The sequence below is a fragment of the Ovis canadensis genome, chromosome 14 (genome assembly GCF_042477335.2).
Source record: "Ovis canadensis isolate MfBH-ARS-UI-01 breed Bighorn chromosome 14, ARS-UI_OviCan_v2, whole genome shotgun sequence".
Lineage (NCBI taxonomy): Eukaryota > Metazoa > Chordata > Mammalia > Artiodactyla > Bovidae > Ovis > Ovis canadensis.
In genome coordinates, this window is record NC_091258.1 from 77,451,013 (window position 1) to 77,504,755 (window position 53,743).

Below are 53,743 nucleotides of genomic sequence, written 5' to 3' on the forward strand. Positions count from 1 at the left end.
GCAACTCGAAACCTTATCAAGGTATAGAGAAATGACAGCATTCTCAGAAACCCCCCTCCACCCTCCTACCCATCAGCCCTGTCCCCACCTCTAGAGGCAACCACCGTTCTGATGGCTGTTGCCCCCAAAGCTTAAGTCTGCCTGTTCTTGAGGATCATCTAAATGGACTCGTAACCATGTGTACTCCCAATCAGTCCATGAAACAGAAGAGTCTCCCAGAGTTTAAGTCACAGAGAGCACAGGCTAAACTCTTTAGCCAGGACCTGTCCTTGCCTTTCATCAAGACAGGCTGATCAGGAGGCCTTCCTGGAGGAGGTGGCATTGCTGTCTCCCTAGGCTTCCTGCCTGCCTCTCTGAACTGCTCCTTCTCAGCCTCTTTGCAGGCCCATTTCTCTCCGCTTGCCCCTTCCACAGAGATGCTGCTCAGCGTCTGGCTAGACCAGAGCTTACAAAAACCAGCCAGCTCCAACCCACGGACAGGTTTTATTTGGCCCACACAGTATTTTTTTGTATTTGAATTAGCTTTAACATTTAAAAGCTGAGGGATTTTGCTTTTAAAAATATCCGTGTTTCTGTCGTCTCTTGAAAATTTGGAACATCTGGCAGTGCGGTGTCCCGCTCCCTACACGGGGAGAATTGCCTGCAACAAAGTAGCAATGACCTGTGCTCTGAGCACTCCCCCCGTGGCGGGTCCGGGGCGGAGGCGGCCCTTACACACCCAAGCCCTGAACCAGATGCCTGTAGAGTCTGAGATGGTACTGGGATGCTTTTTCAGCCTAGGAATGCTTGGGGACCACCCTGGAATAACCATAGTCTTTCCCAGGAGAAGCAGACCTGGAGAGCAATGGCAGGAAAAGGTCAAGGGGAACAAGTCTCTATCAGAGGGCATCTCAGATTGCCCATTCATCAGCGTGTTCACCGTCCTCACCTTCATCACCACCATCTTCATCACCACCTTCATCATTATCCTCGCCATCACCCTCATCCTCACCACCTTCATCCTCACCCTCACCCTCACCATCATCACCACCTTCATCACCACCTTCATCACCGCCTTCATCCTCACCACCTTCATCCTCACCCTCACCCTCACCCTCACCATGATCACCACCTTCATCACCACCTTCATCCTCACCACCTTCATCCTCACCCTCACCCTCACCCTCACCATGATCACCACCTTCATCACCACCTTCATCCTCACCACCTTCATCCTCACCCTCACCCTCACCCTCACCATGATCACCACCTTCATCACCACCTTCATCCTCACCACCTTCATCCTCACCCTCACCCTCACCATCATCACCACCTTCATCACCGCCTTCATCCTCACCACCTTCATCCTCACCCTCACCCTCACCATCATCACCACCTTCATCACCACCTTCATCCTCACCACCTTCATCCTCACCCTCACCCTCACCATCATCACCACCTTCATCACCACCTTCATCACCGCCTTCATCCTCACCACCTTCATCCTCACCATTATCACCAGCTTCATCCTCACCCTCACCCTCACCATCACCATGATCACCACCTTCATCACCACCCTCATCCTCACCATCTTCATCCTCACCATTATCACCAGCTTCATCCTCACCAGCTTCATCCTCACCCTCACCCTCACCATCACCATGATCACCACCTCCATCCTCACCTTCATCACCACCCTCATCCTCACCACCCTCATCCTCACCACCTCCATCCTCACCCTCACCCTCAACAGCCACTATTACCCCCCGCCCTCCTCACCCTCACCGTCCCCATCGCATCATCACCAGGGGCAGACCCGTAACTATCGCCGCTGTCATTACCGTCCTGACCGCCACCCCCCAGCCACCACCATCACCACCTCTGTTATTTTTCCTCCCTGGTCAGGAGATGGGCAACTGCCCCCCAGGCCTTTCTCACCAATCTGCAGCAAAATATTGGGGCCATGTGGGTGGAGCACCACCACCCCTTCCTCTGCCCCCCCAGCCCACCTCATCTCGGTACTTCAAGAGAGGCCAGGTATGGGACCCCAGGGAGCAAAACCTAGCCCAGCTCCAAAGGTGCAGGGGAACGCCTAGGACAGTTTCCTGGGAACCTAACTTCAGCAGTGACCGGCTGGCTAGTGGTGTTGAAGTGGCCGGGTCACCCCTGCTTCCGCCTGTATCAGTGTGACATCAGCTGTTCCCTGTTACGACTCAGCAGGCATAGTGGCTGGAAACATACTTTATGAACTGTAAAATGAATGGCAAGGGTCAAGGTGACCCTCGCACACATGGAAGCAATGATTCATCAGTTTAGAGAGGTTCTTTAACACATGGGAGGCATCCGTATAAAGATGGGAAAGTGAAAGTGAAGTCGCTCAGTCGTGTCCGACTCTTTGCGACCCTGTGGACTGTGGCCTACCAGGCTCCTCTGTCCATGGGATTCTCCAGGCAAGAGTACTGGAGTGGGTTGCCATTTCCTGATCGAACCCAGGTCTCCTGCATTGGAGGCAGATGCTTTAACTTCTGAGCCACCAGGAAAGCCTATAAAGATGGGAGGGATCCCCAAATACATGAGCGGGGTTGTTGTTCAAGTGGGAAGAATCCTTCTACGCTTACAAAGACATGTGGGTACACACTCCGCTGTGGTCTGTACACAGTCACGCGGGTACGCACTCCGCTGTGGTCTGTACACAGACCTGTGGGTACTCACTCCGGAGTGGTCTATACACATAGGGAGGTTTGTGTAGAGAAGCTGTGTCCTTATACTGACTTGAGTGGGAGGTTTTTCACCCAAATGGGTTACAGGTGAGAATTCGCTCATAGCAGTGATGAATTTTACCGATGCAACAGACCACTCTTGGTAAGTGATCTTTATTTGTAAAACGCTGTGCAAATACTGGCGACCTAGATACGAAGGTTCTTCCTGAAGATAAAGGGATCGTGGAGCTGTAGGGTGATGCGACAGTACGCGCGGCCCTCTGCTGATGTCGCTGTTCAGCCCAGCCCTGCCGGGTGCCTCCGGGAGCGAGGCGGTGCAGAGCGCGGGCCGCAGGTGGCGGCGGCCCCAGAGGGCGGGGGGCGCGGGGCGCCGGGCTCGAGCTGCCGCAGTGCGCCCCGCGGCCGCCAGGGGCAGCACCGGGCCCGCCCGGCCGCGCCGCCCCCCTCCTCCCCCAATCTCCGCCCCCCACCCCCTCCCTCCCCCCTCGCGCTCCCCCGAGCCCCGAGCCCCGCCAGACCCCGCTCAGCCCGCGCCCGGCTCCGCAGCCCCGGCGCCCGCAGCCCCGGCGTCGGCCCCGCGGAGCCTTCCCCCGGGGGCCATGGGGGCGCCCCCGGGCTACCGACCCTCGGCTTGGGTCCATTTGCTCCATCAGCTGCCCCGCGCCGACTTCCAGCTCCGACCGGTGCCCAGCGCCTTCGCGCCCCAAGAGCGAGAATACCAGCAGGTGGGAGCGGCCAGGGGGGTCTGTGGGGCGGGGGCTCCAAAGCTGCTGGGTCCCGCGGGAGAAGGGCCTGGGGACCGATTCCTGTGTTCCCTGGGGGTGGGGGCCGGGCCCGGACTTTGGGGTACCGGAGGGAGCAGGAGCGTGGTTACCCGTAGCTGGAGGCTCCCCTGGGATGGGCGCAGGGAGCCAGACCCCCTAGCTCCTTAAATAAGGTGGGGGCTTGGGCCTGGGCCCCAGGGTCCCAAAGGAGGGAGGGGACGAGGGGGCCCGTGGATTCCCGGGTCTCAGAGAGGATGCCCGGGAAGCTGGCCTCCTGGGTCGTCATCAGAGGGGTCCACCGCGTCCTAAAGGATGACCCTTCCCTCCTGGCATCGGGGCAGTCCAGTTAAACACGTCCCAGTTCAGGCGGGACCCAGGAGACAGGCGCTGGCATGGTGGAGGGGAAGAGGCTGGGGGTTGCCGCGCTTCTGGGACCGAATCGAAGCCTGAAATGGGGCAGAGGGTGTGAGGGGTCTTAGGGCCAGAGCTGGAAAAACCACTTGGAGGTGCTGGGAGAGGAGACCTCCAGCCAGTCCCGGGACGGGAGGGGCGGGAAAGGGGGGCTGGGGACGAGGTTCGGTTTGGGGGCCAGAGGGTGGGGCCGGTTTGGAGCCTTCAGGAAACCGGGGTCACTGGGGAAGGGGGCCCAGCCTGGGTCACGCTCCACTCGGGGCGAAAGAACGGGGTCCCCTGACCCAGTTTAATTCAAGTCCTTGACTTTGAGATTAATGAGCAAGGCTTGGCTGAGCTGGGGGCGGGGCGGGGGTGGGGAGGATGGTGGAGCCTCGGGTGGGTCCCAGGCTCTGCCTGTGAGGTCTGGACCTCTCGATCGGTCCTGGGAAGCTCCCAGGACAGGGGGCTGGGGCTTGGCAGCCTTCGGAAGGGGCGGTGGGGGGGGGGGGGGTCCCAGGAAAGCGGAGCGGGGATGAGTGCTGTGTTCTGAGCTATTTGGGTCATGGCTGGACTGAGCTGGCGGTAAGCAGCTCCTCCCCGCCGGCTCCCCGCCACCCTCTCCCCAGCACGCGGCGACCGCCGGCCACGCGCCCACGGCCTCTGGCTTGCCCAGCCCGGTCCATGGACACCTGCTTACGATCAAGCAGACCTGCCCACGCCGGTGCCCACTTGGCCACCGCCAGAGGCACTCGGGGAGACCCACTGCGCCCCGCTGTCGACATTCAGGGTGACAGCGCTGGGACCCACAGGCAGGAGGGGACATCGCCCCCTAGGGAGAGCATCCTGAGGGCACAGCGGGGAAGATAGTCAGGGGCTGGGCGCCACTGTGCTGGGGGGACACACTCACACCCAGCCAGACACACATTCGCACACATGCATTCACACACAAACACACTCACATATGCACACATATGCACCCATATTCAGGCCTCCCAGGTGGCGCCAGTGGTAAAGGAACCACCTGCAATGCCGGAGGCGTGAGACAGGGGCTCAGTCCCTGGGTCAGGAAGATCCCCTGGAGGAGGGCATGGCAATCCCCTCCAGGATTCTTGCTGGAGAATCCCACGGATGGAGGAGCCTGGCAGGCTACGGTCTGGGGTCACACAGAGCTGGACACAACTGAGCGACTTAGCAAGCAAGCACACCCATATACAGATACACATTCTTGCAAGAGTCACACATGCACACATATATATCACTCACATATGCACACACTCAGACGCTCGTGTCCACACAGACACACTGACACCTACATTCATATACTACCTCTCTCTCTCTCACACACACACACACACACACCCTACCACCACCAGAGACTACTCACAGATTCAAGGACTTGGGCTCAGAATCGCACAAGTGCACACAGATCACCCCCTCAAGCCTGCAGAAGCAGGCGCTCCCACAGAGACACACATGCACACTCACCTACACGCCCAGCACGCACACCCCAGCGTGAGAACAAGGCAGAGCCAGGACTCAGCACTTGTGAGTCCAGAAGTCTGGGTGTGCTGCGGCTGTGGCCCCCCATGCGCTGTGTGGCTGAAGGGAAAGCGCAGACCCTCTCTGGGCTTCTGGGCAGAGCCCAGAACGGCGCCCCGTTGTTGTGCAAGGCTCTTTGGGCTGGAAGCACGGCTCCTCTCCCCACGTCTGTCCTCCCACCTTTGACTCTGTCTCCATCTCTCTCTTTCCTCTGAGTCGCTCCTTCCCCCACCCCGCCCCATCCTGAGTCTCCCCCACCCTGCCTTTCTCTCCCCCCAGCCTGCTCGGCCCTCACACTCTCAGCCTCCCCGTCCCCATCTCTGAGTCGTGTGCACACTGTCAGGGAGGCTGTCACGCTCTCCCCCCTGAGGCCCTGGGTGACAGACTCACTGCAGTGGGTGTGCAGAGCTCAGCCTTGGGGGAGAGTGAGCAAGCAGGGAGTGGGGAGGGCCAGCGGGAGGAGGGAGGAGGAAGCCTGCCACCCCCAGCCTCAGACACACCACCAGGATCCCACACCCCCCCATCCCAGCCCCCTGATCCCCCACGGTTCCAGGGTCCAGGTCTCTCCATGTCCTCGGATGGGGCTTCGTCCCAACTACCTGGTTTCTGTGGGAAGGAAACCGAGCCTCAGAGAGGGGATGGGCCCTCTGAAGGTCACACAGCCTTTGGAGGGCAGAGCGGAACTGGAACCCAAGACCCAGGCCTCTCAACTGGAAGTGCCCTCCAACCTTAAGTTGCACAGCCCCAGCACAGACCTGAAAACCACGGGGTGGGCTTGCCACTCATGTCGCCAGGATGCCCGCCACCTGCACTGAGATCTCGGACCCAGTGCATCCAGCCACTTGGGGAGGGCGCACAGAGCCCCTCTGACGCCCTGTCACCCCCCTCCTTCCCCAGGCCCTGTTGCTGGTGGTGGCCTTGGCAGGCCTGGGCTTGGGCCTGAGCCTCATTTTCATTGCTGTCTACCTCATCCGCTTCTGCTGCTGCCGGCCCCCTGAGCCTCCCGGGGCCAAGAGCCCCCCGCCCGGGGGAGGCTGTGTCACCTGGAACTGCATCGCTGCCCTTCTCGTCGGCTGGTAATGGGGCCCCAGGGTGGGCGGGAAGGGGGACAGGGCTCCCCAAGCTCTCTATCAGCAGCCTTCCTGGTGGTATCCCAGCAGGGAGACTTGCTCTCCCATTCGATGGATGGAGAAACTGAGGCCGGGACAGGAGACATGACTTCCCTGGCAGGATGGGGTAGGGGCTGAAGGCTGGGCAGTCAGACTGCTGGGGTTGCTGTCTCTGAGTGGAATAGCTGTGTGCCCTGCGGGAGTGGTATAACTCCTCCAGGCCTCAGTTTCCACATCTCTAGAATGGGCACTGTTGACACACCCACCTCCCAGTTGTGGTGAGAGTGAGTGAAATGTTCAGTGCCTGGTCCCCAGCTGGGATTGGTAAACGTGAACTAGTGATGTCACTCGTTAACTCATTGATGCATTCATTCAGCAGTTATTTCCTGAGTATCTACAACAGTACCAGGGGAGCCTGACCGAGCCAGACAGGAGCCCTGCCCTCATGGAGCCAGGGATGGCCCCGTCAGGGACGGTAGAGGGATGTCTGTGATCCCGGAGCAGACCCACGCTGGCCTGACTCCTTCCCACAGTGACCTCGCTGGACTCGAGTTGTCACGACCAGTTCCGAAGAGGGAGGCTCAGAGAGAAGCAACTTCTCAAGGCCGCCTGGGCCGCGTGGCAGGGTGCAGATTCAGACCAAAAGCCCCTAGGAGCGCAGGGCCAGCAGAGCAGAGAGGGACAGGACGCCTGAGGAGACACTCTGTGCCCAGGGCTAGCTCTGAGCACGGCCCCTCCCGCAGGGCACCCCCTCCACCCAGGACAGACCAGGGCGCTCAAGATCTGCCCCTGGAGTGGGGGCTAGGGGCGGGCAAGGCGGCTGCGGCCAGAAAGATGGTTCTGCCACCCTACAAGGAGCCCCCCGTGCAGGGCTTTGGGGTGTGGGCAGAGGCGAGGGCTTCCTCCTCAGGCCCTCCAGAGTCAGGGTAGACTGGGGAGGTGGACAAAGGCCCCGCGGGGGAGCGGCACGGTGGCCCTGAGGCCTGGGAACAAGAGCAGCTTTGTGGGACCATGGACAATGGGTAGCGGCCGGTGTCCGATCCCAGGGCTGGGGGCGGGGCGCTGGGAGCCGTGAGGGCGTCTGGGCGTCCGGGCCTCCTCCGCCCCAGTGCGGCCCTGGCTCCCCTCCGCAAAGGGCCACAGTGCGTTGGGGGTGGGGGGAGATTGGAGACCGTATTCAGGCCCCACAATGGAGCTCTGTCTGCTGGCAACTGAGGTGAAGGGGGGGCGCCCTGCTTCTGGCCCATCGGCCCACATTCCCTTGCTTCCCTCCCAGCTGTCCAGACACTTGGGTCCCCAGGGGAGGGGGAAGGCTGGGAGCTCCAGGTTCCGGGACCCCCAGGAAGTGGTGGCTCCGTGGAACCCCCAGGAGGCAGGGCAGAGGATGGCTGGAGCCTGAAGGGACGGGTGCTGAGGCCCCTGGATGTTTGGGGGAAAGAATAGAGGGGCTGCGGGTGGAGGTGGCAGACCCCAGAGGTGAGAACTCCCCACTCGGGCTGGGCACAACAGGGGTTCACTCCGGGGAGGTGCGAGTTAAATCTGGGGGCCCCCTCCCCACCACCTCTCCACCCACCATTAGCATCACAATGACGTCCCTGGGCCGGGGGAGTGAGACCTTCTCCGTTACCTTGGCAACCGGTGGGGGCCAGGCTGGAGACGTTGCTTTCCCACGAAGGGCTGAACCAATGGGATGGGGTGGGAGATGCGATTGGGTGTGTGAGGCGGGGAACAGCCCCCGGGGTCCCAGGACCGTTTGTGATTTCCCGTCCCTCCTCCTCTTAGCGCTGGCATTGGCGTCGGTTTCTATGGCAACAGTGAGACCAGCGATGGGGTGTCCCAGCTCAGCTCTGCACTACTGCACGCCAACCACACGCTCACCGCCATTGACCACCTGGTGAGGAGGCCAGACACGGGCCAGACCCCAGGCCCGCACCCAGACTGCTTCCCCGCACCTGGCCAAAGGAACCCCGTCCCCGCCCCCAGGAAACAGGGTCTGAACTCAGAGCTGAGAGCCCAGGTTCAGAATGTCAGGTTCCAACATGCAGATCTCAGACTGTCCCCCCAGCGCTGACAGCCAGTCAGGGCTCCACGCATGGCAGCCTCAGAACCTCAGCCCAGATCTGGGACTAGAGACTCAAACCCAGACCCCCAGACTCACTGCATCCCCAGCCCTGGGCTTCAGTGCACAGCCCAGACCATTCAGACACTAAACACCAAGACCCTGCCCTCAGGGCAGATCCAGGCCAAGTGCGAGGTGGGAGGCCTGAACACTGAGATCCAGGACTCAGCCAGGAAGCCTCACTCTGACCCCCACGACTCCAGGCGCGAGCCCGAGACCCAGCCCGACCTCATACCTTAGACTTCATGTCCAGTTGCAGCCCTGGGCCGCAGAACCCAGACTTGCGACCCCAGGCTCAGTCCTAGGATGCCAGCTTCATCGCAGCCCTGGGGCTCACCTGCTCACCTCTCCGCCTCCTGAAAGAAGCCACAGAAGCACGCAGGCCAGACCACAGGCTCCTCCTTCGCTTCCCGCATCCTTGGATGCCCTAGCACCCGATCCCGGACAGCCAGCCCTGCTCACTCCTGCTTCACCCCCGCCACCCTGGCCCCTGCCCTCCCTCCCAGAGGACACCCTTCCCTGACTCCAGATGCCTCCCTTCTGCCCCTGTGCCCAGGTGCTAGAGATGGTGGAGAGGCTGGACAAGGCCGTGAGGACAGAGCTGACCACGCTGGAGGAGGTGCTGACGCAGCGCACAGAGCTGGTGGCCGCCGCCCGGGGCGCCCGGCGGCAGGCGGAAACCGTGGCCCAGCAGCTCCAGGGGCTGGCCTTCTGGCGGGGGGTGCCCCTGAGCCCCCTGCAGGTGGCCGAGAATGTGTCCTTCGTAGAGGAGTACAGGTGGGTGGCCTCTTTCCTGTCCTGGGTGGAGAAAATTAGGCAGGAGATGAGAACAGCAGAGGCTGGCAGTTTTTGGGGTGGGGGACGGTCATTCCAGGAAGGCCACATGGAGAAGGTAACATTTGAAGGAGGAGAGAGAACCAGTTATTAGGGTATCAGGCAGCCACTCATCCCAGCGGCCAGCACGGTGGAGTCCTCGTCGCTTCGTCCACTAGGAATGATTTCTTTGGTTCATCCAACACCTGGGGCCCTGACCAGACATCGGGGCAGAGAGACAGGGAAGACTTTTGTCCTGGATTCTGTGCTCCAGAGGGGAGGCAGACCTGGGTTGAAGCAGCCCATAATTTGGATGCCCACCGTGGGCATCAGACAAGCCTAGGTCCCAGTGAATTCAAGTTCTGGGTTGTGACCAAGTCCAGGGGCCACAGCTCCATTTCAGGGGGGCTGGGGGTAGGAGTGTAGACTTTGCCAGGGTGAGACAGACCCACCATCTACAAGAAATAGCTGTTGGATACCCCCAAGAATCTACCTGCAACGCCGGAGGTGCAGGAGACGTGGGTTTGATCCCTGAGCAGGGAAAATTTCCTGGAGGAGGGCATGGCAATACTCCAGTATTCGTGCCTGGAGAGTCCTTTGCACAGAGGAACCTGGGGGGCTACAGTCCATGGGGTCGCAAAGAGTCGGACATGACTGAGCAACTGCGCATGCGTGCCCGTGTGGTCATGCATGCATATAAGACTGTCTGGCACTCCGGAGTCCTTCAGGGGACTTGGCCGGTTCTCCCAGAGGGAAAATTTTGCTGTTCATGGAGGGTAAGGACAGAAGTGCCGCCTGTCCTGTACAGAAACCAGAGTGAGGCTGGAGCACGTGAGCTGTCAGTGGCCACATAGGGAACCTGGAGGTCAGCTGGTGCCACTGAGCCCAGCTTCCCCTTCCTGGAGACAGCCTGACCCTCCCACGGTCCGGGAAAGGAGTGCAACAGTCAGTCCCCACGGAGGTCCGAGCAGAGGCTGCCGCGGAGAAGGTGGCGGCTCCCTTGCCACTCTGCCCACGTGGGGACCTCTGAGAACGCTGCTGTTTATTGAGCGTCTCCCCTGGGCCAGCACTGCGCTGTAGCTTCACAGGCTTTGTCCTCTGCAGTGTCGATCATTAACTAACACTGAATTTGTTTAGGTGCGCCCATGTGCTCGGCACGCTCCTCGGTGCTCTCAGCCTTATGACAGCCTTAGAAAGTAGGCGCTGCTGTTCTCCCTGAGAGTTACCAGCAGGGAAACCGAGGCACAGAAGCTGTGGGCGGGCAGGAAGCGGAGGGGCTGGCATTGCGGCCCAGCCCATCTGCCCGCAGACACTGAGCCCTTGGGTTGTGCCCTGTGATGCTGGATGCAGGCCTGGGAACAAGTCCCGCTAAGACGCTGCAGCCTGGGGTGGAGAGGCTGGGGCCCCGAGAGGCCAGATCTCTGAGAGTGCCAGTCACAGGGCTTGTGCGTGGCATGGTGCGGGGGTGGTTATGGTGATCTGCCTGAGGCCCTGTGCTCTAAACGGCGATAGTGACCAGCCCCCTATGCACCCGTTTCAGAGATGAGCTTGGCTGAGGCCTGGAGACTGGGCATCAGGGAGAGCGCAGAGATCCAGGCAGAGGTGGCCCTCGTAGGGGTGCTGTCACCTGCTGCTGTGTCCCAGTCCGGGAGCCTGGACATCCGAAAGGCTGGGTTGACTGCTTCCGCCTCACCCCTGTTGCCCCCTCCCCAGGTGGCTGGCCTACGTCCTCCTGCTGCTCCTGGAGCTGCTGGTCTGTCTCTTCACCCTCCTGGGCCTGGCGAGGCAGAGCAAGTGGCTGGTGATCGTGTAAGTCCGGGTGGCCTTCCTGGCGGTGGGGAACATCACAGGGCGAGATCCCACAGCGCTCTTGTGAGAAGGGCCGCCGTCTTTCCAAGGCTCACACAGGTTTCATTCCCTTGTCCCACAAACCTCCAGAGAGTTCCTGGGGTGGGCGGGCACATAGGGACACAGAGCGGCCCAGGAGGGGCTGGGGCAGCAGACTATCCTTGTCGCAGGGAGTGCAAGAAAGTCCCAGAAAAGAAATAACAGTAATAATGCTTGTGCTGAGGACAGGGGTGATCACTGCCCCCTTTGGTTGCCATGACAACACCGAGAACAGAGGTGCTGTCAGAGGTCTGTGTGGCAGGCAGATGAGGGCAGAAGGCCCTTACGTGGTGCGTGGAATTAAGGACCACACTCTTACTGAAAGGTTCATTCTGTATGCCTGATACTCTTCTGGAACACTCGCATTGACCTTACGAAGAGGTCCTTCCTGTCTCCCCATTTAACAGAAATGGAGACTGGTGATCAGAGAGGTTGTTAGGTCACTTGCCCAGCGTTGCACAGCCAGAAAGTGCTGGAGCTGAGATTCCACCCAGGCCAGCCTATCCCACTCAGAGGAGCCCTTGTATCCTCTCTGGCCCTGAGGGGGCCCACGCTGGTGCCCACCACCATCCCCACGCTCCCCTCTGGGGTGAGCAGGCCTGCTATTCCATCCAGGCTCTCCTCTGAAGTTTGGAGAAGGTAAACATGGCGGGCGGTCTGGGACTTGGGGCCGGGCCTTCAATGTGACCCCCTGCAGGCACCCTTCTCACTCGCGGACCACCCTCCAATGATGATCCATGCCCCCGCAAAGAGAAAAAACAGGAGGCGATTTCAGCCCTGGAGCTGAGTCCACTCCTGGGCTGAGCTGGAGGCTGACCAATGGGTGAAGCTGAGAGCGAGCTCCTGCGGAATTCAGAGCTGGGAATTGGGGCCCCAGGCCGGGCAGTCACCTTCCCACGGTCCCACAGTTCGGAGCAAGGCGGGGGCAGACCTGGGCAGGAGCTGCCCGCACAGGGCCCTCTCACTGCCAACCCCCTGCCCCCCACCCCCCAGCAGGGCCAGATGTTCAGTTTGACGTCACCACCTACAGGCCCACCCTCTCCCTGCCCACTGCTCTGCCCCTAACTGTTATCCTTTTGGCTCCAGAGGTTGGTGGGGGAGGGGTGGGGCTGTGATATGATCTGGGATGGGAAGCTGTGAGGTGGGAGATTAGGAACCCCAGAACTCCAATCCCACCCCTCCTCCCTCACTACAGGATGACGGTGATGAGTCTCCTGGTTCTGGTCCTGAGCTGGGGCTCCATGGGCCTGGAGGCAGCCACAGCCGTGGTGAGCACCAGCGGTGGGGTGGGGTGGGGACAGGCACCTGTGCTCCAAGACTCCAGGGGCTGAAGGCCCCTGACTTCCAGACCTGGGGAGGAGGGGAACAGAGGCCTCAGATCCTGAGAGACAAGACTTGGGAGACAGGCTCACAGGTTCTTCGGCTTGAAGCCAGGGTCCTAGGTGCTGAGGGGCGGGGGGCCTGGACCCCCAGGTCTGAGGGAGGAGGAGGGTCTGAGGGGGGAGGAGGGGCTGGGAGCCTGGACCCCCGGGTCTGAGGGGGGAGGAGGGGCTGGGGGCCTGGACCCCCGGGTCTGAGGAGGAGGGGCTAGGGACCTGGACCCCCAGGTCTGAGGAGGAGGGGCTGGGGGCCTGGACCCCCGGGTCTGAGGGGGGAGGAGGGGCTGGGGGCCTGGACCCCCGGGTCTGAGGAGGAGAGGCTAGGGGCCTGAACCCCCGGGTCTGAGGGGGGAAGAGGGGCTGGGAGCCTGGACCCCTGGGTCTGAGGAAGGGGGCAGGGGCCTGGACCCGCGGGTCTGAGGAAGGGGGCGGGGCCTGGACCCTGAGGCACGTGAGGCGGGGGCGTGTCCGTCCGAGCCCCCTCTGTGCTGCTCTCAGGGCCTCAGTGACTTCTGCTCCAGTCCAGACAGCTACATCCTGAACCTGACCCAGGAGGAGACCGGCCTTGGCTCAGGTGATCACACCTCTGGGCGCACGCCCTGCATCCTCAGGCATCTACGCCTGGGGTGGGGTGGGGGTGCCAGCCCTGCCCAGTTCTGCCCAGCAGAAGCTCTCAGCACCTGCCCTGGCGAACTGGAAAAGAGGGAAGGGATAAAGACGCTGAGACAAGGGGTCAGGGAGAGGGGCGGGCTGGGCCACTTGGAGAAAGTGGGGAGCCCAGTTGGGTCAGCGCAGGTGCAGAAGCAGCGCTGTGGGGTGTTCAGAGCAGCGCGTTCTGGCTGTGGCTGCAGCAGAAGGGAGTCCCCTGGAGCAGAGGGAGTGGGGCCTCGGAGGGCTGGAGGGCTCGGAGGGCAAGGCCAGCGGGACCACAGGAGGGCCCTGAGCGGGGAGGGTGGAAAGTGTGGCCCTGCCCCGCCGCCTGTCCGCGGGAAGGATCCCGGGGCTCACGGCCTCCCCGGTCTTCCCTCCCGCTTCAGACATCCTGAACTACTATTTCCTCTGCAACCAGGCCGTCTCCAACCCCTTTCAACAGGTGAGGGATGCGGGCGAGGGAGCCGGGGGAGGAGGGTGCGCCTGGGGCCTGGATCTAGGGACCCCGGGGTGGGAGGGTCAACCGCTGGGCCCTCCTCCCTCCCTCCTTCTCGCAGAGGCTGACTCTGTCCCAGCGAGCTCTGGCCAACATTCACTCCCAGCTGCAGGGCCTGGAACGGGAAGCTGTGCCTCAGTTCCCTTCTGCGCAGGTCTGCGGGCCGGGGGCTCCCCCTGCACCCCAACTCCCAGGCGGGGAAGGGGGCGGGGGCCTGGAGCGGTGGGCGGGGTCTTAGAAAGAGGCGGGTCACCGGTTGTGGGCGGGGCCCGCCTAAGGGGAAGGCCGAGGGCTGTGGGTGGGGCCCCGGGGCGTGGGGCGGGCGGGGGCGGGGCCTGGATGTATGGGTGGAGTCTTAGGAAGGGGCGGGTCGGCGATGCGGGCGGGGCCCAGGGCGTGGGGCGGGCAGAGGGGCGTGGCCTGGTGTGGTGGGCGGAGCCCGGAGAGTTCCTGGAATAACAACCCCGTTCCCACCGCAGAAGTCTGTGCTGTCCTTGGAGGAGACGCTGAATGTAACAGAAGGGAGCTTCCACCAGTTGGTGGCACTGCTACATTGTCGTGGCCTGCACAAGGTGACCCCTGTCCCCTTCCCTAAGTTATGCTCCTAGGGGAGCCTCTGCCTGGACCTGGAAACCTAGGCCTCTCCATGTGGCTTCCTGTCCCTACCCTCCACAACCCTTCCTCCAGCAAGTCCTTCTGGACTCCAGGCACAGCTCACGCTAGCACCTCTGCTCTCGACGGCGGCAGAGCCTCTTCCCGCTCCCCACAGCAGCCCGCAGCCTAGCGAGCCTTTTAAACGCAATCTGATCTTCTTCCTCCGCTTAGAAACCTCCAGCAGTTCCCCCAGCCTGCGGATTACAGTCCTGGCTTCTCGCCTGACCTCCAGGGGCCCCTGTGGTTACCCCTGGCTGGTTTCCGGCCTCAGCCCTTTGCACCCCCATCCTCCCCGTCCCCCTCCCCCTCAGGGAGCGGCCATGGACCTCCCATCGCAGCGTTCCTTCCTTCCTGTACCATCTCTGCTGTAGCGGGGAGGGGAGGGGCACCCAGTACTGCTTTCCAAACCGCCGCTCTCATCTCCTCGTGGTCTGAAGTGACCTCCTGGGGCTTGGTTACCGAAGTTGCCCCGGCGCTTGGAGCAGCGCCTGGCACTGAGCAGGCCGTCTGTCATTCAGGCCAGTTCCTGCTGAATGACTGAGAGTCCGGCATTCAGGAATCGCTGGTTTGTAGCGATGACAGCTGTGCCAACCAGTGTTTCCTGACCAGGCATTACCGTGCAGGGGGAGGGCAGGTCTACGCCAGTTGTTTTGCTAAAGCCTTCTTCTCAGTGTTGTTCTAAGTCAGGGATTTTTGCCCCGGGGGACAGTTGGCAGTGTGTGGAGGCATCCTTGGGGGTCTCAGCCCCGGGAGAGAGTGCTGTGGGCAGAGGCCAGGGATGCACCCCCACCCCCCAACACACACACACACTGTGGAAAGTGTCCAGGACGAGCAGTCTGGCACCCAATAAGGGCCAAGCAGCAGCAGCCCTTAGCTGTAGCAGTGCCGAGCGTGCGTGGGGTGGTGGGTTCTCAGTGATGGACAGGAAGTCATGACTTGGGGTCGTGCCTGCGGGTGTGATAAATGACAGTGACCTCAGCACCTACTGTGCACTGAGCGCTTTCCGTGACAGGGGAGGAAGCTGTGGCACAGAGAGGCTGCGGGATTTTCTCAGTGAGGCACAGCCAGGTGGACGGTCTGGGCCGTGGGCACTGCCTGCTAAACCCTCCCGTCTCTCCCGCCCCAGGATTATGGCTCAGCCCTGCGCGGCCTGTGTGAAGACACCCTGGAAGGACTGCTCTTTCTGCTTCTCTTCTCCCTTCTGTCTGCTGGGGCCCTGGCCACCGTCCTCTGCAGCCTGCCCCGAGCTTGGGCCCTCTTCCCACCCAGGTCAGGAGGGGAGGGGCTGAAGTCCTGGGGGAGGGGATGGGGAGCACCATCGAGCCACTGCTGGGGACCGTGCCCTCACGGGTCCCCCTTCCTGCTTCTCTGCTACTCCCCTTGTTGCACCCCAGTGACGACTACGAGGACACAGACGATGATGACCCTTTCAACCCTCAGGTACCGGACCCCCTGGTCTGAGGGAGGAGGGGCTGGAGGCCTGGAGTCCTGGTCTGAGGGCACACATCGCCAAGCCCAGCTCCCTAATCATGCCCTCCCCTGCCCACATCTCCCTGGCAGGAATCCAAGCGCTTCGTGCAGTGGCAGTCATCAATCTGAGCCCTTTCTCCAGTCCAGACTGGAGCCTGGTCTCCGTGTCTGGTGAGTGTCTAGACTGACACCCCAGCTCCCAAGCCGGCCTCCAGCCCCTGACCGCACCTCCCTCCCACCTCCATCTGGTCCGTTTTTGCCTCTCTCTGCAGTTCCTTCCCCGGCTGCCGGAGAAGACCCCACTAACCCAGCCTTACTGGGCTCCCACCACTAACAACGCCCTGGCCACGGACACCTTAAACAGGACTGCCTCCCTGCCCTGCCCTTCTCCGTGTCCTTAGCCCTGGAAGTAAGCCTGGGGAGCAGGCCAGGGTCTGGGGGCTTGGTGGGGAGAGGGGAGAAAGCCAGCCCCGCCACCCCTCATCCCTGGAGGGATGAGAGTGCGCTCCGGCCCCTGCCACACCCCAGAAGACTTAGGGCCCCTGCTCTCCACTTGCAGCACCCAACCTGGGAATGGGCTGATTTGAAATAAAAGGGAAGACTTTATTTTACAAGCAGCTGGGTCCTTATTTCTCCCTGATCTGGCCTCACAGTTGGGGGTGGGGGTGGGCAGAGAGCCCATCACCTCTGCTCCCACCTGGCTTCCTGGCTCCCAGGTGCTTTTGCTCCCGTCTCGATGCTGCACCAAAAAAAAAACAACAACAATCCCCCCTCCCCAGCCCCCTATCTAAAGCAGCACAAATGTCCTGATACAGGAAGAGACGCAGATCCCTGGAACAGAAGACAGTCTAGAAATAGATCTCAGAGTGTGTGTGTGTATGACAGAAGACAGATTTCAAGTCAGGGCAAAAGGGACTGGTTTCAAAGGAATGCTGATATGATTAGCTCTCCATCTGGAAGGAAACAGTCCGCACACAATACAGGCAAAAAAATCCAAATGCAGACGAGTAAGGGGCTTCCCTGGTGGCTCAGATGGCGAAGAATCTGCCTGCAGTGTGGGAGACCTGAGTTCCATCCTTGGATCTGGAAGGTCCCCTGGAGGTAGGGCATGGCAGCCCGCTCCAGTGTTCCTGCCTGGGAGAATCCCATGGACGGAGGAGCCTGGCGGGCTACAGTCCATGGGGTTGCAGAGTCAGGCACGACTGAGTGACTAAGCATAGCACAGCACAAGGGGACAGAAGTATTTCAAGAGAAAGGAGGAGACTCTTGTATCTCTTAGTTGTAGAGGGAGGGCATTCAGTGAGATATCCTGAAGACAGAAACAAAAAAGTAACTTATTTGACAAATTGTGGAATGAGAAAAATACCATAAAGTCCAGAGGCAGATTGACAGTCTGGGGAAAATTTTTTAAAAAACAATGAAATAGATAATTCTTCATACATATAAGCTGCAAAGTTATATCCTCAAATCAAGAAAAAGACCACCCAACATAAAAATAAGCAAGGGAGAAGACCATTTAACAAAATGGAAATCCCAACACCAGGGGACAGACTAAAAGGCATTCAAACCCTGATGATTAGGAAGTGCACTTTAAAACTTTGGGCGTCTCCGGTGGCTCAGTGGTAAAGAATCTGCCTGCAGTGCAGGAGACCTGGGTTCGATCCCTGTCTCAGGAAGATCCCCTGGAGAAGGGAATGGCAACCTGCTCCAGTATTCTTGCCTGGAGACTCTCATGGACAGAGGAGCCTGGTGGACTATACAGTCCATGGGGTCACAAGAGAGTTGAACACAGTTGAGCAACTAAACAACAAGTTGCTGGTCTGGTGTGAATGTCCATCTGTGTCTCTGTGGGAACACTGATGGGGTTACTCCCAATGCTGAGTAGAGTACTAAGGGTCATGTCCTCTGTGGAAAATAAACCAAATGTTCTCTCTTGAAAAAAGCCCCAAGGGTTTCAGGTCAAGGCCTGTTGGCCCAGAGCACCAGATGCCCAATGAGGGGCCTGCCGGGGGGACTGCTCCATGCTTGCTAATCATTTCCATCTTGAGCACTGCAAGGAATGCTCAAGAAAGCCCCTGATGTGTGGGCCTGAAGCTGGGAAAGAGAAAGGGACCATGGCTTCCAAAGAGGGACACCGCGGCAACCCGCAGGTCACTCATGACTGTGAGCTGTTTGGTGCCCTGTTGAGGGGATGGCCTGGAGGCTCTTCTAGCCGCTTTGCTCTCAAATGCTGCCCTCTAGTGCCTCTGAGTCTGTGTTCAGAAGCCGATGCCGCTGGATGTGTTGGACCCTCACAGAGTACTCGGATTCATGCTGCCGGATTTTCCGGGAGTCGTCATTAACTGGGAAGCCTGGTGCCTCTGATGCCTAAGAGATTCCCTGTAAGGCAGGAGACCCACGTTCCATCCCCCCTGGAGAAGAGAATGGCTACTCACTCCGGTATTTGTGCCTGGAGAATTCCATGGACAGAGAAGCCTGGCAGGCTACAGTCCTAATCAAGGAAAAAAACCCATTTTGGTCTAACTTTAACAAAAGTGAAATCTATTTTCATTTTCTGGGCAAAGTGGTGAAATTCAAAGAAAGTCTGCAGTTAACAATATTGTGTCAACGTCGGTGTCTTAGTTTTAATCTTAGTTTTAACAAACATACTACAGCGTTCCAGGGAAACTAGGTGTAGGATAGGCAGGACTCTGAATTATCTTTGCAACATTTATTGTAAGCCTAAAATTGCTCTAAAACGAAAAGTTAATTTTAAAAGTGAAGGGATGAAAAAAAAAAAAAAGATAAACTGTGCTAACACTAACAAAATGACACACATTATCCACAGAAAAGTTTTTAATAATAGGGATTCGGAAAGAAATCGCTGCTTCTTAAACACCACCTACTGCAACCCCAGTGGCCCGCCCGTGAACTGCAGTGGATAATTCTATCATTCAGAATTGCGGGTGGGAACAGGATTACTGAAAAGATTACTTGCAAGCAATCTACAGACAGGCCTTTTTAAATGGTGCGTGTGTGTGTCAAGTCGTGTCAGTCGTGTCCGACTCTTTGAAACAGTCTACTATGGACTGCGCAGCTGTCTAGCGTCCTCTGTCCATGGGATTCTCCAGGCAAGAACACTGGAGTGGGTTGCCATGCCTTCCTCCAGCGGATCTTCCCTGACCCAGGAATCAAACCTGTGTCTCCTGGGTCTCCTGCATTGGCAGGCAGGTTCTTTACCACTAGCGCCACCGGGGAAGCTCTTTTTTAAACGGGAGGGTCCCAATTCTTCAGGCGGACAAGGATGGCTTTTCAGGACCTGCTACCTGCAAGCATCCACAGGCCTATCTCTTGAAGCCAGGACCCCTCACTTCTGTTCCACCAGAGCCACCCCCGCGATCCCCAGGCTACGCCTGCTTCCCGCCGCTGTGTTTGCACACTTCCAGTTTCATTTCCTAGGGAAGTTTCCCTTTCCGGCCGGAGGCTGTTCTCAGGCCGTCTTTGGGTCCATCGTCCCACATCACTGCACGGTGGGGACTCTCAGAACTACTCAGCCCTACACCGATTTATACCTAGAAACAGTAATGGCTGCCACCAGCCGGACCAAAACAAGGATGCCTGGGAGGGCGCAGGGCCCGAGCGCTCCACCGGGCGTGTCCTCTCAGGGCCACCGTCCGCAGTCCAGTTTCCGCCTTGTCTTGAAACGTCCACCCCGGGGTTGCGTCACAGGAGGACGGGTTCTAATCAAGTTTGCGGCGCCTATTGGCTGCCCGCGGTGACGGGAGGCGGGGCGAAGCATCGGCGTGACGTCAAGACGCCGCGGTCCGGACGTCGAAACTTAAAGACAGGAGCCAGCCGGGTCAAGAGCACTCGCGGAGCCCTGTTGCCGTCGCTTGGAGCCGCCGCTGACGAGTCCCGGGGTCGTACGGCCGAGGTGGGTGTGGCGAGCGGGGGTGGCCGGGCGGGCGGGCGGAGACGGCGTTTCCTTCTGGCCTTCCGCCCGCGGCCCCCGAGGCCTTGGCGGCCGTCGCACCAACGGACACCGCGCGCGAGCGACGACAGGGTGTGGCGGGGACGCGGACCAGTGCGCCTGCGCGCGGGGAGCGGGCCGGGCGGCCGCGCACCGTCGCGCCTGCGCTGTCGGGCGCCGCTCCCCGCCCCCGCGCTCGGAATTCCTGGGCCCCGAGCACCCCTTTCTTCAGCTCCCATTGACCCAGCGGTTCCACCGGAGGACCGCGTTGCCCCGGGCGACGGGCCCCCTTGCTCCTTCTTCGCCGCCTCGCCCGGCTCCCCAGGACGTGGTGCGCAGGCCTGGCGCGCCGCGGCCGGGGCGGTGGCTCCGGGGTCGATGGCTAGGATCGGGATCCGGGCAGGCTGTTCCTCCACCCGGCGTCCTTGTTTGCTTTCCTTGGGCTCGCGGGACGGCCAGGTGCTCCGCTCGCATCCGCGTCTCCTTCCTCCCCCTCAGACCTGCCCGGAAACCTCCCTTCCAAGTTGCACCAGACCTTACCCTAAGTCTTCCTGTCCTGGGCTCCCCCTCAATTCCCCCAATCTCTCGGGACCGCAGACTTCTGCGCCCCTACTCTTTCGCTCACCCCCATTCCGTCTCTTCCCTGAGGCCCTTTCTTCTTTCAGACTCCTGTTCCTGTCGCCCCATTTGTAGGACTTCCGGGTTCCCTAGCGGGACAGGCTTTTGGACATACCCATCCTTCTCAGTTATCCCCTCGAGTCCTGGTCCCTCCCACCCAGTCTTCGCCCCCAGGGCGCTCCTTCACTTCCTTGCAGTCCTCTCCCTCCCGCTCCTAAGTCCCTAACGATATTAGGGGTCTTTTCAGGCACCCGCAAAACTTTCTGTCCAGACCCCCAGCCGAGAGGATTTGATGCCTCTTCTCCTGGGCCTACTGCTATTTCTAGGAACCTCCCGTGTAAGAGTTTTCTCTGTCCTTAGGGGACCTTCCGGAAATTAGTCTGTTTAAGAGTTTTCTAAGAACTCCTTTCCTTACTTCAGGGCTCTTCTCTTTGCCTTCTTCCGGCCCCAGGAGTAACTTCTGGAAATTCTCATTTCTTCCCAGGTTTCTCCGTTCTCCAGTGTTTTCTCCTCTCCTTTCAAGACTCCTTCAAACACGTCCCTCTTTACAGGCTTTCCTTCAGAAGTCTTTCCCAGCCTCCCAGCCTTAAGCTTCACTCAGACCTTGTTCATTAGCGCTTCCTCCCTACCCCTTGCCTGAGGTCCCCCCACCTGCCCTCTGCCCCTCCTCCAGTCGGTCTCAGGGTTTCCCTTGAACGTTTCCCTTTCTTCATTTGGGTTTCAGATCATTCTTTTTCTCTTTGGGAAATTCCTTTCAACTTTTTTGCTTTCAAATCCTTCATTTTCCATCTAGAGCGCTGCAGGGGGCGGCCAGGGTCTTTCCCTGGGGCTGTAGCCCATTTATTTATTCTCTTCAGGCTGTTTACCCTATTGGCGCCTTCCTCCTCTGGCTTCTTGTGAGTCATCTGCTTCCCTTCGCTGGTTTGTAACATGTTTCTTGCTCCTTCTTGATTCTCCTTAATTCGTTTTTTGCCTTACAGACAGTGAAAAAGCATTCTGGCTCCCGAGGTCCACCCCTTACACCCCAGGGTGCAGATGGCGGCCAACGTGGGTGATCAGCGCAGCACAGATTGGTTAGTGGGGCTGGAGGGATGGCATGGGGGTGGGGGGCGGTGAGAGGAAGCAAGGCCCAGTGTTGGGCTCTGGGTGGGCCCTCACGCAGCATGGGGGTCATGATGCTGTCGTCCCTGTGCTTGGGCTGGGGGTGAGGCGCTTGTGTGAGCTTTCATCATTCACAGTACAGTGCTTGAGTCACAAAACTGATGACTTGGTTCATCAACTGTGATTAAAGGGGCAGCCTCTAACACTTCATACTCAATTTTTTTTTTTTAAGTTCCTTATTTTTTCCAAAACAGTGTGGTGATTAACTGTCTGACTGAGGTGGCATCAGACAGAATTTGTGGATTCTTAAAACATTTAGGCCTGCTCGGCCCCAGGTCTTAAGTTCTGTGGTTACTGGGCATCTTTTTGTTTGACTTTTAACAGCTGTACGTAGCAGGCATCTGGTGAAGCACCTTAGGTAGGCAGTGGTGTTCACGGCTCACGGAGAGCTGTGAGCAGGAGCTTTCAGCACACCTCAGGTCAGATGCGGAGGCTGTGGGGCTCCAGCCCTGGCGTTTGCCGGCCTGCACCCTGCCCGCCGCCTGTGATGGGAGCGGGGGCTGACTACACGTGCTCTTCCCGCAGGCCCTCTCAGTACAGTATGGTGGCCGGGGCAGGCAGAGAGAACGGAATGGAGACTCCCATGCACGAGAATCCGGAGTGGGAGAAGGCCCGCCAGGCCCTGGCCAGCATCAGCAAAGCGGGGGCCGCCGGCAGCTCCGCCAAGGCCAGCAGCAATGGGCCTGTGGCCAGTGCACAAGTGAGAGAAGTCCCTGAGGGACTGGGAATCCTGAGCGGGGTGGGGAGCACAGTGGTGTCCTCTGGGATCTCCAGGGCAGGAAGATGCTCCCAGAGCCCTTGAGTGGGGATGCCTGGTCTGTCTCCTCGAGGAGTCTAAGGCCACGTGATCCTCATCTCGGGGAGTCCAGCCTGAGGAGGGAGAGGTGCCTGGGTGGGATGGCAGAGGGGGTGGCTCTCCATGGAGAGGTGGCAGACCCGGCTCCGTCCCTGAGCAGTTAACTCCTGGGAAATGGGGCTCCCGCCTGCAGCCCTCAGGCCCGCCACCCTCTGTCCACAGTACGTGTCGCAGGCAGAGGCCTCGGCCCTGCAGCAGCAGCAGTACTACCAGTGGTACCAGCAGTACAACTACACCTACCCCTACAGCTACTATTACCCGGTGGTGAGTGCCCAGCGGGGGCGGGCTCCAGGGCAGCTGATGGATGGACCACAGCAGGGGCGGCTGCGGGAAGGCCCTCCCCGGCTTGGGGCCTTCCGCGGTGCACCCCAGGCCCACTCCTGCTCCCCACTCCCTGCCCTCCTCCTTGTCCCTACGCTCCTTGCAGAGGGCTGCCTGGAACAGGCTTCCTTGGAGCGGCAGGCCCACTGCCCACCCTGCCGGCCACTTGGCTTCCCTGCTTGGCCTTCCTTCTTCACTCACTGGGGGATGGTGTTAGGTGTCTACAGCTGACTCCATCGGCACTGGGTTTCTGTGTGTACAGTCATTCTGTTGTAGTGTTTAGACGGGGTAGTGCTCAGTAGATGGCTGTTGAACACGGTGAAACGTGGGACAGAGAGAGGTTTTTATCTTATCTTGTAACCTATAGCTTGAGCCAGTTTGGTGCGTTTATGTGGTGGAGAAGGGAGGGGTGAGAGGTCAGTGGCAGATTGCTGCTGAGGTCTGGGAAAGGGCAGGGCCAGGCCCCCGCCCCCCTCCCCCAGAAGGAGTGGGCCTGCGGCTGATCCCTTCCTTCCTTGCCCCCAGCAGAGCGTGTACCAGAGCTACGGCTCCCCCTCCCAGTACGGCATGGCCAGCTCCTACGGCTCAGCCGCGCCCCAGCACCAAGGGCCTCTGAACCAGGTAACGCCCATGCCCAGCCCTGTGGCCCATCCAGGCAGGGGTATGGTGGGAGGCGAGGAGGAGCCCGGGCCCCCTGGAGGTCAGCAGGGTGGCTGTGGTAGCTGAGTCTGCACCCAAGGGTCGCTCTGAGATGGGGGTGGGGAGAGCTGCACGCTGAGGGATGTGACCGTGAAAACTGGAGCAAGGACCAGCCCGGAACGCCCAATCCGCCCTCAGCACCCTTTTCCCCCACAGCCCCCCGTCCCGGGCATGGATGAAGGCATGCCCTACCAGGCGCCCCCTCAGCAGCTGCCCGCGGCCCAGCCCCCCCAGCCCGCCAACCCCCCGCATGGGGCCCATCCTCTGAGCAGCGGCCCCCAGCCTGGGACAGCCCCCGCCACCCAGCACAGCCAGGCAGGACCCGCGTCAGGCCAGGCCTACGGGCAGCACACCTACCCTGAGCCGGTCAAGCCCAAGAAGGGCCAGCAGCTGTGGAATCGCATGAAGCGTGAGCGCCTCGGGGTGGGGAGTGGGGGCGCGGGGCGGGGTCCTCACTGGTGGGAGGCATTTGGGCGCTCTGACCTCGCTTCCAGTGTTGGGACCAACCAGGCTGTGGGTGTTGCTGCTCGGGAAGGGGACGGGATTCCCAGCTCAGGTGTCCGATTCTGAGGGGTGGGGCCAGCTGACCCCAGCTTTTCATGCCCTCACAGCAGCCCCTGGGACTGGGGGACTCAAGTTCAACATCCAGAAACGGCCCTTTCCCGTCACAAACCAGAACTTCAGCTCCACCACGGAGGGCCAGCACAGCGGCTTCGGCCCACAGCCCAACCCCGAGAAAGTCCAGAACCACAGGTGACTGCCCGTGCCATCCCTGAGAAAGCAGACGGTGCTCTCTCCCTCCTGTGGGCTCCCTGGGTGTTACAAGGGGGCTGACGAGGGTCCTGGCCCAGGTGTGGGGGCTGCTCCCCAACCAGCTGTACACGCCCGCCCTCCGCCAGGGGGAGCCTGTCTGGGAAGCCGGACGACTGGCCGCAGGACATGAAGGAGTACGTGGAGCGCTGCTTCACGGCCTGCGAGTCGGAGGAGGACAAGGACCGCACGGAGAAGCTGCTCAAGGAGGTGCTGCAGGCGCGGCTGCAGGACGGCTCGGCCTACACCATCGACTGGAGCCGCGAGCCCCTGCCCGGGTGAGCCGGGGCACACGGGGCGCCCCGCCGAGAGGCGGGCAGGAGGGTTGGGTCCTGGAGCGGGAGTTGGCTGGGCTGGAATTCTGGGCATGCGAGCTGGGGGGCGTGTTATTCATCGGCTCGGAGCACCTCTCCTTTCTGCACCGTGTTAGCCGCGTGTGAAGCCTGGGGAGGTGCCCTTCCTCTTGAGCGCATCCTCAGGGCGGGGAACAGGAGGCACCAGACTGTGATGCTCTGCTCTGCCGTATCCTCAGGCTGACTCGGGAGCCTGTGGCCGAGAGCCCCAAGAAGAAGCGGTGGGAGGCGCCCAGCACCCTCCATCCTCCCAGGGGGGCAGCCTCCACGACCAGGGGCGGGGGTGCCCAGTCCCAGCGAGGGACGCCGGGGGCTGGGGGCGCCGGCCGAGCCCGGGGCAGCAGCTTCGCTAAGTTCGGCAACCGCAACGTCTTCATGAAGGACCACAGCTCCTCCTCCAGCACCGACTCCCGCTCCCGCTCCTCCTCCCGCTCCCCCACCCGCCACTTCCGCCGCAGGTGCTGGGCCCCCCGGGCGGGCGGCGGGGGGCCCCCCGCAGGAGCCAGGCCCAGCCTCACCTTCCCGCCCCTCCCTCCGGCAGTGACTCGCACTCGGACTCCGAGAGTTCCTGCTCAGGCAACGAGTGTCACCCTGTGGGCCGCAGGAACCCCCCCCCCAAGGGCCGGGGAGGCCGGGGGGCCCATATGGACCGGGGCCGGGGCCGGGCACAGCGGGGCAAGAGGTGAGCCTTGGGCTGACGGCAGGAGGGGTTGGTTTGGGGGTCCTGGGAGGAAGAGGGAGGTGTCTCGGGAGCGTTGGAGAGGGCAGTGCCACGCCCCCCGCACCCCTTCACGCCCCCCAACCCCTCCCCCAGGCACGACCTGGCACCCACCAAGCGCAGCCGCAAGAAGATGGCAGCCCTGGACTGTGAGGAGCCAGAGCGCGAGCTGAAGAAGCAGAAGCGGGCGGCGCGCTTCCAGCATGGACACTCGCGCCGCCTGCGCCTGGAGCCCCTGGTGCTGCAGGTGGGCAGCCTGGAGGGCAGCACGGCCGACCCTGACTGGCAGGAGCTGCAGATCGTGGGCACCTGCCTGGACGTCACCAAGCACTACCTACGCCTCACCTGTGCTCCTGACCCATCCACAGTGCGCCCTGTGCCGGTGAGTGCCCAGCGTGAGGGCAGCGCCTCCGTGCCTGGGAGGCCAGGCCAGGGCGGGGCGGTAATGGGCAGGGGCCTGGTGCACCCAGGGGTACTGACCTAGAGCTTGCACTCGGGAGACGAGTCCGGGAGGTGGGGCCGGTCTCGGGCCTCCATCCCTACTGAGGAGGCCGGTGCCTGCGAGGCCTGGTGCATCCCCGAGGCCCGAGCTGGGCGCACGGGTGCAGGAGGCTGAGGCTGGGAGTGCGCTCCTGCTGTTTGCGGTGCTCGTTTCTAATGCTGACACGCGGTCGCTGAGGGCCTGATGCTGGAGCACTGGGACTCCAGTCCGTGGGCCCCTGGCGGATTTTAGCCCCCGGGCCGGTGCTGCCCGGGCCACACTGAGCCTTTCTTCACCTGCCCCAGGTTCTGAAGAAGTCGCTGGGCATGGTCAAGTCCCACTGGAAGGAGAAGCAGGACTACGCCTTCGCCTGCGAGCAGATGAAGTCCATCCGGCAGGACCTCACGGTGAGGCGGGCGCCAGCGAGGGGCCGGGGCCGGGGCAGGGCCGATGGGGGAGGCCGGCTCTGCTGTGACAGCCGCTGTCCTCCCACCAGGTGCAGGGTGTGCGCACCGAGTTCACAGTGGAGGTGTACGAGACGCACGCGCGCATCGCCTTGGAGAAGGTGAGGGCGGGCAGGGCCCCGCCCCGCCCCGCCCCACCCCACCCCAGGCTTTCAGCCGTCCCCCCACCCAGCCGTGTGGGCCTCACTCTGCCCCCTCACGCTCTGCCCCCTCACGCTCTGCCCTCCAGGGGGACCATGAAGAGTTCAACCAGTGCCAGACGCAGCTCAAGTCGCTGTACGCCGAGAACCTGCCGGGCAACGTGGGCGAGTTCACCGCCTACCGTATCCTCTATTACATCTTCACCAAGAACTCGGGAGGTGAGGTGCAGGACCGCGGCCCTGGGCCCCTGACGCGGCCCCCCGAGCCCCCTGACCCCGAGTCTCTGGCCGCAGACATCACCACAGAGCTGGCGTACCTGACTCGGGAGCTGAAGGCGGACCCTTGCGTGGCCCACGCCCTGGCGCTCAGGGCCGCCTGGGCTCTGGGCAACTACCACCGCTTCTTCCGGCTCTACTCTCACGCTCCCTGCATGTCTGGCTACCTCGTGGACAAGTTTGCAGACCGGGAGCGCAAGGCTGCGCTCAAGGCAATGATCAAAACGTATGTAAAGCTGAGCTCCACCCCGCCCAGGCCGCGGGCCGCCCTGTCTCCTCCCCCTACCTGTGCGCTCGTCTTCATCTGGACCCGCCCCTCTCTGCACAGCCCCCCGCCCCTCCCCTCTCTCCTGCTGCTCTCTGCTCGTGGCAGCCTGGAACCCCCCCCCCCCACATCATCCCCTTGTCCAGGCCCCCTTCATCCAAAGCCTCCCGCTTCCCCAACCCTCGAGGCCGAACCGCGCCCAGAGGCTGAGCGCCCCCGTGGGGCAGCCCGCAGAGCCGGCCCCGCCCTCGGCAGCTGTGGGCTCAGGGACCGGGCCTTGCGCCCTCGTGAGGGCTCAGATGAGTTTAGGGCCGTGCAGGCAAGCGAGGCCGACAGCCCCCAAAGAGGGTGCCCTCTGCCCCGGGCAACGGTGTGTTCGCATCTGTTAGGAGGGAGGCGCGCCAGGTGGGCTAAGGACACCCCTTTTGTCACGGCCAGAGTCGTCCCGGCTTCTAGGGCCAGAGGCTGGGGATGTGCTGAGCGTCCCACGGTGCCCGGGTCGCCTCCGCCGGGGCCACCTCCTGAGGTGACAGGCTGCCAAGCACTGCTCAGAGGTCCCAGGGGCCTTGGGAGCCACGGGGCGCGGTCTGGGTGGGGGTGGACACCCACCCAGGAGGGTTAGGAGGCTCCTTGTGGGCTCCAGTGTGGGATGAGAACGTTTAAGGGTGAGGTAGAGGGCAGGGCTGTGGAAAGACAGGCAGTGAGGCGGGCTCAGCAGACAGGGCAGGGCGCGGGCTGCTTCCTGCCCAGAGCGCCGAGGGGCCTGTGTCTGAAGGGGCCCGCGTCTTCAGCAGAAACTGCCCCCTGTCCCAGGGCCAGTCCCACAGACGGCCAGGGTTCGAGGCAAGAGGGGTCCCGTGTCCCCCACTAGTGTGAGCTCAGTGGCTGTGCCCCTGGAGCCCTGCTCCTGGGTGCGTACAGCTGGGTGGGCCCGCTGCTGGGAGGGCGCACGCACAGAGCTGCTGGCCGGCACCGGCCCACCTCCTCTTAGCTGGGTGCTCAGCCTCCTCTGACCAGGGCGAGGCAAGCAGGAGGGGTGGTCCCCAGATAGGATCAGCCCCCTCCAGCCCCCGCCCCTTGCATCGATCCCCGCCCCCCCCCCCCCCCCCCCCCCGGCCTCGGTGGGCCCTCTTGTGAGGGTCTGCGCAGGCACCCAGCCAGCAGAGGAGCCAGCTGGCCCTTCCCTCCCATCCCCTCCTCCTGTCCCCTGCTCAGGTAAGTGAGGGCGAAGGGGGGCGCAGCCGGGGCCGGGGTCCGACCCCACCCCGGGCCCCCCTGAGCCGCTGAGGTGGGGAGGCTGCGGGTGGGAGCGGGGCTGGCAGCTAATGCGCTGAGGAAGCCTCTCGGGCGCCCGAACGGGGGCGCCCCCTCCCTGCCCGTGGGGCCTTCCCGCGTCTACCGCCGCCTCATCACCTTCTCCTCTTGTCTCCGTAGCTTCCGCCCAGCGCTGCCCGTCTCCTACCTGCAGGCCGAGCTGGCCTTCGAGGGCGAGGCCGCCTGCCGGGCCTTCTTGGAGCCCCTGGGCCTGGCCTACACGGGCCCGGACAACTCCAGCATCGACTGCCGCCTCAGCCTGGCGCAGCTGCCGGCCTTCTGAGCACCAGCGCCGCGGGGGCGGGGGGCTGGGCTGCAGATCTTGTCTTTGAGCCATGGACTTGGGGTGTAAATTAATTCGTGGGGAGAGGGCTCCAGGAAGAGCCCTCGTCCCTGCCCCCGTTTTCCCACCGGGGAGTCTGTACAGAGATTTTTCTACGTTTTTATTTTTGGCCTGAGAGGGTCGGGCTGGGGAAGGGGGGGACGGGCAGCGTAGGGCCGGGGGTGCGGTCTATAGGCTGGTCTGTCTGTCTGGCCCTCCACTAATGCTGTCTCAGTGTTTTTTCTCTCTCTCTCTCGAGCTCGTACTCCGGTACCGACCCAGCACCCTGGCCCGTCCCATGCCGGGGGGCAGGGCAAGAAGACAGGCCGCTCCGCCCGCGCCCGCCCACGGCGGGGGCACGCCCACCGCCCGCCTCCCGCCTGCTGCTCCACAGACTCTTGTTGCCAGCCCTCCGGGGCCTCAGTGTTTGGGGCGAGGGGAGCCGCCTAGAGACTGTGCCCTGCCCTCGGCCCCCGAGCCCAGAAGCCGCCGCCGCCGCCACCCGCCACACCACCGCCACACTGAGGATTCCGGAGGCCGCCGCGGGACCTCGCCGGCCGGGCCGCCTCGTCTGCAGTTGTATTGAGTTGTCTCCGTGTCCCCCTCCCCCGTGTCTCCCCTGCCCCGTCCTCCCCCTCCTCGCATTCTTCCCTCGGTTCAGCACAGGTAAAGCGGTTACCCTCCCTCCCCGCCTCATGGATCACCAGCTCACGTCATGTTTCCTCCTCTTTTCTTTGTGTGTGTGTTTATTTAAGTTATTTTTCTTCCTCCCCTTTTCTTTTCCGTCTCCCGCCCTCTTCTGCCATGTAACTGGAGGGTGCGCTGAGTTGCAAACAGCTGGACTGTCAGGCTGCTTCTCTTCAGATGTCCTCCTCTGCCTCCCCGCTCCCCCTTCTCCCCTCCCCTTTCCTTCCTTCATTCTTTCCTTGGAGCACTGAGCACCACTTGGAAGCTTGAGAGAAACCAAAATTAAAGAGAGAGAGAGAGAAGCCGCGTGCGCGCTTTGTCCTTGTCTGGGGCCCGGCCCTTATTTTGGAGGTTGACCTCCCAGGGGGAGCTCGGCCACCGCCTGGTAGGTGGCCCCGGCCCTGCCCACGCGGCACAGCCGGAGTGTCCCCAGGGGCTGGCTCCCCAGCTCCTGCCACGGGCTGACCTCGGGGAGGCAGACTTGGGCGCCCTGGGGCACCTTGGCCAGGGTGAGGTGGGGGCGTATCCCCCCGAGAGGCTGCAGCACTCTCAGCCCCTCGGCCTCCAGCCTCTGGCTCAGCCTCTGGGCCAGGCTCTCCAAGGGTGGGGACGGGGGAGCACAGAGCACGTGGGAGCCCAGGCGTACCAGGCGACCGAACCTCAGCCTCAGAGGGACCTCAAGCCCGGGGTCCGAGAGCGCGTGTCTGAGCGCGGTGACAGCCGCCGCCGCCTCCCCGGGGCCCGCCAGCCTCAGCAGGGCTAGGGTCAGGTGGAGGGCTTCAGCCGGCACCGTGAAGGCCGCGCAAGCTGGTGCATCTCGTACCAAGTCTTCCTGGACCTTGGCCACCTTGGCCCGCAGCTCAGGCTCCGTCACCATGAGCGCCACGAAGTGCGTGGGGCGGGGCTGGCGAGAGCCCACGGCCCCGGCCGCTCCTGGGTCCACAGGCCAGATCCCGGGACCCCACTCCATTCCCGTCTCACAGAGGCTGTCCGAGGGCTTCCTGCCACGGGTCTTCATGGCCCTGGCGGCGGTGGGGGCAGCTGGCTGCAGCGCCTTTCCTGGCGCCATCCACGGGGAAGCTTGGCCTCCAGGGTCGGCCGACTCCCACTCCTGGGTCCTCGCTAATGCGCCTGCCAGCGTCAGGCACCCAGCTTCGGGGCTTCCCCCGTCCGAGGCCAAGGCTGCCCGGAGTCGGGTCTGGGCTGGCTGTGCGGGGTCCCCCGCATCCGTGCCAAGGCGGGTGGCAGCTACGCTGTCCAGTGCGCCTCCGGTCCCGTCCGTATCCTGACCGCCGAGCGCATCTCCGACTGAGCTGGCATCCTCGCCGTCACTCGTATCGCCGTTCCTGTGCGCGTCCCCGCTCCGGTCTCCACCGTCGTGCACGTCCCCGGGCCGGTGCGCGTCCTCGCCGTCGAGCGCGTCCAGGATGGTGGGCCCACGGCCGGCCGCCAAGCCGGAGCCAAAGACGAGGTCGGTGCGCGAGGCGCGGTCCCATACCAGGCGGCCGCGGAAGCGGAAGTAGCGCACCCGGTGCTGCGGCACGGCCAAAACGCCCGGCGCAAGCGCCGCTAGCGGCTCGTCCCAGCAGAAGGAAAGGAAGGGCTCCTCGCGCACGCCCAAGAAGCGGTCGGCATAGCCCACAGAGAAGTCGGCCGGGTCGAGGCGCGGGTCCCAGCGGATACGCTGGATGACGGCGTCAGCCGTACGCAGCGGCGGCTTCTTGGCTTTGGCCTGGTCTTCGGCCTCGCCTCTAGGCTGCGGCGGCGCCGGCGCCCCGGGGTGGGGCTGGCGGCAGCGGGCGCCGAAGCGGCAGCGGCCCTCCAGGAAGAAGTGGCAGGCCGGCGGGGCCGCGGGTTCCACGACCGAGACCCCCGCGGGCGGCTCCGGCCCTCCGGCCGCCGCCATAGGCGGAGCGTACGGCGGGCGCGCTCGCCCGGCACAGGCCGCTCCTCGCGGGGTCAGCCCTGCCCGGCCCGCCGTGACATCACTGGCGCGGCTCCGGCCCCTGCCCAGCCTGGAAAGCACCCCGCGCGCGGGCCCGCCCCGCGCCGAGCCCGGGGAAGCCAGACACCTGCGGGCGATCTGGTTCTGTTGTGGCCCCGCCCCTGCCCACGCCCCTATCGCGTGTGGCCCCGCCCCTCCCGGGCGCGTAGCTAGCGCCGCTCGGCTCCCCGAGGGCGCGGGTCGGCTCCCTTAGGGTTCGCAGGCGCGGCTCGGCTCCCCTAGGGTTCGCAAGCGCGGCTCGCCACTCGTGCGCCCCGGAGAACCTGGATGCCCCCGCCCCCCTAAGGATCTGCACTGCTGCCACGCCCCTCCAGGCCCCCCTCGGGCCTCGCCCTCCGCGGGAGAACCGGACGCCTGCGGGCTCAGCATGAACTTCGCAGCCCGGATTTCGGGCACCCCTGTCGGCCTCGGGGCGTTCCTTTCCTAGGGGACCACGCCTCCTCCCGGCCACTTTCCCTGCGCGTCCGCTCCCGGGGTAAAGGGCATCCTTCCTGGGCGGGATCCACCGGCGGCGCGGAGCTCCCTGGGTCACAGCCCTTCGCCGATCCCCGGAAGGCGTCCGGCCGGCAGCGGCGCGCAGCCCACTTTGCTGAAAGAACTGTGCAGTGGGAGCGACCCTGTCGGGGCCCCGCCCCTGGGAGGGGCCGGGCCACGCCACGCCTCTGTCCCTCTTAAAGGGGCCGCATCCCATTACACCGGGACCATCGAATTTCTACCACCATCCACCCGGCGGGAACCAGAACCCCCTGCAACACACGTGGCTCTTAGGGGTGCCGGGACCCCGTCACCCCGTCTCGTTACCGCTTTCCACGTGCAAAGTGAACAGACGAAACCCGGGACACAGACCTTGTCGGTTTATGTAGAAAGAAGTGGGGCGCTGGGCGGTAAGAGCGCAGGGAACGGGGGTGCCTACAGGCCGATGACGTCGTCCGGCTCGAGGTCCGCGTTGGCAAGGCAGCGGGCCCGGGGGTGCTGCGCCTCGGGGCCGGGGTCCACGTCCGGCTTGGCGGCAGCGGCGCCCGGGCGCTCCGCGTCCATCACGCCGAGCACCGCGTCCAGCATGGAGGGGCCCAAATCCAGGTGGAAGGACAGCAGCGGGTCGGCGGGCGCGGGAGCACGGAGGGCGGGCGGCGAAGCCTGCGGCACGGCGGGCGGCGGAGCAGTGCGCGGGGCCCCCGCGGGCGGCGCCCTGGGCTCAGGGGGCGGCCCGCCGCCGTGGCGGCTCAGGAACGAGGTGTCCCCGAAGGCGTCGCCGCCGCGCCCCACGTGCAGCGTGTGCCGGAAGTCGCCGAGCGGCGCGGAGATGGACAAGGCGCCGCGCTCCGGCCGCTTCTTGGGCTGCGCGGGGCCCAATTGCTTCAGCACCGGCATCTGCGGGGTAGGGGCGGGTTAGCACGGCCTCCCCCAGGGGCGCTGCCGAGGCCTGCCTGCCGCGTTCCCAGCCCTGGCCTAGCCCGCGGTGCAAAGAATTCTCCGGACACGCACAGCACGACCGTGGTGGGGGTACGGGGGTTACTTCCATTTTACAGCTGGGGAAACGGAGGCCCGAGATCACAGCTGCTTGATTAAAAACTCAGACTCAAATTTAGGTCTGCCTGTTTGTTAACTGCACTTACAACTAACGTTTGAGGATTTCATACTCCAGAGAACCAGCAAAACACGCTTCACCAAGCCTGCAGACAAGTTTCTTCCCAAACTTGGCAGAAACTCCACCCTGAAGACGGGCTCCCCTAGTGGCTCAGACGGTAAAGAATCTGCCTGCAATGCAGCAGACCCGCGCTCGATCCCTGGGTCGGGAAGTCCCCTGGAGAAGGTAATGGCAGCCCACTCCAGTACTCTTGCCTAGAGGATTCCCTGGACAGACGAGCCTGGCAGGCTAAGGTCCATGGGGTCACAAAGAGTTGGACACGACTGAACGACTGTCACTCATTTCACTCTTACGGCAGAGCTGCCCCTGTCCTTTAGGGGAAGATGCGGTGCCCAGAGCCTGCCACACTTCTAGAGGCCTGCACAGTTTTAAACGTTTTAATTTATTATTATTACCTTTCTGAGCCTCGGTCCTTAACTGAGGCCGCTGGCCGCCAGCTCACGCAGGGCGGGGACAGGCACAGGTCTTCCTCTCTGGCACCACCTTCCAGGCCCACAGAGCTCACGCAGCCCAGAGGAGGGCAGAGGAGACCCTCTCAGACGAGGGGAGCCCCCCACCCTGTCAATACACAAGGTACAGAAGCCCTTTCTGAGCCGAGGGATGCTGTGTTTTGATTTATTTCAAAATGTCTGGATTATGTTTGTCTTTATACCAACGTGGTCGTAAAATATAATTATAACATATGTAATTATGTCCATGAAAGCTTTGCCTGGGACACACAAAAGTCACAATGTAGGCTGGCCTGAGGATTCTAATTTGGGAGGTTTAGGGTGGGCCTGGGAATCCATATACTTGCACATGTATATGTGCGTGCGTGAGTCCGCATGCACGCTCAGCCATGTCCGACTCTTTACAGCCCCATGGACTGCAGTCAGCCAGGCTCCTCTGTCCATGGGATTCTCCAGGCCAGAACACTGGAGTGGGCTGCCATTTCCTCCTCCAGGGGATCCTCCCCACCCAGGGATCCAACGTGCATCTCCTGTATTTGTAGGTGGACTCTTTACCACTGAAACCCTCCCCTCCCCACCACCAACAGCGTTTGACACACTGTTTTACAATGTCAAATTATCTGGTTTTGAAACAAGCAACATAATATCTTACTTCTTGCTAAGGGTAACAGTAGTAAGAAGGCAAAATTTCCTATGTTAACACATGGCAAGAATGGCCTCAATTCCAATCCGGCAGCTCATGAACTATAAACCAGGTGCCCTGTGGCCACATGACTTCATGACTTGATGGTAAATAGATACGTCCACCAACCTTTGCCCATATCCTGGAACCTGGCTGTTTTTATGGAACTTCTGGGAGGGACTTTGACGACCTTGTACTTTTGTTTTAACAGTCACTGTTGTAATAATAATAATAAACATTCTTTCTATTTGAATTGAAGCCCCACCCTTTGCCAACTGTATGAACTGAGATAATTGATGTGATCCCTTGGCTTGTTTTCTATCTGAAAATGGGTAAAATAACACTACCTTCCTTGTAGGACACACAGAAACACTCAAAGAAAACTATATTTGTAACACCACCAGTCAATTGATACTGATAGCATTGGGGGTTGGGGGGGGGGGGGGGGGGAGATGTGTCCCCAAACAAAACTGTGGAACAAAATTTAGATTTCATAAAATCCTCTGAAGCAGGCAAAGCATTGTCCTTTTAGTAACCACCACCCTGGGAAATACCATCTTTTATGTGGAGAAAAATTAAAGCCAGAGGATTTGAAATAAGTATAGATGGCTGTGGTCTGAGGGCTGTGCACTCCCCTACTCAAACACACATACACACTTCACATTTATTTCTCTTGAAAAACCAGTCTTGCTTGACCACCTCTATAGCACTTCTCAGAACTCCCTAACCTCCACCCAGGTGAATAAATATATTTTACTGCAATCTGGAACACAATCACCATTCCTTCCCCACCCCACCCAGTGTATAAGGGAAACAACATTTATGAAATGAGACTGCTCAGCACATGCTAGGCACTTGGATAGTTTCAACTCTAATCTATATTATTATTTTGGCCGTGCTATGCAGGACCTTAGTTCCCCAACCAGGCATCAAACCCACAGCCCCTGCAGTGGAAGCCCAGAGTCCTAACCACTGGACCACCTGGGATTCCCTGTTAGTCTTTTTTAATGCTGACCTCTTCTCATTAACAAATCTCAATCTACAGTTAAAAAAAAAAAAAGTCTCAGAGCTAGCAGTGCCCCGTCTCACTGAGCCGTGGATTATAGGTGAAAAAAAGCAGAACTCAGGAAGGCAGCTGCCCAGAGTTGGATTTGACTATGCACATTGCTGGGTTGCTTTGGGCAAATTACTTACCCTTTCTGACCTCACTTCCTCATCTCAGAAATGGAATGTTACTCATAGGATAATTCTTAGTCTCTTTGCAAGAAATAGTGAGGGGGAATTCCCTGGCAGTCCGCGTGGTGAGGACTATGAGCTTTCACTGCCAAGGGCACTGGTTCAATCCCTGTTTAGGGAACTAAGACCCTACCCTGTTAGCCAACCAGTGCTACCAAAAAAAAAAAAAAAACAGAATTGGTGAGATATTGCCCCACGGAAAGTCTTGGCATGGTAGCCAGCACACAGAAAATGCTGTGTGCTCCGTGGCCAAACCTTGGATCATCCTCACCCGTCCCAGAGAAGGAAACAGATGCTGAGAGAGGGCACGTGACTTGCCCGAGGTCACAAAGCAGCTCTGCGGGCTTCCAGAACCCAGAGTCATGCCTTCAGCTGCCAGCTGCGCCATGCATTGGCCCCCCCTGGACGGCTCTCCGCCACTGCTTCCTCTCCTGCCACCCCCCACCTTGCCCTCATCCCATCCTCCCACCACCCTACAGGGTGATAGTCCTGCCATTTCCCAACACTTAGCAGCTCCTTAAGATCTTGGTCTCTCACAAGCCATGCAGACAGAAGGAGGGAAAAAAAAAAAAAAACCAAACACAGCCAGAACTCACTCTCTCAACCTCGCACCTCAGTTTGCTCCTCTGGGAAGCTACTCTGGGAAGTTTGCTTCAACTGGGAAGTTGAAATGCCTATTTGCAAGGGGCTGTCCTGGAGTGTACTCATGGTGCTGACATTGTTTCCCAAGCACTCACCCTGGGCCAGGCAGGGGTCTAAGCACCTCAGGCACATGAAGGAACTCCTGCAGCCCTCCCAACAGTCCCCTGTGAGGGGAGAACCCTGCTACTATGTTCGTTTTAGAGATGCGGGTGACAGCTTGAGGCACAGAGAGGTGAGGTAACTGGCCCTGGGTCACACAGCAGCAAATACTGCCTGAACCTGGAGCGCAGGCAGACGAACTCCGAAGTTGGAAGGATGTTATATCGCTCATGGTCCCAAAAGGGTAGGGCGTGCAGACCCGTGGGAAAATAAATAATGCTTTCATATCAAGGCCAGGGACCTACACCCTTGACCCTGTTTGTTTGCTTTTTTTTTTTTTCCATTCCAGGTAAGAACAACGAGTTCGAAATTGGTTTTGAAAGCCACCGCTTCCCCTGGGTAGTTCTGAGAACTCGGGGTGACAGGGGGAGGGCTGGGGTGGGGTGGAGGGGGTGTGGGGTGCAGTCCGTCCACTTCTCAGAGCCTCGGTGTCCCCTGAAATAGAAGGCTCGAGTCTCCTAGTGTGCCTGATGCAATGAGGTCATGCTCGGAAAGAGCCAGTGGCGGGGCCAACTCCGCACAGAGGAGCTGTTGTGTGTGACGACCTCGGGCCGGGCAGAGAGCAGGAGCCGCGACCCTGGGCCCGCGCGCCCCTCCTCCCGCCTCCGCGCGCCCCACCTTTCCTGCCGAGGCTCCAGCTGCGGGAGGGCGGGGGGGGGGGGGGGGACGCACAGCTGGCTCTGCTCCGTCCTCTCCGGGCCCCAGCCCGCCCCACATCCAGCCTGGCTGGTTCTCAGCCCCGTGGGAGAGGCGACCAGGCGGGCGGCACGCGGACGGCGCAGGGGGACCGGGGACCGGGACCCCACCCCGACCCCCTTGGGGCTCCAGAGCACGCTTCCTGAGGCCACGTGGCTGCGGCCCCGGCTTCAGCGGCCGCTGTCCCTTCGGCCGTCTGTCTGCCCCTCTCCCCTCTGGACTTGCCTGGGGACCCCGGGCCCGCCAGTGCCCCCTTACCTCGCGGTCCTTGCCGAACCGGGCGGGCGCGCTCTCAGGCTCAGGCTCCGCCCGGGACCCGCTCCTCTCGGTTCGGGGCCCGCCTCCGCCTCCTGGTCCCAGGCCCGCGCCTCCCTCTGCCTTCCTCCGGGCGGGATCTCACCTGCGAAGGGCCCGTCAAGCGGACCCTGGAGGGGCACTCACGACCCGGGTGGCCGGCCCGCAGCGCCCCCTCCTTCTCTCCTGGGTCCCGGGAGCCCTGACTCCGTTCCTCCTCGGCCTCAGGACGCGAGGGGGGTCCCAGACCACCCCCCGGCCTCCCCTCCACCAGCCTGGGGAGTCTGAGCCCCACCCCCGCCCCCAGACCCTGTCACCGGGTCCCCTCTTTACCTGCACCGGGAACGGAAGCGTCAGCCCCTCTCGGGGGCCATGATGGGAGCCCAGAGGGGCGCAGAGTTCCCGCCCAGTCCAGCTCGGCCCGTCTGGGGCCGAGAGGGTTAAGGCAGTAGGCCCCTCCCAGGCCTCCCTTATCCCCCCCCGCCCCCCCCCCCTCCAAAAGTTGGCCTCTAGGATTTAAGGACTAAGAAGCCGCGGCGGAAAAGCTGAGGCCCCTCCAGGCTGAGTGTGGGGGCGGGAAGTGGCCGGGACTGGATGTGCGGGTGGAAGGACTGCGGAGGGGGTGGGGGATTGGATGGACGGGGCGGCCCCCCAGCCCGGCCCCTCCCCTGCCAGCCTGGAATTTCCTGCAAGTGGGGAAGTCTGGCTGTTTGGAAAGAGTAATTTCTTCCAGATTGCAGCGGTTGGGGGAGCGAGTGTGGGGCCTGGAAGAGAGAGAGAAGCCGACAAGATCAGGCAGTGAGACCGGCGGTAGGAGCGGGTGGAGGTGGCCGCGGAGGGCGGTCCTCTGCCTGCGGTGGGGAGTTGAAGGTTCGGGCCTGGGCGTCACCTCGCTAGGGGCTCGCGCCGAGCGGTACGAGAAGACTCAGGGTCGGGGGGAGGACGATCCCCAAGGGGGTGAGGGCGGGAAGAGCCCCACCTCGGAGAGGAGGCCGGCTCGGTTGTGAGCTGGGATGGAGGGGCTGGAGAGGAGGGAAAGAAAGAGAAGGCGCTCAGTCGTATCCGACTCCCATGGAGTGGGGCCCACCCGGCTCCTCTGTCCTTGGGGATTCTCCAGGCAAGCATACTGGAGAGGGATCTTCCCCACCCAGGACTCGAACTCAGGTCACCGACATTGCAGGCAGACACTTCACCGTCTGAGCCACTTTTGCGGCCAAGAGCAGGGAGGGTCCTGGATAAGGAGGAGGTGTGGCTTGACCTGAATCTTCAGAAGCGGGAGGAGTACATGTTTACAGGGCCGAGGACCGGAGGGAGCGGGCCAGGCCGCCAGGTGGAGCCCAGGGCCCTGAGGCCCCGGGTGGAGCCTGGTTTGCCTGGAGAGAAAGCCACGGGGAGCTTCTGATTTGTCCTGAGTCGGGTATTAAGCGGGAAAAACAGGGTCAGAACTTGAAGGGGCAGAGAGTCCACTTCACAGTCCAGAAGGGGGATGGGCTGGAACAGGCTGGGACGGTGGCTCAGATGGTAAAGAATCCGCCTGCGATGCAGGAGACCCGGATTCCATCCCCGAGCGGGGAAGATCCCCTGGAGGAGGGCACGGCAACTCACTCCAGTATTCTTGGCTGGAGAATCGCACGGAGAGACGAGCTTGGTGGGCTACGGTCCACGGAGTCGCAAAGAGGCGGACACGACTGAACGGCTAACACTTTTTTCTTTCACATTCAAGGCAAAGTTTAAGGTGGGGGTGGCAGAACGGTCACCCAAGATAAACGTTTCAATAACAACAGCATTGTAGTCAGTCATTTTCTGTTGATGTTTGGATTCACATTGCAGTGCATCATTTTAAAGGGATTTAGTATATTCTCAATGTCGTACAACCGCCACCTCTCTCTGATTCCAAAACACTCATCACCTCAAGCAGACAAACGAAAGACAAACTCCCCAACCTGGTCGGGTCTGCACCTGGCCTGCTGCGACAGGCTGCCTGGGTCCCTCTGCGGCATTCACTCCGTCTCCCCACCTGAGTCCCCCTTAGGCTTCACCTCCCTGGTTTGCGGGCCTGCTCCACTGTCCTGCCTCTGGCCAGAGAAGGTCCTGGTTATGTGAGGCCCACCTGGGTGGCAGCCATTTCGATGGCTAGATCTAATGCGTTACTCCGTAATCAGCACAAGTCACATGCTGCTGAGGTGGCTGTGCCTTCCCAGTGGCTCAGTGGTTAGGAACCCACCTGCCAATGCAGGGGACCTGGGTTCAGTCCCTGATCCCAGAAGATCCTGTGTGCCGCAGAGCGACTAAGCCTGGAGCCACGCCTGTGGTTCGAGCCACAGGCACTGCGCCCTCACATGGCAACCACTGGAGACCACAAGCCAGAGCCCAGGCTCTGCAAAAGCACCCACCGCAGTGGGAGGCCCGCGAACCTGAGTCAGACAGTAGCCCCACTCACAGAAACCAGGGAAAGTCCACATGCTGCCACAAAGGCCTCACGTAGCTAAAAAAGAACCAAGAACCCAGCTGCAGTGCAGGAGACACAGGAGACCCTGGTTCAGTCCCTGGGTTGGGAAGATCCCCGGCAGGAGGACATTGCAACCCACTCCAGTATTCTTACCTGGGAAATCGAATGGACAGAGGAGCCTGGCGAGCTGCAGTCCATGGGGTTGCAGAGTCGGACACGACTGAGCGACTTAGCACACACACAACCTAGTCATAGGTTCCAGGGGTTCGTGCCTGGACATCTTTAGACGTGCGTTCTGTCTACCCCAAGGACCTTCGGAGGGCAGTCCTGGGGGATCCTGGGGGACTGCCAAGCTGGAGAGCCTGGGAGGAGGGGCAGGAGGACAAGAGACCCCGGAGACCCTGACCCAGAGCAGAGGGAAGGGCGGTGAGCCCCACCAGAGCACAGGGGGCACCTGCAGGGTCCCTGGGGGCCATGCCCAGCAGGCCCTGTACTCGTTTAATGGTTTGCTCTATCTTGAACTATTAGTCCTTTTGAACAAGCGACCCCGCATCTTCCTTTGCCATGCACCCTGAAAACTATGTAGCTGGTTCTGATTGAAGTGGGAAGAACAGAGGCCCGAGATGAAGCGGCTGCGAAGGGCGACACAGAGAGAAAAGGGGAGGAACTTGGACCAGAGCCCAGCAGCAACAGAGAATGAAACATGAGGCGTCTGTGTCCACACAGAGGAGGACACGCATGTCCCCTCGCTGCGGGCTCAGCAGCAGACCAAGGCTGATTAAAAAAAAAAAAAATTCCACTGGATTTGGTAACAAGCCAGAGGCCACCGGTGGCCTGAGTGAGAACCCCCTGTGGGGGCTGGGTGGGTGGGAGCCAGCTTGCTGTGGGGGAGGGGAGGGAGACGGGGAGGAGGATTCGGGAATCCGAGGAAGGAAAGGGAAGGAAACAGGGTATCCAGAGGAAGAGGTGGGGGGGTCAGAGAAGGAATTTTGTTTCTTTGCTTGGATGCATTTGCTGCTATTTTGTTTCTTTTTTCAAAAAAGTAATTTTTAGTTACATAAAGGGTACCTGAACACATCCTCCTTGAAAAAGAGAAAAAAACGCTAGCCAGTAAGGTTTTGAGAAGGAAATGGCAACCCACTCCACTATTCTTGCCTGGAGAATCCCAGGGACGGGGGAGCCTGGTGGGCTGCTGTCTATGGGGTCGCACAGAGTCAGACACGACTGAAGCGACTTAGCGGCAGCAGTAAGGTTTTGAGAAGGAAATGGCAACCCACTCCACTCTTCTTGCCTGCATGATCTTGTCCAGTCCAAGGCCATGAAATTAGTTTGAAGTATATACCTTCCAGGGGCTTCCCTGGTGGCTCAGACGGCAGAGTCTGCCTGCAGTGAGAGAGACCCCTGGGTTTGATCCCTGGGTCGGGAAGATCCCCCTGGAGGAGGAAATGGCAATCCATTCCAGTCTTCTTGCCTAGAAAATCCCGTGGATGGAGGAGCCTAGGTGGCAACGAGTCAGACACGGCTGAGTGACTTCACTTTATACACCTTTCAAGGGGCTTCCCTGTTGGCTTAGTGGTAAAGAACCCGCCTGCCAATTCAGGAGATGCAGGTTCGATCCCTGGGTCTGGAAGCTCCCCTGGAGAAGGAAACTGCAACCCACTCCAGTAGTCTTGCCTGAGAAATCGAAGGGTCAGACAAGCCTGGCGGGCCACAGTCCATGGGGTGCCAAAGAGTCGCCCACGACCAAGCGAGTAAACAACAACAACGCGCCATTCAGCTGGGCTGAGCTCGTGCGCATAGACCCGTGGTTCCCAGCAGGAGCTACTGGCGTGTGGGGCTGGGCCGTTGCTTGTGGTGGGGGCGGCCTGTGCACTGAGGGGTGCTCGGCAGGGTCCCAGGGCTAATAGCTCTCCCCCCCTGTGATTTAGATTCATCGCTGTTTCCAAATGGCCCCCGGGAGGGGGATAAAGGCTCTGCTTGAGAACAGCCAGTCAACGTGGCGGTCTAAGTAAACACATTTTAAATACACAAAGGAGGGGCTTCCCTGGTGGCCCAGGGGCTAAGACTCCGTGCTCCCAATGCAGGGGGCCCCAGGTTCAATTCCTGGTCAGGGAACTAGATCGCACATGCTACAACCAAGACCCCGTGCAGCCAGAGACACAGCTGTAAACACACGCAAAGGGACTCTCACCGGGTGGCTCTGGGCCACCACCTCTTCCCCACTTGGCAGTTTCTTTTGGAACTCATTCATGCAGATTTTATAAGGGGGTGGAACTTATTTCAGCATCTTGAAGTACATAACAACAACAAGAATAGCAGCTAATGCTCATGGAAGGGTTGGAATCGTTTAGGAGCAGTTCTAAGCTCTCTCCTTACGGAACCTTAATCTTCGGAATAACTCTATGGCTGAGAGGAGGGTGGTATTACTATTCCCATTGGGTTTTCCGCTTTGTTTTGCCTTAGGAAACTTAGCTCATGCAGCTGTAAAGCTGTGTGGGTGGGATTTGAACTCAGGCAGGCTGACCCTGAGGAGAGACGGAAAATACAAGAGAGGAATGTTCTATGATGGACAGGACCTCAGAGCCAGGGCGGGGGGCGGGGGTAGGGTGGGCAAAGATCTGTCCCACAGAACCTTCAGCACAAGCTGGACTCAAGGTGGCCAGGAGAAATATCAATAACCTCAGAGATGCAGATGACACCACCCTTATGGCAGAAAGTGAGGAGGAGCTAAACAGCCTCTTGATGAAAGTGAAAGAGGAGAGTGAAAAACTTGGCTTAAAACTCATCATTCAGAAAACTAAGATGGCATCCGGTCCATCACATCATGGCAAATAGATGGGGAAATGGTGGAAACAGTGGCTGACTTTATTTTGGGAGGCTCTAAAATCACTGCAGATGGTGATTGCGGCCATGAAATTAAAAGACGCTTGCTTCTTGGAAGAAAAGCTATGACCAACCTAAACAGCATATTAAAAAGCAGAGACATTACTTTGCCAACAAACGTCCGTCTAGTCAAGTCTATGGTTTTTCCAGTGGTCATGTATGGATGTGAGAGTTGGACTGTGAAGAAAGCTGAGCACCGAAGAATTGATGCTTTTGAATTGTGGTGTTGGAGAAGACTCTTGAGAGTCCATTGGACTGCAAGGAGATCCAACCAGTCCATCCTAAAGGAAATCAGTCCTAGGTGTTCATTGGAAGGACTGATGCTGAAGCTGAAACTCCAATACTTTGGCCACCTGATGCGAAGAGCTGACTTATTTGAAAAGACCCTGATGTTGGAAAGATTGAACGCAGGAGAAGGGGACGACAGAGGATGAGATGGTTGGATGGCATCACCGACTCAATGGACATGAGTTTGGGTGGACTCTGGGAGTTGGTGATGGACAAGGAGGTCTGGCATGCTGCAGTTCAGGGGTCACAAAGAGTCGGACACAACTGAGTGGCTGAGCTGAACTGAACCTTCTGGAACGATGGGCATGTCCGGTACAGTAACCACATGTGGCTATCGGCACTTGAACTGTAGCTAGTAGGGCCAGAACGAAAATTTGAATGGTATTTCATATTGATTCTACAAGGAAATCGCCACTGGGCCAGTGGTCCAGGTGTCAGGTAGTCCCATCTAGGGCACCTGAGGAGGGTTTAGCTCCCCAGCGGGGGCTCTGCTTGGAAAGCAGGAGGGAGGGCGGAGGGGCGGCTGCAGCCTGGACTAGTAGGCGGGGGGTGCTCGTGGGGCTCTGCCCTGCTGGTCCCAGCCTGGGTGCCGAAGTTCAGCTGTGCTGGGAAGGGAAGGGAAGCTGGTTCAGATCTGAAAGTGTCAGTCGCCCAGTCGTGTCCAACTCTTTTCCACCCCCGTGGACTGTAGCACGCCAGGCTCCTCTGTCCGTGGGATTCTCCAGGCAGGAACACTGGAGGGGGTAGTCATTCCCTTCTCCAGGGGATCTTCCCAACCCAGGGGTCGAACTGCAGGACATCTACAGAACACTTTGCTGTGCGCAGGCTCTGTCCCAAGCCTGCTCCCATGCTCTCTCATTTAGGCCTTGAACCAACCTACAAGGCAGGTGCTGTGCATTAGGTCCACTGAACGTACGAGGAAACTGAGTCAGCCTGGCAGCGCCCCTACCAAGGCCGGCAGGGCGGTGACCTACCCCGGAAGTGTGGAATTTCCCCCGATGCTCAAGGATGCGAGCAGAGGATGCTGATGATCTGGGGAGTGGCCAGGTTTCGCGTTTTGCCATCAGGAAGTATTTCCAAGAACCAAAAGGACTTTGAAAGAGCCTCCTTCTAGAAGCAGAGCAGGAATGGAGGGAGCCAGGGAGGGTAGGTGAGACTGAGCAAGGGAGGGAGGGAAAGACAGAAAGAGAGAGAAATCCGGAGAGAGGCGGAAGAGGGAGACAGGATCGCGTCCACTGTCCGCAGGTGGAGCCCTAGGGCTGAGGCCAGCCTCCGGAGCTCCCCACTCCTTCCAGCTGCGCGCCCTCAGGGCCGCCTGCAATCCCCCAACACCCCTCCCCCCCCCTACAGTTTAGAAGCAGTTTTGTTTCTTTGGTTTGGATACACCGGCTGCTCTTTTTGTTTCCTTTTTGTAAATGTACTTTTCAGTTACACAAATGATACTCCCTCCTTATAAAGACAGAAAGGAAGGATTCTGGGGTGGTGGTGGAGAATCCGCACCACACAGATTGTGAGACCTTAGTTCCCCCACCAGGGACTGAACCTAGACCCTCGGCAGTGACAGCGCAGAGCCCTAACTAGTGGACCGCTTGGGAATCCCCTGTCCCTGTAAAGGTAGAAAGGAAAAATAACCCTAACCAATAAGGTTTTGATGACCTCATCCAATCCAATTCTCATGAAACTGGTGTGGGGTATACACCTTCCAAGTTTGTGTTGGTCTCTTACAAACACACAGACCAGCCTTTCCGCACCCGGAGCTATTGGCATTTGGGGCCGGGTCATTCTTCGTGGGGTGTAGGGTCCTGTGCACTGTGGGACGCTCAGCTCCGCCCTAGGGCTCCGCCCACTGGATGCCAGAGCTCCTCCTCCCCGTGGTTTGGATAAGACAATATTTCCAATGACCGTCTGCAGTTCCTGCCTCCTGGCTGCAACGCCAGCAGGAAAAGCTCCTGGGATCCACTGCAGGGTCCATGAGGGAAGGGAGTATCCGGGCACAATTGGCAAAGGTGAGAAAATAGAGAAGGGCTGAGAGATAATTTGTGCAAACCTCTGGTCAAACTACCATGAGCCCTGGTCTTCCATCTGGGGATGGGGGTGGGGGATTCCTAAGGTTCTTCCTGCCTTGCTGCTAAATGTGGGCATGTGGGACCAAGCATTGGTGTCAGACGGCCTTGATTGGAGCCCCAGTTTCCTAGGCAAGTCACTTTTCAGCTTGTAGCTTTGGTTTCTTGATCAGTTTCAGAGGTCTAAGGACACTGACAGAAACCCTAAGAATAATTTGTAAAAGCAGCACTCATTACCAAGCAGTAGTTTTTCAGACTGTGTCTAGGTGCTTGGTGATGACGGTGATGGTAATAGCAGTGATAACAGCCCGCTTTCTTGAATGCAGGCTAAGTATGTGCCAGTCATTTCACTCCACGCATCACATGTAAAGCATTTAGTTTCTCACGGAAGCCCTACAGAGCAGGTCCTGGCATTATCTTCACTTGACAGGTGACAAACTAGTGGCATGACTGTGTCTAAGTCACAAACTTAATAAAAGGCAGTTGTTGTTCAGTTGCTAAGTCGTTTCTGACTCTTTGTGACCCCCATGGACTGCAGCACTCCAGGCCTCCCTGTCCATCACTAACTCCCGGGGTTTACTCAAACTCATGTCCATCGAGTCGGTGACGCCATCCAACCATTTCATCCTCTGTCACCCCCTTCTCCTGCCTTCAATCTTTCCCAGCATCAGGGTCTTTTCCAGTGAGTCAGCTCTTTGCATCGGGTGGTCAAAGTATTGGAGCTTCAGCATCAGTCAGAATTCTGATACAATCCCAGGACGCCTTCCTCCAGATCCTGCCTCTTAGCTAAACTGCCCGCCTCCTGTGAGAGAATATAATAGTCTCTGACCATCTGCTTCCCATTAAGCAGACACCGATGTTACTGCCATTTCACAGACAAGCAAAGTGAGCCTCAGGGAAGCACAGCGACATTCCCGAGGACACAGAGCTATCGAGAGGCAGAGCTAGGTTTTGAAACCTACTTTGGTGTGAGCCCAGTCTGTTATCTTTGGGCCACCCCTAGATATCTGGTATGCTGACCCTGGTCTGGTAGAAGACAGTTCTGAGCGGGTAGAGGAAAACGAACATCGCATGACCCCCTGGCTGCTCAGCGGTGGTGACGCTGAGCGCGGCGCCAGCACCATCAGCTTCTGCACTGTACTCCTCTTCGGGGTGCACGGATCATGAAAGGAATTTGAGTCACTGTCGACTACTACCACCCTCCTGGTGTCTGTCCAGTTTACCCGCATGCTCTGGTTGGGTGTTCTGTTTAACTCCTGCGTGGAGACCACACAAGAGGACCACGGATGGGGCTCAGCTGATGAAAACTGGCCGACCGAGACAGCAGGAAATGGTGGAGGCTGCCTTGCCTTCATAGACTCTGACCGTGGTGCTGAAACCAGACTCAACCGCCGAATCCCGGTCAGCACCGCGGACAGCAGCCGCAGAGCCTGCCTTCCCTGGGACTGGGTCCTGGCGGGTCAAAGAGGGAGGGTGTCCAGATACAGGTAGCGGGGTATGCGGGCCACCCAGAGGAGGCGCCAGAACTGTTCAGGAGGGAGGGAAGCTCAATAACGCAGGACATGAGGAGCAGACTGACCACATAGTACTGCCATCAGAAGGCAACTCCTTGGACTTCCTGCTGGTCCCGTGGATAAGAATCCGCCTGCCAATGCAGGGGACGTGGGCTCGGTCCCTGGCCCCTGACAGTCTACCTGCCACGGAGCAAATAAAGCCTGTACGTCACAACTACTGAGGCCACGCGCCCTAGAGCTTGTGCTCCACAACAAGAGAAGCCGCTGCAGTGAGAAGTCCACACAAGGCAATGAACAGTAGCCCCCACCTCCACGCCTGGCTCAGCTCCCTGAGCCTGGTCTCACCTGGACATCACGGGGGCCTGGACGCTGAGCCCCAGCATCGGTGGTGAGGGCCGCACAGATCCGACCTTGCTGGGCTGCTGGGAATGGGTTTCTGGAGATGGAGGAGACAGACCCCTTCAGGGGAACCTGTGTCCTGTCCCCCAGACAAGGGTCAGAATGTGCGGCTCCTCCAGGCCGAGTGCCCCCCGTGGTGAGGTCCACCCTTCACCGGGCAAGTCACAAAGTCCAGGGGACCCCTGACCAAGGCTGGATGGTGCTTCAGGGCACCTTTGGGGGGAGGCCATCCCAGTCCTGTATGTGGTCAACCCCCAGGGTGTCATGGAGTCGGGGTCCATGAGCACACTCTGACCCCCCCACCCCCAGAGGAGGTCACCATGAAGAGTCTGGGCAGTGATGTGGGGCATAGCTCTGGGAGGTGCAGAGGGTGTGACCCCAACACGATGGAGCAGGGGGCTCTGCCTTGTCTGGCCCCGGTCCCCTTTTCTCAGGAATCTCGGTGTTGTCTGGGGTTGAGTGAAGGCCGTGCGTGGTCCGCGGTCGGATGCTCAAGATGGAGAGGCACCAGGCTGAGTAGGACAGACCCTGGGCAGCCCCTACACAGCACCAGTCCTTCTCCTGTCCCCCCCCCATCACAGGACCCCCTGGAGGCGTCAGCTCCCCCACCACTCAGTGCTGCTCCTCGGCTGGTGAGTAGCTGACCCCTGCCTGGAGGGGTGTCTGGGGGGCGGTCTGTGCTGGGATCAGGGCGCAGCCCTCTCCTGGTCTTGGCTCAGGGACTGTGAGAGCGCAGTACGGGACTGGCAGGCTCAGGGCACCGGGGTGTCTCTGACACTCATAAGGATCCCGGGAACTGCACCCACCTGGCTAGATGACCCTGCACCGGGCGCCTGATGGCAGTAATGCCAGGACGGCCCATCGTGGGTGGCCCTTCCTGGACCTTCTCAGAGCCTCCGCCCCTTTTCCTATGCAGAAAGGAGCTTTCAGGTTCTCGTCCAAAAGGACGGGGATTGGATGGGAGGAACCAGCCCAGGGCAGCCAGACTGGACCCCAGACTCAGGGGTTTGGCCGCAGCTCCTCACCGCCCCCTTGTGGTCAGGGTCACGGCGGGCCCGGCTCCGCGCTGAGTGAGGGACGGGGAGCTGGCACACGAGGAGAGGGAAGGGACCACAGATGGTTATGCCTGAGCAGCCTAGAAGGGAAGCCACTCTTGCAAAAGCCTAAAGTGGATCTTGAGAGGGTTTCTCTGTGGAATCATTCCTTTCTGGAAAGTCATCTAGTTAATTCTGCCACAGGCAAGAACTAGAGTCCTGAGACCCGCCATCAACTTCTAGGAGATTCAGTATCCATGTGGTCCCTCACACAGTCAACTAGCTCCTTGGAGAGAAGGTGTAGCACCTGTTTCCAGAGACCCAGCTTTAGTGCTTGGCTGTTTCCCGAGACCCAGTTATGTTCTTACAGTTGCTCAGCTGATTTCAGGCGTGTTCTGTGAATCCTCCACTGCCCCCGAGAGATGCGTTTTCATTGTCTTCTGAGCTGACTCTGCAAACCTTCCTAGGTTGCAGAGGGTGGTGACCTTGAATCTGGGCTGCACGCATGCAGCTCATAGCTGACACCCAGTTTGCTGGGTCACACTCCACCTTGTTCATCAGTCAGTGTCCTCACAGGTCCAAGAGCGTCAGCCCCGCATGTGGCGCTGGGAACACAGGTTCTAGGTCCCAGTCTCTGCTCCACCGTCCCCCAAAACTCAGTGAGGGAAACAAGACAAAAACCAGACAATCAGTGTTTTCTGACCCCAGAGTGTCTGCGGGGACTTGTGTCTGGGTGAAGGCGCAGAGCTGCCCCACCTGCACACAGCTCCCATCCCCCACACGCACAGGTCCATGAAGGCACGCACACACAGACAGACTTACACACGTGCACACACTGTACACACGCATGCACGCATGCAGACACCCACACGCGTGGGCACGGTGGCCTGGCCGAGGGAGTTGGTCAGGCCATGACTGCACAGGGAGGGCCCCTCGGGCTTTAGGTCCACCCCGAGGAACCGGCAGGCCCCCGTCTCCCATCCCACCCCAGTTCATCCCCACTGGACGCCATGCATTCCCCAGGCACAAGAGGGCCCAGCAGCTGTAGGACACTGTCCTTGACCTGACCGTCACCCCTCACTGGGCTAAAGCCCGTCAGATTTGGGATTGGAGGCCATTCATCCCAACAAGCGTACACCTGCTGCTGTAACAAATTGCCACTCACATAGCAGCACCAAACAGCGCAGCTTATTTCCCTACAGCTCAGGAAGCCAGAAGTCAGATCAGTTACCCGGGGCTGAAACCCGGGGTGGGCAGGGCTGTGGTCCTTCTGGAGGCTCCACGGGAGGCTCCGTTCCTCTACCCTGTGCAGCGTCTGGGCCCATCTGCACTCCCTGGCTCGCGGCCCCTTCCTCCACCTTCGGATCCTGCCTCTACCTGGTGCAGCGTCTGGGGGCCATCCGCACTCCCTGGCTCGCGGCCCCTTCCTCCACCTTCGGATCCTGCCTCTACCCTGTGCAGCGTCTGGGGGCCATCCTCACTCCTTAGCTCGCGGCCCCTTCCTCCACCTTCGGATCCTGCCTCTACCTTGTGCAGCGTCTGGGGGCCATCCTCACTCCTTAGCTCGTGGCCCCTTCCTCCACCTTCGGATCCTGCCTCTACCCTGTGCAGCGTCTGGGCCCATCCTCACTCCTTAGCTCGCGGCCCCTTCCTCCACCTTCGGATCCTGCCTCTACCTCGTGCAGCGTCTGGGCCCATCTGCACTCCTTGGCTCGTGGCCCCTTCCTCCACCTTCGGATCCTCCCTCTGACTAGGACTCTGGCTTCTGCGGTCACGTCTCACCTCCTCACTCTCTGACCCGCCTGCTTCTCTTATAAGAACCCTGGTGATTACACTGGGTCCACCTAGATATCCAAGCTCATCTCCCCTTTGCAAGAGCCTTAACTCAGCCACACCTGCAAAGACCCCTTTTGCACCTAAGGTAACACAGCAGCTGGTTCCTGTCTACCTGAGTGGGTGTCCATCTGCAGCACCACCTCCGTTCGTGGGCTCCTCTGGGCTTGAATGCCTCACTCTGAATCCTACGCACCTCCTTGCAGGGCTGTTTCCTTCTGTTTCCACTAGCTGGTGAAATAACGAATTGTTCAGAGTCTATTTCCTGTGTCCTAGAACCTCTGTGTCAGAGGAGGTCGGGTAGGAAGCAGTGGAGACTAGAAACACCCCCATCGTGTGACCCCCAGGTGCCCACAGGGACAGGTGGCCCCTGTGCGACAGGACTGTGGCTGCCCACAGCACCGTGTCCTCCCTTCCTGGGCTCCCAGCGAGATGATCTCCCAGCCTCCTTGCAGTTATGCGTGTCCTGGGATGGCGTTCACAGTGAGCAGGATGCATGGAGCTGCTTCCAGGCCTGGGCCCAAACCCTCCCTCACAAGATCCCCTCTGTTGGTCATTCTGCCGGTGGATGTGGATCCCCTGGGTGACCTTGGCAGCACACACTGAGCGTGGTGCCTGGCTGCTGGGATGACAGAGGAGTAGAGCTCCCTGTGCCTCTTGTATTAGTCCCATTTTAGGTTTCTGTAAAGTTGATGCTTTAACATGTGTGATACCTGTACAGTAAAAATGAATTGAAAATGAAGTTGGGAAGCCCCGAGGTGGAGCTCTTTCACCATTGCTCTCTGCTGCAGCTTACCTTACATTGCTGGGTAGAAGGATGGTTACTTTACAATCCAGCAGAAAAACGATGATTTTTTCCTTCTTGTCCAGCAACAGCCACCAATGAGAACGAGTCACAGCACAGCCAATGAAAAATAGGCCGGCCTGGCCAACGAGAAGCAGTTCAGCCAATGGGAAACAGCCACAGCCCAGCCAATGAGAAACAGGGAATTTCAGCCTATGAGATGCAGTGACTGTCCAGCCAATGAGAAACAGCCACAGATGAGCTAATAAGAAACAGCCGTCCCAGCCCAGCCAATGAAAAAGAGGGAAATTTCAGCCAATGAGACATGGTGAATGTCCCACCAATGAGAAACACCCACCGTTCAGTTCAGTTGCTCAGTCTAGCCGACTCTTTGTGACCCTATGGACTACAGCATGCCAGGCCTCCCTGTCCATCACCAACTCTCAGAGCTTGCTCAAAACTCATGTCCGTCCAGTCAGTGATGCCATCCAACCATCTCATCCTCTGTTGTCACCTTCTCCTGCCTTCAATCTTTCAATCTTCAATCAGCAACAGGGTCTTTTCAAATGAGTCAGTTCTTTGCAGCAGTTGGCCAAAGTATTGGAGTTTCAGCTTCAGCATCAGTCATTCCAATGAACATTCAGGACTGATTTCCTTTAGGATGGACTGGTTGGATCTCTTTGCAGTCCACGGGACTCTCAAGACACCACAGTTCAAAAGCATAAATTCTTCAGCACTCAGCTTTCTTTATAGTCCAACTCTCACATCCATATATAACTACTGGGAAAGCCATAACTTTGACTAGACAGACCTTTGATAGCAAAGTAATGTCTCTGCTTTTTAATATGCTGTCTAGATTAGTCATAACTTTTCTTCCAAGGAGCAAGCGTCTTAATTTCATGGCTGCAATCACCATCTACAGTGATTTTGGAGCCCCCCCCCCCCAAATAAAGTCTCTCACTGTTTCCATTGTTTCCACATCTATTTGCCATGAAGTGATGGGACCAGATGCCATGATCTAAGTTTTTTGAATGTTGAGTTTTAAGCCAATTTTTTTTCACTCTCCACTTTCACCAGGAGGCTCTTTAGTTCTTCTTCGCTTTCTACCATAAGGGTGGTGTCATCTGCATCTCTGAGGTTATTGATATTTCTCCCAGCAATCTTGATTCCAGCTTGTGCTTCTTCCAGCCCAGCATTTTGCGTGATGTACTCTGCATATAAGTTAAATAAGCAGGGTGGCAATATACAGACTTGAAGTACTCCTTTCCCAATTTGGAAACAGCCACAGCCCAGGCAATAAGAAACAGTGAAAATTCAGCTAATAAGAAATAGCCACAGCTGAGCCAATCAGAAGCAGCAAAAGTTTAGCCAATGAGAAACAGCACAATCCAGCCAATGAGATACAGGCATAGACCAGCCAGTGAGAAAGCCACAGATGAGCCAATCAGAAACAGCAAAATTTTAGCCAAAGAGAAACAGCCACAGGCCAGCCAATCAGAAACAGTCACAGATGAGCCAGTCAGAAACAGCAAAATTTTAGCCAGTGAGTGACATCCACAGTTCAGCCAATGAGATACAGCCACAGACCAGCCAGTCAGAAACAGCCACAGCTGAGCCAATCAGAAGCAGCAAAATTGTAGCCAATGAGAAACAGCTACAGATGAGCCAATCAGAAATACTGAAATTTTAGCCAATCAGCAACGGCCACAGTCCAGCCAATGAGAAACAGTCACAGATGAGCCAATCAGAAACAGCCAAATTTTAGCCAATGAGAAACAGCCACAGTCCAGCCAATGAGATACAGCCACAGACCAGCCAGTGAGAAAGCCACAGATGAGCCAATCAGAAACAGCAAAATTTTAGCCAATGAGACAGCCACAGATGAGCCAATGAGTAACACTGAAAAGTCAGCCAATGAAAAATAGCTACAGCTGAACCAATCAGAAGCAGCAAAATTGTAGCCAATGAGAAAGAGCCACAGTCCAATGAGAAACAGCCACAGATGAGCCAATCAGAAGCAGCAAAATTGTAGCCAATGAAAATCAGCCACAGTACAGCCAATGAGACACAGCCACAGATGAGTCAATCAGAAACAGCAAAATTTTAGCCAGTAATAGCCACAGTTCAGCCAATGAGATACAGCCACAGACCAGCCAGTCAGAAACAGCCACAGCTGAGCAAATCAGAAGCAGCAAAATTGTAGCCAGTAAGAAACAGCTACAGATGAGCCAATCAGAAATACTGAAATTTTAGCCAATCAGCAACGGCCACAGTCCAGCCAATGAGCAACAGTTACAGACGAGCCAATCAGAAGCAGCCAAATTTTAGCCAATGAGAAACAGGCACAGGCCAGCCAATCAGAAACAGTCACAGATGAGCCAGTCAGAAGCAGCAAAATTGTAGCCAATGAGAATCAGCCACAGTACAGCCAATGAGACACAGCCACAGATGAGCCAATCAGAAACAGCAAAATTTTAGTCAGTGAGTAACATCCACAGTTCAGCCAATGAGATACAGCCACAGACCAGCCAGTCAGAAACAGCCACAGCTGAGCCAATCAGAAGCAGCAAAATTGTAGCCAATGAGAAACAGCTACAGATGAGCCAATCAGAAACACTGAAATTTTAGCCAATCAGCAACAGCCACAGTCCAGCCAATGAGAAATCATCCCACCTGCAAAGCTTGCTTTTCTCTAACAGATTTGCATTTAAAGCACATCCCTTCAAGGATCCTCTTTTTTTCTGTATAAAGCAACATTCCTCTCCATTGCTCTCTGGACTTGACGCTGGTTTGCCACAGGTTGAATGTCCTGAATTGCAATTCCTCTGCCGCTCCTAAACTCATTTTGCCCGCAAATAACTGGACCTTTAATTTTAGGGTTCAAACTGGACACACCTTTTTCTGGATGAGCCAATAATATGTCCGAGTCACTTGCTCTGGCCTCCTGCCTTCCTCTTCCTCCCCCGCCCGCTACCCGCCACCCGCTTCTTAGCAGGAATCCGCTTCCTGGTGCTCTTATCAAACTGTTGTCGTTTAGTTGCAAAGTCGTGTTAGACTCTTTCGCAGCTCCATGGGATGTAGCCCGCCAGGTTCCTCTGTCCATGGGATTTCCCCGGCAGGAATACTGGAGTGACTTGACATTGCCTTCTCCAGGGGACCTTGCCAGCCCAAGAATTGAACCCGAGTCTCCTGCATTGGCAGAGAGATTCTTTACCACCGAGCCAAGCAGTAATCCAACACAAAACAGTCAATCCAGAGTCCACACCCCCATCACCTCT

At 59.4% G+C, this 53,743-nt stretch overlaps 5 protein-coding genes across 14 annotated transcripts; 3 read left to right on the forward strand and 2 right to left on the reverse strand.

Moving 5' to 3' along the window:
- Positions 1-656: 656 nt before the first annotated feature.
- LOC138419645 (hepatitis A virus cellular receptor 1-like) lies at positions 657-2,075 on the forward strand. Its single transcript, XM_069552488.1, has 2 exons — positions 657-1,797; positions 1,984-2,075. Exons 1-2 carry the CDS (start codon positions 657-659, stop codon positions 2,073-2,075), a joined length of 1,233 nt encoding a protein of 410 aa, XP_069408589.1.
- A 1,167-nt stretch (positions 2,076-3,242) lies between these two features.
- On the forward strand, positions 3,243-16,587 carry TTYH1 (tweety family member 1). Of its 2 annotated transcripts, XM_069549484.1 has the most exons (14): positions 3,243-3,424; positions 6,293-6,471; positions 8,287-8,398; positions 9,180-9,400; positions 11,150-11,245; positions 12,519-12,591; positions 13,201-13,276; positions 13,740-13,795; positions 13,911-14,003; positions 14,329-14,421; positions 15,630-15,772; positions 15,898-15,943; positions 16,064-16,144; positions 16,246-16,587. In XM_069549484.1, exons 1-13 carry the CDS (start codon positions 3,299-3,301, stop codon positions 16,100-16,102), a joined length of 1,353 nt encoding a protein of 450 aa, XP_069405585.1. In that variant the 5' UTR covers positions 3,243-3,298; the 3' UTR covers positions 16,103-16,144; positions 16,246-16,587. The 2 variants fall into 2 exon arrangements, with proteins under 2 accessions (XP_069405585.1, XP_069405586.1); XM_069549485.1 differs by lacking the exon at positions 15,898-15,943 and having other exon boundaries at positions 3,249-3,424.
- Positions 16,588-19,768: 3,181 nt separating this feature from the next.
- LENG8 (leukocyte receptor cluster member 8) lies at positions 19,769-29,709 on the forward strand. Of its 6 annotated transcripts, none has more exons than XM_069549490.1 (16): positions 19,769-19,886; positions 21,521-21,613; positions 22,227-22,401; positions 22,720-22,821; positions 23,404-23,499; positions 23,734-23,986; positions 24,189-24,330; positions 24,477-24,665; positions 24,920-25,198; positions 25,282-25,422; positions 25,555-25,840; positions 26,245-26,346; positions 26,436-26,504; positions 26,633-26,762; positions 26,838-27,045; positions 28,519-29,709. In XM_069549490.1, the coding sequence occupies exons 2-16, from the start codon at positions 21,576-21,578 to the stop codon at positions 28,679-28,681; spliced, it is 2,373 nt and encodes a 790-aa protein (XP_069405591.1). In that variant the 5' UTR covers positions 19,769-19,886; positions 21,521-21,575; the 3' UTR covers positions 28,682-29,709. The 6 variants fall into 6 exon arrangements, with proteins under 6 accessions (XP_069405591.1, XP_069405587.1, XP_069405592.1 ...); XM_069549491.1 differs by having other exon boundaries at positions 19,772-19,886; positions 23,407-23,499; XM_069549492.1 differs by having other exon boundaries at positions 19,779-19,886; positions 23,407-23,499; positions 24,192-24,330.
- Positions 29,434-32,033, reverse strand: LENG9 (leukocyte receptor cluster member 9). The gene has a single exon (XM_069549493.1). It carries the CDS (start codon positions 31,311-31,313, stop codon positions 29,748-29,750), a length of 1,566 nt encoding a protein of 521 aa, XP_069405594.1. The 5' UTR covers positions 31,314-32,033; the 3' UTR covers positions 29,434-29,747.
- Positions 32,034-32,251: 218 nt separating this feature from the next.
- CDC42EP5 (CDC42 effector protein 5) lies at positions 32,252-38,417 on the reverse strand. Of its 4 annotated transcripts, XM_069549494.1 has the most exons (6): positions 38,346-38,417; positions 38,108-38,240; positions 37,552-37,982; positions 37,183-37,324; positions 33,456-33,618; positions 32,252-32,783 (listed from the first exon to the last, which is right to left on the reverse strand). In XM_069549494.1, the coding sequence occupies exon 6, from the start codon at positions 32,781-32,783 to the stop codon at positions 32,322-32,324; it is 462 nt and encodes a 153-aa protein (XP_069405595.1). In that variant the 5' UTR covers positions 33,456-33,618; positions 37,183-37,324; positions 37,552-37,982; positions 38,108-38,240; positions 38,346-38,417; the 3' UTR covers positions 32,252-32,321. The 4 variants fall into 4 exon arrangements, with proteins under 4 accessions (XP_069405595.1, XP_069405597.1, XP_069405596.1 ...); XM_069549496.1 differs by lacking the exons at positions 38,108-38,240; positions 38,346-38,417 and having other exon boundaries at positions 37,183-37,349; positions 37,552-37,833; XM_069549495.1 differs by lacking the exons at positions 33,456-33,618; positions 38,108-38,240; positions 38,346-38,417 and having other exon boundaries at positions 37,552-37,840.
- Between the last annotated feature and the right edge of the window lie 15,326 nt (positions 38,418-53,743).

What these genes read in the sequence shown, in the direction of transcription:
- LOC138419645 (XM_069552488.1), top strand. Translation starts at nt 657, where the DNA reads ATGACCTGTGCTCTGAGCACTCCCCCCGTGGCGGGTCCGGGGCGGAGG. An exon ending in TCATCACCAGGGGCAGACCC is followed by an intron (nt 1,798 to 1,983) that starts GTAACTATCGCC and finishes CTGCCCCCCCAG; the next exon opens with CCCACCTCATCTCGGTACTT.
- TTYH1 (XM_069549485.1), top strand. Translation starts at nt 3,299, where the DNA reads ATGGGGGCGCCCCCGGGCTACCGACCCTCGGCTTGGGTCCATTTGCTC. An exon ending in TCCTTCGTAGAGGAGTACAG is followed by an intron (nt 9,401 to 11,149) that starts GTGGGTGGCCTC and finishes CCCCCTCCCCAG; the next exon opens with GTGGCTGGCCTACGTCCTCC. An exon ending in CTCAGTTCCCTTCTGCGCAG is followed by an intron (nt 14,004 to 14,328) that starts GTCTGCGGGCCG and finishes TTCCCACCGCAG; the next exon opens with AAGTCTGTGCTGTCCTTGGA.
- LENG8 (XM_069549486.1), top strand. Translation starts at nt 21,576, where the DNA reads ATGGCGGCCAACGTGGGTGATCAGCGCAGCACAGATTG. An exon ending in GAGAAAGTCCAGAACCACAG is followed by an intron (nt 24,331 to 24,476) that starts GTGACTGCCCGT and finishes GCCCTCCGCCAG; the next exon opens with GGGGAGCCTGTCTGGGAAGC. An exon ending in CCATCCGGCAGGACCTCACG is followed by an intron (nt 26,347 to 26,435) that starts GTGAGGCGGGCG and finishes TCCTCCCACCAG; the next exon opens with GTGCAGGGTGTGCGCACCGA.
- LENG9 (XM_069549493.1), bottom strand. Translation starts at nt 31,313, where the DNA reads ATGGCGGCGGCCGGAGGGCCGGAGCCGCCCGCGGGGGTCTCGGTCGTG.
- CDC42EP5 (XM_069549494.1), bottom strand. Translation starts at nt 32,783, where the DNA reads ATGCCGGTGCTGAAGCAATTGGGCCCCGCGCAGCCCAAGAAGCGGCCG.